Below are 72,089 nucleotides of genomic sequence, written 5' to 3'. Positions count from 1 at the left end.
CTATTTTCCTTCCGAGTTGACTTCATACCAGACCCGGCCTGCAGCGGAAGCAGCATAAACAGCTGCTAAATAGGCTCAAGCCTTTATCCAATCTTTTTTAATGCTAAATTTTCACTGATTGTTTTATACGATGTTTACACTAACTGAAGCCAATTCTTGAGTGGGGTCTTCACCACAACTGGACCGGCGCTGCCTCATACATATATGTTCTTTGATTATGCACACACATGTACTTAACAAGATTTGAATCCAATGCACAAATTTATGCGGTTTGAATCAGCATAGTGACATGTGGTACCTTTCATATAAATAGTAGATTTTCAGCTTTAAAAAGACAAAAATAGCACTAAATCAAGTTTTTGTTCCCAAACTAGCACTCAAGGTCAAAAGTCATAAAAATAACACTTAATGTTTTATCAAAAGTCACAAACTTAGGGTTTAGAGTTAAAGGGTGGGGTTTAGGATTTAGGGTTTAGCGTTTAGAGTTTAGAGTTTAGGGTTTAGGGTTTAGAGTTTAGGGTTTAGGGTTTAGGATTTGGTGTTTAGGGTTTAGAGCTTAGGGTTTAGGGTTTAGAGTTTAGGGTTTAGGGTTTAGGATTTAGGGTTTAGGGTTTAGAGTTTAAGATTTAGGGTTTAGAGTTGAGAAATGAGGTTTTGGGGATAAGATTTCAAATTTTGAAAAATAAAAAAATTAAAATTTTCAAAGGATAAACTTAGAAAGATGCTATTTTGGTCATTTTAGTTTTGGAGTGCTATTTTTATGATATAAACTTAGAAAGATGCTATTTTGGAGATTTGCCTGTATTTTGAGTACATATATTATTTCCTTGTTTTCCATATTCAGTTTCAGTTCATGCAATGTATTCTGTTTGAAATTGTACAAATATGTAACTCTTTGTATTTTAATTTATACATATTCTACTTAGATATGTGCAGACAGGTAAGTTGTTAAATTTGAGTCAAGATGCATAACTTTAAGCTGTTTGAATTCATATAACGACACATTGTAGCTTTTGTAAATGAATAGACTTTAAGCTTTAATTCTTAAGATTTACATTTAGCTTTCACTAATATATACTAATTTTTTTTGTTTTGTTAAAACTGAAGTTTTATTTAAATTAAAATTGAGAAGTTCTTACTTCTTAAATCTGTAGTCTCAGTCCCTAACTCAGATGAGTTAATATATATTGTAATCTATCTTGCTTAAATACATGTGCCAAACTGAAAAATATGTGTCAAATAAAAATAGGTTCAAGATCACTTAAATGCAAAAGTAACAATCAAAATTATTTAATTTTGGACTTTTTGATAACAATATTAATTTCCTTAAAATACGAGTTCACAACTCAACATCAGAATCATGCATATCTATTTGACACTAAAAATTACAATTAAAACAGGAAGATCAAAGTTGTCATTAGTTCTATATATATAAATAATGTAAACGGTACATATTTCTACTAAAATAAATACTATTTATAAGAAGAACAAAAATATTTTACAAAAAGTAAAAAAAGAATATATTGTATAAAATCTTATTTCACCAGATAGTTTATTCCTCTTATTTTTTTTCCTTGTAGCATGTTGTAACATTAAACATTTTCATATATCTTTTTAAGAAAACGTTTTCATACTTCTATTTAAATTATGTTCTAGCGGTATTCTTTTGTTTGCAAAAATTTAATCAAGCATAAATCTAAATAACTTCAAATGAATACAAATTTATTAACAATAAATCAGTCAGATGAGAATGAAATTACTATACCTAAGAAAAGTTGTATATGGAAAGTAAAAACAATATAAGAGTATAGTCACGGGCAGATCCAAGATTGTATTTAGATGTGGCGCACAATTTTTTTGATGTGAACCATATTGTGGTCAGTACCGGTCCGGGTTTAGTGAACACTAGAATCTAGTGGGTAAAAAAAAGGGTTGAATTTAACATATCCACCACTCGAACTTGGTTTGTTAAGATACAAACAACAACACTTTTACTGCTAAGCTAAGAGAATTGGCCGAAATTAGTATATATTACTGAAGGCCGAAAGTTCTTGTTTCTATGGCTTTCTATCAGGACCGGGTCTGATATTCGTGATCTAATAGTTTTAATTAAGTAACTTGATGTAGAATTACTTTGTTGGTCTAGCCCATAAATTGATTTCTTTCTAATGCGAAATTACCAGCTCTATGTCTGGCCGGCATGAATTTTTAACTCCCACATAGAGAAACCATGCTTGCCTATCACCGGTGGCTGGTCCACAAAAACAAGATTCGTCGGGCTTCAGTTCGGACACCTTTCCTATTTAATCAAAAATATGTTTTGTTGTGATAACTACAAGGTTTGATGGGCATTACATGAACTAGGTCTTTTACTACAGAGCCAATTCATTCATTGGCTTTCAAAATATTTATAAATGTTTTATTTAAAAAAAATGCTCACAAGAGTAATCTATTTGTGTGATGCAAATATTATTGAGAATATAGTTCATCAGTGAGTTTAAACAGTTTTTATCAATCAAAAGAAATTAACAAATTTGTTAAATAATCAGTAATTAAAATTTCAATCAACACTATTGAACTATATTTTGACAGATAATTAAAACCTTTCATAAAATGAATCAAACACGTTATTACCTAAAGGTGGGCACAATTTACAAGGTTGTTTAAAATAGATTACTCTTGTGAGCATTTTTTTTTAAATAAAACATTTATAATTATTTCTAACTAAACAAACCAAAGCTACTTTCTCTATACTCTATGACACATTCTCAGTTTTCAATTACACATAAAAACACTTTTCACATGTCACACACTTTCTCTATGTTTAATGTCTTCCATACCCTCAACTAGAGCATAACTACATATTTCTAACTAAACAAACCAAAGGTACTTTCGACACAACCAAACAAAAATTAAATAAACAATTAAAAAAGAAACTTTTATTCTCTCTCCAGGACCACTTTCGATTTTACATATTCACTTTCCCAATTCTATAACCCTAATTTTTGAAATCCTTTATTTCTTCTTTCTCAATATCGCATACCACATGGATTCTTAATATTTGCCGCTTGATTCTGCATTTAGCACTCCATCTTCACTTTTTCGTTCTAATTCCTTGATTTTCGTCTTCATTTCATAGTTATTTCGCTCGTCTGTCTCAAATCATGACAAAATCAAAGTCAAAGAAGAAAGGGAAGCTTCCTTCACAACCAGCCACACAGCAAAACGAAATGAGAGGTTAGTATTTTGTCCTTTAGTACTATCGTTTCATTGACAACAAAATTGTTTCTTGAGATCTCAGATTTTGCTTTAAATTGAAAAATAATTCCAGTTCCTCTTTCAAATATAGGAACCCTTCAACATGATCCCCGTCCTCCCCCACGAGATTATTTGCAACTGACAGATACCCCAACAAGCGTTTGAACAAGCGTACACACCTCGTCTGTCCACAACACTTTTGTTTATATCCACATATATATCTTCATTTTGTGTAAGCTTCTTTCATCTAAGTTCTTTGTAACATCTTTAGTTCCCGGATAACATTTTAATTATTGTAATCATATATGTACATACCCTTCTGTCCACGCATACATGTCTCTATTTACCATCCACACGTTTTCCGTCCATGTCCACATAATTTTTATATAAATTTTAAATATAAAAATATATATGTGAAAGTGGATGTTAAAACGTAGAGAAAAAAATTGTAATCTATTGTAAAAATTATTTTTATAAATAAACCACCACAATAACTACGATAAAGAAACCAACTTCTTAATAAAAAAACACTAACTAAACTAGACTTAACGAAATACACAATTACCACGTGAGACTCATTTTACTAGGCAGAGGGCATTAGATAGAAACAAAACCAAACTTACTCTGGTCCCCACTATCTAGACACAAAACGCCAAAACTTTCTTCCTTGTTTAGTTAAGCCAGTAAAGGGTATATATGTCTTCCTTGTTTAGTTAAGCCAGTAAAGGGTATATATGTCCAGCAGTTGTCAGCTGAAAGGAGAAAGTGTCTTTCCAGTACAAAGTGTCTTAATGTGTAAAGAAAGACAAAAATGTGTCTCATTGGGTAATGCACTCTAAAAAAATCGTGGTCATTAACAATAGAACAACCACATGATAACTTCTTATAAATTTAGAACCCATTCCCTTTCATATTAAAAATTTAAAAGAAAAGTATTTTTAAATTCTAATCTTTGCTTTGTACTTTATTTACAGGTTTGCCATTTTTACTTATGTGTCATTACCAAAGACCTCATCAGCTAATTTTTAGAAACAACTTACATTTACTAGAAGAATTACAAAATATGTCATTGCTAAGCATATAATATATTTCATTAATGAAATAACAACACATGAAATATTTTTTTACCAAGTGACCTTCCTATAAACTGTAACTAGAATTTAATGGGTTTAAAAATTATTCTACAGGCCAAATTACTAAATATTTTGGTTTTATATATGGTGTAATTATATAATTTTTTGTGTATGTACATTGTTCTCCAAAGTTTTAAGATTATAATTTTTATGTTTTTGTATAAAATATATTTAGTCATCAGTATTAATGAATATCGATTTATATTTGTAACAAAATTTATTTATATATTTAGTTAACTTTACTATAAATTTATTATTATTTTTAGATTTTTCAAAAGTTATACTTTCATTGAAATTAGCTATCACACTTTTGATTTTTAAATTAAGTCAAATTTACTATGCATATTAAATAAATTTAGTTGTTAGTATTTTAAAAACCTTGAAATATGAAAATCCCAAAAACAATTTATTAAAAACATGATTTTCAATAATAATTTGAAGTGAGCTACAAGTAGAGATGTCAAATGGGGGGGGGGGGGGGTTGGGCCCATTTGGGCGTGTCCATATAGACGTGTCTTTTTGGTCGACACCCAAATATGACCATGTCCAAATAAGACCATACCCAAAAAGGACCACGATCTGTTGGGCTGTCCATGGGGTCCAGACACCCATTTAGTACAAATAACCTAATTTTTATTGTAAAAGATGAAAATATACTAAATTTCATATATATTATAGGCTTAAACTTTATTATTTTGCAATTTGAATTTTTGACGAGAAAATTTGAATTTGATTTTGAGTTTTTTTTTGTGATTTTAATGAAAAATATGACTTTCGGTTTCAGAAAAATGTGATTTTGCAGTTTTGACCGAAAAATATAATTTTAACGGGAAATTGCGATTTTGCAGTTTTGGCCGAAAAACACGATTTTATGGTTTTGATGGAGAAAATGCAATTTTAAGGGAAAATACGATTTTTCGGTTTTGACAAAAACTTGATTTTATGATTTTGGAAAGACAAATTAAAACTGTTATTTTTTTCCTAATTTCCTAAACCTCAATATTTTAACTATTTGGGCTGCCTAATGTCCAGATGGTCTTACCTAGTTTTGTCGATGAGTCCAATTGGGTTTGTCCATTTAAACCCATTTAAATTTGGTCTAATATGATTGTGTCCATATTAACCCAAAATTATTTGGACATGGGCCGCCTATGGAAGTCCATTTGACATCCCTAGCTACAAACCTACAAATTAAATAAAAATGGTGTGTATTATATTAAGATAAACTGAATTTGTCTAATAGATTTCATGTGGTTATTGTATATAGAGAATAGCACTTTAAAAAAGATATATATATAATAATATATATTTGAGATTAACAAACTAACCATTTATTGGTGAATATATAAAAATAATTATATTTTGAGATTTCGAATAGAAAGACAAAATCAGGATTGTTAATGCAAAAACTAATTCGATAATTCAAATTCTGGATTGCTTTAGTTCTTTAAAAGTTTGGTAGAAAAAAAGGAGTGATAATCTAGATTTAGGGAACATTTATCAATGATAATTTTAAGATTTTGTAAATATCATGTAAAATTCGAATAAATTGTGATAATTGGAAAATTGAATATTAATTTATCTTTCGTCAATAGATGGCTTTCCAATGTGAGTGAAGTTTTATCAAGGAAACACCTTGTACATTTTGGTACTTAGTAGTAAAGCTCCTCCGATGCTCAGCAAAGTGAAAATCACCGTCCCCATCAAGAGACTCAAGAAGCAGTCAAATGTCTGGGAACACTTCACTATCCAGTTTGTAGAACTAGGTTGCATAAGGGCTTTCTGCAAAGGCTGTAGCCAGAGCTTTGCTTACAGAAATGGCTCCAAAGTTGTTGGCACTAGCCATCTCAAGCGTTATATTGATAAAGGCACTTGTCCTGCACTTGTTCATCATCATACCGAGGACAACAATGAGGTGACACCCTACACTGCCAAGAGTGAGACACCCTACACTGCCAAGAGTGAGACACCTAGGAGGAGGCGTTACAGAACCCAGGACAGAAGTGATTGTGTTGTGTTTTATTTCCATCCGTTTATGTCTCCCACCTGGTTTTGTTCTCGGAGCATGAAACATTTATTGAGCTATCATTATATTATGTTTGTGATCTGTCTCTTCGCAACAAAGACTGACTGGATCTCAGATATTCATTCATGCAAAATCTTCTATAGTCTCTAGCATAAGACCTTTGAGACAATCTTACAATTCACATTACACAAATTTATAGGGCGGAACTGAACCATTTCAGTGGATTTTTCTTTTTTTTTTCGGGATAATAAGGCATATGTTAGTAACATTTAGTCTCAGGACATAAGAAATGTTAGTTGTCATGAGATTAAAAAAAAACGTGTTTTAAAAGTTAATAAACTAAATATATAGGAACTGAAAATATTAGACTTTATTGTTACTCTACAATTTTTATATAAAAACTGAAAATATATAAATATGATTTACACAATCATTTATTTTATTTTTATCGTTATTCTTCAATTTTAATGAATATTTTTATATTATTATAAGAATAAGCTTGAAAATTAAAGTATCTATAAATATTAAAATTTAATTTTTCGTAAATAGTATAAATATGTAGGTGATGTTCTTTTCTTTTAAATTAGGTCATTATTTACAGATTTTTTATTTAAAATATTTCTCAAATATTTATAATCCCCTAGACTATATGTGCGAAGTGATTTTGCCACATGTCCTATCTACAATCATTTTTACAAAAAAAATGATGACATGACTTATAGTTAATATGACATGGACAATTACATTTATTACTGACATATATTTTGGTACACTTTATAGAATATGTCAATAACTAATACATTACTTAATGTTGATTTATATTTTTGTTAAACTTCTTAAAATATGGTAATAATTCATAAATCATCACTAAAATAAATATATTGAAATATGCATTATAATTTCGAAATACATTATTTAATTGTATTTTTATAATTATACAATTTTTATTACTAATATTTTAAAAAATTCCTAAATCTTTTTAAAAAAATTAATAAATTGTTAATCGTAATTTCATTAGTTTCTTTTAGATATCTACAAATTTTATAAATATTGTTTAGTTATAATTTTTAATAACTATAAAATTTTTATATGATTTTTAGTAATTTTATGCAAGTTGATTTAATACATTTAATCCCCTATACTATATTTGCGAAGTGATTTTGCCATATGTCCTATCTACAATCATTTTTACAAAAAAAATGATGACATGGCTAACAAGATTGATGACATGGCTTATAGTTAATATGACATGGACAATCACATTTATTACTGACATATATTTTTGGTACATTTTATAGAATACAAGATATTAGCCCGTTGCGTTGAAACGGTTTTTTTTTTATGTTTTAATTTAATAAAAACACAAAATAATAAATCATTTATTACAGTTTTATGATTTTTGTTTTTTTCATATGTTGTTTGAGATTTATTTTATAATTAAAACTCGTTTTCACACATAAGTTCAAGTTAATATTTGTATTTTATAATCATGGTGCATAGATGAATTGTTATAAACTTTGTACTTCGGATTAGAAAATACTATACCTAAACATTTAAATTGAACACAACCCGAAATAAGAAATTGAATGAAAATTAGAAAGAAATGAAAGTCAAATACACCAATCGCAATGACAACATTATACATGTTCTTATGAACTAATTTAATGTTTTATTAAATAAGTCTTCAAAATTTTATTTTGCTAGGATCTTTTTTAAAAAGATAACATTCTATTTTATAAATTTCCTTTTTATTTAAAATGAAAAATATAAAAATAATATTAAATACTCTTTTACAATTTTGTTAAAGATTTTAGAAAAGAAAAATTATTGTCATATAACCTATTACAATTATCTTCTCTTTAAAATTTCATAAAAAAATAAACCTGCTATCAAATAATTATTTTTATTTATTAATAAATAATTTTAAAATTACTATTTTGACAATTCGTATCAAAACTAATTTACACTTCTTTTGTTAACTAAATACTTTTTAGTATCATGTTCAGCATTGAATACTCTCTTAAAAACATTATCAAATAAATTTGTACAATTCTCTTTTGGTTAAGACTTAAAAATATGATACAAATTTTTTTTGTTTAGGATTTTTTTTTTATAAAACGGAAAACAACTATCAAATATTCTTTTACAGTTTTTTAAGATTTTAGAAAAGGAAATTGATATTACAAAATTTTTTATAATTATATTTTGTCTAGGATTTAGAAAAATAAATTTCTATCAAATAATTATTTCTAGTTAATATTAACTGTTTTTTAAAGTTGCCATTTTAAAAATTCGTTTTTATTATCTTATTATATATATTTTTAATCATTATATATTTAATCACATGTCACAATATTAGAAAGAAAATTAGTATCAAATAATCATTTGCAATTATCTTTTGATTATGATTCTGAAAAACGAAAATTACTATTAAATAATATTTTAATTATTTTTTAATAAATTTAGTTTTTGTTAATATCTTAGTATATATATTTTTAATTATGAGATAGATTAACACATGTCACAATCTTAAAATATATAATTGTCATGTGTAGCGATCATGTTAATTAGCAACTTTGAAGAACTAAACTTTATATAATAAGATTGCCATTTTCAAAATTCCTTTTTAGTATCTTATTATGTATATTTTTAATCATTATATATTTAAGCACATGTCACAATATTATAAAGAAAATTAGTATCAAATAATCTTTTGGAATTATCTTTTGATTAGGATTCTGAAAAAGAAAAATTATTATTAAATAATATTTATAAGACTTTTAATAAGATTAGTTTTTGTTAATATCTTAGTATATATTTTTTTTAATTATGAGATAGATTAACAAATGTCAAAATCATAAATATATAATTGTCATGTGTCGCGATCATGTTAATTAGCAACTTTGAAGAACCAAGCTTTATATAATAAGAATCAAATAATCTTTTGCAATTATCTTTTGATTAGGATTCTGAAAAAGAAAAATTACTATTAAATAATATTTATAAGACTTTTTAATAAGATTAGTTTTTGTTAATATCTTAGTATATATTTTTTTAATTATGAGATAGATTAACAAATGTTAAAATCTTAAATATATAATTGTCATGTGTCGCGATCATGTTAATTAGTAACTTTAAAGAACCAAACTTTATATAATAAAATGACAATAACTAATACATTACATTTAATGTTGATTTATATTTTTGTTAAACTTCTTAAAATATGGTAATAATTCATAAATCATCACTAAAATAAATATATTGAAATATGCATTATAATTTCGAAATACATTATTTAATTGTATTTTTATAATTATACAATTTTTATTACTAATATTTTAAAAAATTTCTACATCTTTTTTAAAAAATTAATAAATTGTTAATCGTAATTTCATTAGTTTCTTTTAGATATCTACAAATTTTATAAATATTGTTTAGTTATAATTTTTAATAACTATAAAATTTTTATATGATTTTTTGTAATTTTATACAAGTTGATTTAATACATTTAATCCCCTATACTATATTTGCGAAGTGATTTTGCCATATGTTCTATCTACAATTATTTTTACAAAAAAATGATGACATGGCTAACAAGATTGATGACATGGCTTATAGTTAATATGACATGGACAATCACATTTATTAGTGACATATATTTTTGGTACACTTTATAGAATATGGCAATAACTAATACATTACATTTAATGTTGATTTATATTTTTGTTAAACTTCTTAAAATATGGTAATAATTCATAAATCATCACTAAAATAAATATATTGAAATATGCATTATAAATTTCGAAATACATTATTTAATTGTATTTTTATAATTATACAATTTTTATTACTAATATTTTTAAAATTTTCTACATCTTTTTTAAAAAATTAATAAATTGTTAATCGTAATTTCATTAGTTTCTTTTAGATATCTAAATTTTTTATAAATATTGTTTAGTTATAATTTTTAATAACTATACAATTTTTATACGATTTTTAGTAATTTTATACAAGTTGATTTAATACATTTAACCAAAATAAATAGATAAAAAATTTATCTAAGATTCGAATTTTAAATATATAACATATATATTATTAAATTTAATTTAAAATAAACAAAATTATTTTTTTTTCTTAATTTTATGCTTAAATAATCAACTTTATATTAAATATTAGTCAAAAATAATAAAATATATAATATTAATAAATTTCATTTTAAATATAACTTAACTTTTAAAAAATTTATCACAAAACACCTAGTTAAGTTTATATACAAAATAATAATAATAAGAGATTGATACAAATAAGAAACTTCTCAACCGAAAGATGGGCCGTTGTAAAAGCCCAATAGTGAGCCCAAAGGAAGTTTAAAAAGCTTTCTCGACCTAAACCCTTATCTCTTATCTCTATTTTCCACCAAAGGTCCAATTAGCCTCTCAAGCCCAAATCTCTCTCTCTCTCTCTCTCTCTCTCTCTCCCTCCGCCGGACATCCGCTCGATTCCTCCGTCGCCACCGCGCCAGATATTTTTCAGTTTACGACGTAGCGCTTTCTTCCTCGCAGGTATTGTTCTCGATATATTTAGTTTCCCCGATCTATTTTAGAGATTGTTGTTCTTTGGCTCGATCTTCTCGAAATCAATTTATCTAGCGAACTTCGCTCCTAATCTGCGAAATTACCAGAGCTCGATCTGTTGACTCGGAATAAATTCGAATCCGTCAACAATCTGAAAATTGATCGAGTTTTGAGAAAGTTGTTTGGAACCAAGTTTGGAGGCAAATTAATTTTGAAATTGATCGAGGTTTTGAGTTTTGAGAGCTTGGATTCACGTTCGTGTTGAGCCTTGTAATCTGGGCTCTAGTTTTTGTTCTGCAGCCCATGCTTGATCGATGTTAAGGACTTTTAAAGTTCCAGATCTGTATATCTTTAAATGACGATTTTACCCCTACGATAAATGTTAATTATATAGATTATAGACCATGGGTTCGATGGTGGCCTTAAATAAGGGCCCAACGCACAACAACAAACAAACACAGTCTCTTTAATTATTTTAATCATTTGTTTTTTTTTGGTTCTCTGTAGAAGCAAGAAAAACAAGAAGATGGAAACAGCACTGGAGGTATACAATGACGTTGACAAGAGATCACCAGAGACACAACCCATCAAGCGACGCAAGAAGCAGTCAAAGGTCTGGGAACACTTCACTATCCAGTTTACACAGCCAGGTTGCAGAAGGGCTTTCTGCATAGGCTGTAACCAGAGCTTTGCTTACAGCAACGGCTCCAAAGTAGCTGGCACGAGCCATCTCAAGCGTCACATTGATAAAGGCACTTGTCCTGCACTTGTTCATCATCATAATACCCAGGACAACAATGAGATGATGACACCCCACACTGCCAAGAGTGAGATACCCTACACAGATAAGAGTGAGACACCTAGGAGGAGGCGTTGCCGAACCCATGACACAAGTGCTTGTGTTGTGTTTGATCAGGACAAGTGTCGCCATGAGATTGCCAAGATGATCACTATGCATGACTACCCTCTTCACATGGTTGAGCATCCAGGGTTCGTCTCCTTCGTGCATACTCTCCAGCCTAACTTCTTTGACGCTCTCAGCTTCAACAATGTTCAAGGAGACTGTGTGGCGACTTACCTTGCGGAAAAACAGAATGTCATCAGGTCTTTAGAAGGGATCCCAGGACGCTTCTGTCTCACGCTGGACTTCTGGACATCCAAGCTAACTCTTGGTTATGTGTTTATAACCTGCCATTTCATTGACAATGATTGGAAGATACAAAAGAAGCTTCTCAACGTTTTGATGGAACCTTATCCAGAATCTGAACAAGCTCTGAGTCTTGCTGTTGCTAATTGTGTTTCTGAATGGGGTCTGGAGGGCAAGTTGTTTAGCGTTACCTTCAACCATCCGGCGAGTAAGCCTGCAGCTGAAAATATCAGACCTCTACTATGCATCAAGAACCCTGGGATTCTGAATGGTCAGATGGTGATAGGAAACTGCGTTGCGCGAACATTCAGTGGCCTTGCTAAAGATGTGCTGGATAAAGGGAAAGATGTGATCAAGAAGGTCCGTGACTGTGTGAAGCACGTGAAAACCTCAGAGTCCCATGAGGAGAGGTTTGTTGCGCTCATGGAACAGCTTCAACTTCCAGGCGAGAAGGTACTTTCTCTTGATGATCAGACGCAATGGGACACAACGTATAAGATGCTTGTGGCTGCTTCAGAGTTAAAGGAAGCGTTCTCTTGCTTAGACACTGCTGATCCTGACTTCAAGCAACCTCCTCCTTCGACAGAAGATTGGAGCCACGTGGAGACACTTTGCACACTCCTGAAGCCTCTTCTCGAAGCGGCCTCTACTCTTCAGACAACTGGAAGTCCCTCTGCTGTTACGTTCTTCCATGAAGTGTGGAAGACGCACTCAGATCTGTCTAGGTCCATAGCCGGAGATGATCCTTACGTCGCGGGTATTGCTAAAACCATGAAAGAGAAGGCTGACAAGTACTGGAGAGAGTGTAGCTTGGTTTTGGCAATGGCGGTTGTGATGGATCCTCGGTTCAAGATGAAGCTCGTGGAGTTCAGTTTCTCCAAGATATTCGGTGAAGACGCTGGGAAGAACATCAATACCGTGGATGATGGGATCCACGAGCTCTTCAGCGAGTACGTGGCACTCTCGGCCCCGGTGAAAGCGGCCTCTGAAGATGAACTGTCAGAGTTCGACAAATACATAATAAAGGAGACGGCAGGGAAGAATCTGAAGTCAGAGCTGGACCAGTACCTTGAGGAAACGCTGTTACCACGGGTTCAGGAGTTTGATGTTCTCGAGTGGTGGAAACAGAACAAGCTCAAGTTCCCAACATTGTCGAAGATGGCTAGAGACATCCTCGCTATTCCTGTCTCGGCTGCAGCCTTTGACTATGTCTTTGACGTGGAACCGAGGGAGATGGATGAGTACAAGACGTCACTGAGGCCTGAGACTGTGGAGGCTCTTATTTCCGCGAGGGAATGGCTACGTGAGAGTGATGCTTCTTCTGGAGCAGATGTGCAAATGTCAAGTGCTATTGTCAAAGCTGAAACATAGGTGCTTCTTTTGTGTGGTTAGTCTTTAACCCACGTGTGAATGATTTGCAATAAAGAGTTTACCTCTTTTAAAACACTAGGGATCGTGTGGATTTGTGTTGTTGTTTTTGCTTTTAGATATTGAGTACTAGTTGGAGAGGCGTTGACCCAAATTTACAACAAACAAGACTCATTGCAGGTTGAAGATCAGTGTCAACTATGTCGATGAGTTCATCTGTTTTTCTTGCACCATTGTTGCAGGCAATGTCCCTGACAGTTCATCCTCATAACTCAACAAAATTGTACAACTGATCATTACCCAGTATGAAATCCAGATGAAACATTTGTTTCGTATAAGAGATGTTTGTTCTACTATTTTTTTTTTGTCATCTGTTAATATATATTGATCTTTGGAAACGTTCAAGGAACCAATACAAATGCTATCCAATAACAACTCCGATAGCCATACTAAACTTTTGACTTCCCTAACAGCCAAGCCACTCAAGCTAGATTAACAAAAGAAGACTGATAAACCTGCAACAGTCACAATACCCCAAACCAAAAAATCGTCAAACAACCACGCCAGCAAGCTTCACTTCCCGCCAATTTAAATAGAGGAGAGACCTTCATCAATCTCAAACAGTTCCGAACCCATAATGGCGGACCTGCCGCTACATATGATTGATGATAGCCCCCTTTAGTCACACTCTGAGCAATGAGGAAGGCTCCTCTGTTCATTGGCCGTTCCTCTTTCACCAGTCTCCACCATTCCATTCTTGCAAGCTCGTTAAGAAGCACAGAGGATTGCCCTTTAAAGCTCGGCCAGGTCTGAGAATCATCTTTGTTAATGTGCAATCATCAATAGCAAAGATAACTCTATCAAAATGATGCGCCTTGGTACATTGAATAGACCATAGTAGCGCTTCTAGCTTAGCCTAATGACGGCTGCCAACTCGAGTAAAAGCTCTCCTGCTATGCAAAAGGACTTGCCCTGTATCAATCCGCAGGACCCACTATTAAACCATGTTATAAAAACTGTGGAATATTAAAAAAATGCTTCATGTGCTTTGGCTTTTGGTCCCCCATTGATTGATTTTGACCGGACATTAATCATCACTGCCTTCATCATGGCTTCCTGCAATATCATGGCTTTCTCTTTGGAAGTCTAATTTTGTGAAAAGCTATCTAAAGAAATTTCTCTTATTATTTATTTGTTAGCCGCCATTATGAGTTCTATCAGCTAACGAAGTCTAATGGATTGGAGCAGGAATTAGAGGGAATATTTGATGAGATAAGTAATGGAACTGAAGGCTAATAATTAGAACTGAGGCAGAAATAGTGGACTGAATACCGTATATTATTATTGTAATGGTAGATGTAATGTTGGGTGAATGGCCTCTATCCTCATGTAACTCATGCATAATGTTTCATTGAGTGGTTGATAAAAAGGAGGTGAAGATCAGAGCCGGGACTCTGGCCATACTAGGTCATGCTAGGTGAAACATTCGCAACAGGTCCTCAAAGTTTTTGAAAAATTACATACAAATAGGTCGTCGAAAAAAAAATTTTAGGCCCCAAAATTTGTAAATTTTTTTTTTTACATAGACACAGGGCCTCCAAAATCTCAGGACCGGCCCTGGTGAAGAGGGAGGGTTAGTGGGTGTTATCCGTGTTCGGTCTACCACAAACACTATCTTCAGTTCCAACTAAGGTTTAGCGTGGTATCATCGGAATAAACAGTGCAGGTAAAACAAATGATACAATACAGTACAGTTAAGTGTTGTTTATAAACTACAGAATATAACAAAATATAAAATATTTAATGTGGCACGAAACTAAATAGAATGATAAAAGTATTATAAGGTGTATACAATAGAAATACAATTAATTATATCAATATAACAAAATATAGTTATTACTAATAAAATTTAAAATTTAAAATCCTCTTATGACACAACATAGACAAAAATAATATCAACAATTTAAATTTTCTCACAATATATTTGCAATATTATCCCTTATTCGAGCCATATATTCTCCATCTACTGCATTTGTAGCATTTGATGTTTCTATGCCATCTAAATCGTTCTCCGAGTCTGTATTGTTTATTTTGTTCTCTATTATTACTTCAGCAAAAGCTGCATATGAAAATTTTGAAATTTCGATAAAATGATGTAGTTTTATATTATAACCATTATCACTCTTTTTTGTATATCAATTTCTTATCTTGGAAAATCATAGAGAATCTCCATTTCTTCTTCCAAACCCAAAAGTCCTCTTGATTAAAGAGTTAAATTATGACTTATGATATCTTACAACTTTATCATGTGATGATTTATAGGTAACCAAACACCCTTGTTTATTTGTTAGCCAGAATCAGCGAAATAATACTTGTCAAATGGAGGGATATGAAACTCGGAATCACTTGATTTTGCCATCGTCAAAACAGTTGCGTCGTTACATGATCATGAAGCTACATTTCAATTATAAGTGAATAACATATTGAAATCACATATTGCCATGAAGTTCAATAATGCATTATCATGTCGATTCCAATACATTCTTTGTATCTGAAGATTGACTTTTATGCAAACATGTGTTCTATCCATCGCTCCAACACAACCACTAAAATATGGATAGTGTACTCAGTCTACTAGAAGTCTTTTTAGGAATTTGTTATAGTTCTTGTGTGGTTGGACTTCTAATATAATCATATGCAATGAGTTCAGTTGTTGTTAGAACTTCATTAATTTTTTTCATCATAGTCTCCTTATTTTTTCCAAACCTTAAACCGACATGATCTCTTTGAACTTTATTCTGTCCACATATCCGTATTAACATAGCCACATTTTCTTCATTGCTTATATTTGATGTCGGTTGGAGCCCAAAATTTGTTTGTAGAATCTTACAAAATGTTGTGAAACATGAAAGTGACATTCTTAGTAATTGAAGACAAGCTGCATCATCTTCTCCTAGTCGATGCCAAATATTTTTTCATCTCAAACCTCTAGGAATTTTTGTTGGCGTTCTTTGAAATTTTGATCATAATAACTCAATTACTGGTGAATTTCTTCACAGACTTCCACATCTTGTAGGGTTTCCAGACAAATACATTGTATTCACGTTCTATTGATCAATAAAAATTACTTTTGATCTATTCTTTTTGCTTTACTACACTGCTTCTTGTTTCTGTATTATTACAAAAAAAAACCCTATTTTATTTTATCCTAACAATGAGTATAGTAAATAATAAGTATTAAATTATATAATATTATCGTATACCCCAAAAACTATAAAAAATCTCAAATTTTTATTTTCATATATAATATCTTAAGTTTTCTATATAAAATAAAAAAAAACAGATAACAAAAATTAATTAGAACATATTTCACTATGAAATGAATTAAAATATGATATATTATATATATACGAAAATTAAATTGTTAAGACATTCAAGTTTGTAGAATTTGAACATTTCACTGTCGGTGAATGCAATTCCTGTTGAAGAAATTTAATATACATTTTTATTAAAAAAAGAAATTGAACTGTCATAAATAAATAATAATTAGACTATCAGATAAGTAAACAAAATTCTGTTTATTAAATTCTAACACTTGTATACAATGTTATAAAAATCCAAAATGGGTTAATTTTATTTTAAAAGCAAATATTTAAATTTTTCTATTAAAAATAAAAATTTAAACATGTCTATAAATAATAGAAGAAATTTAAAATCATTTTTGTTAAATTAAATTTATTTAACAGTATTTACTCGATTAGAAAACACAAGTCAAAATCTAGTATTACTGTTAAGTCAATATCGTAGTTAAGAAATTAAGTAGGTTAAAAGAGTTGTATTGTATGTATAAAACATTGGCCATGAGGAAATGATGGCAATAAGAATTAAGAAGCAGCATCTATACTGATTTTAGAAGAAATCCTGATTTGATGCCACAAGCAATGCAACAAACTCTTGAGGACCGATATGACTTGGTTGTGACACATAACCAGTGTAGAAAAGCAAAAGGGAAGGCTTTAAAGATGATTCAAGATGAAGATGATGAGCAATTTGCAAGGTTCAGAGACTACGAAACAGAGCTTTTGAGGTAAGTAGAACAGTTTTGTGCGCTTTTATAAAATAAAATTGAACTCTAACTTTCTATTACATGTTTTAGAACTAATCCAGAGTCGACTATTGAGCTTGGGACAGTGCCTGGAGTTGATTTAGTTCGATCGTTTTTATGTCTGTTTTAAAGCACTCTGTGACACATGGCGTGCCTACTACCGTCCTATTATTGGGATCGATGGTTGTTTTTTAAAGAACAATGTAAAAGGTCAACTCTTGGCAGCCGTTGGAAGAGATGCAAACAATCAGCTCTATCCAGTTGCTTGGGCAGTTGTACAAGTGGAAAACACAGACAATTGGGTATGGTTCATTGCAAAACTCAAAGCTGATGGAGAAGGATTCACGCTAATATCGGATAGGCAAAAAGGTTTGCTTATTGCTGTGGATCAAGAGCTTCCTAAGATAGAACATCGTATGTGTGCTCGCCACATATATGGCAACCTTACAAGAGTGCATCCGGGCAGGGCAATAATGAAGAAGATCTTTTGGAAAATTGCAAAGGCATATACACGGTTGCTGAGTATGATGAAGGAATTGAAGAAATGAGGCAGTATGACCAATTGGTGTTTATGAAACATTAATGGAAAAAAATCCTCAGGCTTGCAGTCGTGCTTACTTCACGGGTACAGCATGTTGTGAAGATGTTCACAATAATTTCTCGGAGACATATAACAACACAATCAACACAACAAGAGAGATGCCTTTAGTGGAGATGCTTGAGACAATAAGGCATCTAGCTATGGTACACATTGATTTACGGAAGGAGAAAATGAAGAAACACAAGGGGAAATACAGTAAGTGTTGACATGAGAATAAAGATCAAGAGTAAAGACATGAAGAACATGATTGATCATGGACAGGAGATCATGGACAGAACATCATGGAGAGAAAAACTGAAGCAAGGAAATGTGTGAGACTGATTTAAATATCTTGCCTGAAGTCTTGGACGAATTTAAACAAGTGGAGGCAACTGGATAGGGCTGTTGGAGTGTGGAAACAAGCCAAAGTCACATGATATGCTAAGGAAAGAAGAGAGAAGAGAGTTGTCACTATCCGAAAGTGACTTCCCCAAATCTGGTCTTCATTAGTTTATTTATCTCCATTTGTTTATTCATTCTCATTGTCTTATTCTCCTTTGCTAGATCTATTTATGTAACTATTGTAGACACTAAATTAATCTAAGGAAATATACTTCCTCATTACTCTCTCTCATCTCTCTCTCTCTCAGATTCTTAGAAAACCCTAGCAATACATTCTCTTTGTTCTTGATAAATCATACAAACCATTCTCATAATCCATTCATTTTAACATGGTATCAGAGCAATAAAGCTCTTGAAACCTTTCTTACTTCCGCAAAATCAAATACTCTGTTCATGTTCTTGTGTTCTTCATCTCCTTACCCTGTTCTTAACCTTGTTCATGTTACATTCTGAAAGATGGAGAACAACAACAACAACCAGCGCCTCAGCATACCTGTTACCCTAAAAGGAATTAACTATCTCCTATGGGCCAGGATGGTGAAGATTGCCCTTGGAGGAAAGGGTTTATGGAGTCATGTATCAACAGAGACAGCTCCAAAACTAACTACTCAAGGAGAAGATGGAAAGGAGATGGTGGTAGTTGATGAAGACAAGTGGGGACAGGAAGATCTCCTTGTGCTTACAGCACTCCTTAGCTCTCTTGAACCAGCTATTATGGAGTCTTATTCATAATGTGAGACTACCAAGCAGCTGTGGGATACACCCTACAAAGTGTATGGAAATGTCTCCAACCTTACTAGAGTTTTTGAAGTGAAAAGAGCCATCAATGCTCTCAACCAAGGAGATGGGGAGTTTCAACCTCACTTTGGCAAATTCAGGTCCCTTTGGGCAGAGCTGGAGCTACTAAGGCCTCACACAACTGATCCTGCTACCCTGTTAACCAGGCGTGAAGAGGACAAAGTGTTTGGGTTGCTGCTCACTCTCAACTCATCTTATGGGAGCTTGATTAAGCATATTCTAAGGGCTGATAAGCTACCTGATCTGGATGAAGTATGTGCACAAATCCAGAAGGAAGAGGGATCCATGAGCTTGTTTGGAAACAAAGGGGACCTAAGTATGGCGCATCAAGCTGAAGAAGCAGTGGCAAACAAGGCAGCTTACAAGCAGGATGAGAGGAAAGCATTAACCTGTGACCATTGCAAGAAGAAGGGCCACATGAAAGACAAGTGTTGGATACTTCATCTCCATCTAAATCCAAATAAGTTTAGAGAGCCTCGTCCTCAGTACCAAGATGCAAGAGCCAACTTCTCGGCTGAAAGGACAGAACCAACAACTTTGGGAACAAGCAACCTTGGCGTGGGAAGTACTATGGCCTCTACTTCAGGATATGCTACACCAAGGGCCAATCTGGATGAGACTATCAAGAAGTCTGACTTGAATGCTCTCATCAAAGCCTTAAAAGAATCTGGTATATCTACAACTATTGGTATCTCTCTCAATGCTTCTCACACTGATGATAGTTCTATAAGTAGTTTTAAATCAGCTAAGTCTTTAGTTATAGACTCTGGTGCTTCACATCACATGATAAGTGATTTAAAACTGATTAAAAACATAGAACCAGCATTAGGAAATGTGATGATAGCAAATGGAGATAAAATTCCAATAAAAAGCATAGGTGATCTTAGATTATTTGATAGAGAATCTAAAGCTTTTTATATGCCCACCTTTGCTTCAAATTTGTTATATGTTAAGAAAGTTACCAATGATCTCAATTGTCAAGTTACATTCAGGCCTAACAGTGTATACTTTCAGGATATTGAATCTAGTAAGTTGCTTGGCAAAGGTGTTACCAAGGGAGACTTGTACTTGCTTGAGGACACAAGACCAGCGACTGATTTATCCCATGCTTTTCATTCTGTTTCTGAATTCCCTAAAGATGTAATATGGCATGCTAGATTAGGACATCCTCATCCTCATGCTTTGAACATCTTGTTGTCTAGTATTTCTTTTAAAAGTGACTGTGAGGCTTGTATCTTAGGAAAACATTGTAGAAGTGTGTTTCCTAAATCAAAGACCATCTATGATCATTGCTTTGATTTAGTCCATTCTGATGTGTGGACTGCTCCATGTGAATTTAGAGAACAACATAAGTACTTTGTGACATTTATAGATAAAAAATCTAAATACACATGGATTACATTGCTACAATCTAAAGATAGGGTGCTAGAAGCTTTTAAAAACTTTCAAAATTATATCACTAACCATTTCAATATGAAGATTAAAATTCTTAGATCAGATAATGGTGGTGAATACACTAGCACAGCCTTCAAACAACATCTAGCCTCACATGGGATCATTCAACAAACAAGTTGCCCTTACACACCCCAACAGAATGGTGTAGCTGAGAGAAAGAATAAACACTTGATGGAAGTGGCCAGAAGCATGATGTTCCATGCTAATGTACCTAAAAGGTTTTGGGGAGATGCTGTAGTTACTGCCACCTACCTTATCAACCGCACGCCCACTAGAGTCCTTCTTGATGCCACTCCTTATGAGGTACTAAACAAAACTAAACCATCTATAGATCACTTGCGCGTGTTTGGGTGTGTGTGTTTTGTTTTGATTCCAGGAGAGCTAAGAAACAAGCTAGAAGCTAGAAGCACAAAAGCAATGTTTATTGGCTATTCTACACATCAGAAAGGGTATAAGTGCTATGTGCCAGACACAAGGAGAGTGCTAGTATCTAGAGATGTTAAGTTCATGGAATCCACAGGCTACTATGATGAGAAGAGTTGGGGAGACCTCAAAGATCTATCTCAATCTGCCTCAGACAGAGTTAACAACTTGAGAGTTATTATGGAGAAACTTGGGATCAGTTTAGACAAAAAACCAGACAAAGGCAGAGAAACTTCTACTCCAGCTGTTGAAGAACAAGTGCAAGATGTTGGAGTATCTCATCCTGATCATGAGGGGGACAATAGAAATGTTGAGCAGTCTACACAAGCTCAACCTGAAGAGAACTCAGTAGCTCATGATCAAGATGAGATGCCATCAGAATCAGATGATGAGACTCAGGTAGAGGCGCCAACAGAAGGAAATGAAGCAGAACCTGAGCAGTTACAACCTTTGAGAATGAGTACAAGGATCAGGAAACCTTCACACTGGATCAACACAAGAGTTTACTTCAATGCTGAAGCTGTAGCTCACCCAATAAGTGCAGTATGCTCCCTTGCTCAATATCCAGAAGAGCATCAAGTCTTCATCAGTGAATTGGATCAGGAATACATTCCAAGAACATATGAAGAAGCTATGAAACACAAGGAGTGGAGAGAATCTGTTGGAGATGAGATGGGAGCCATGATCAAGAATGATACATGGTTTGAGACTGAACTTCCAAAAGGAAAGAAGGCAGTGACAATCCGACTTCTCTACACTATCAAGTATGGAGCCAATGGAAAACCAGAAAGAAAGAAAACAAGACTGGTTGCAAGGGGATATACTCAAGTATATGGTGAAGATTATCTAGACACTTTTGCACCAGTGGCCAAGCTTCACACTATAAGGATTCTCTTGTCTCTTGCTGTCAACCTTGAGTGGGATTTATGGCAGATGGATGTGAAGAATGCCTTTCTTCAAGGAGAATTAGAGGATGAAGTCTACATGAGACCACCTCATGGTCTTGAGAACATGGTGAAACCAGGAAATGTTCTCAGATTAAAGAAGACAATTTATGGCTTGAAGCAATCTCCAAGAGATTGGTACCATAAGTTGAGCATCACCCTCAATGGAAGAGGCTTTGTAAAGTCAGAAGCTGATCACACACTCTTCACATTAACTAGTAAGCAAGGTATTGTGGTCATCTTAGTCTATGTGGATGACATTATCATCACTGGTAGCAACAAGGAAGGTATTCTCTCAACTAAAATATTTCTTAAAAATGCCTTTGATATCAAAGATTTGGGAGAGTTGAAGTACTTCCTTGGGATTGAGATATGCCGCTTTAAAGAGGGGTTATTCTTATCTCAAAGGAAGTACAGACTTGATATTTTAAATGAGGCAGGAAACCTTGGGAGTAAAAAGGCCAAGACTCCATTAGAAGAAGGATACAAGGTGCTGAGAGAGGGGGAGTATGAGTCTACACCATTTGGAGATATCAAGAAGTATAGAAGAATGGTGGGCAAGCTCATCTATCTAACCATCGCCAGACCAGATGTGTGTTTTGCTGTGAATCAAGTGAGTCAACACATGGGAGCTCCTAAGGTGCATCATTGGAATATGGTGGAGAGGATCTTAAGGTACCTAAGAGAGACGCCTGGCCAAGGAGTATGGATGACATGTAACAAGAGTACTGAAGTTGTTGGATATTGTGATGCTGATTGGGCTGGAGACAGAGTTGATAGGATATCAACTACAGGCTACTGCACCTTCATTGGAGGAAACCTGGTCACATGGAAGAGCAAGAAGCAGAAGGTGGTGTCCTGCTCAAGTGTTGAGGCAGAGTATAGATCAATGAAGAAGCTCACAAGTGAGCTTATGTGGATCAAGGGACTGCTAAGGGACTTGGGTATTGAGATCAACACAACAATGACTATGCATTGTGACAACCAGGCAGCAATACACATTGCATCTAACTCAGTCTTTCATGAGAGGACAAAACACATAGAAGTGGACTGCCACAAGGTGAGACAGGCAGTGGAACAACAAGTGATTCTTCCATGCTACACAAGAAGTGAAGATCAACTAGCTGACATATTCACCAAGGCAGCTAGCAGCAAGGTTTGTGAGTTCATTCATCCTAAGCTTGGACTCATAGACCTCTCTTGTCACTGATCCTCTTGCCATGAAGTGTTCTACTCTTTTTCCTTTGCTTAGTTTTTATCCCAAGTGGTTTTTTTAAGTAAAGGTTTTAATGAGGGAATGCTTCATGGTTTCCAAGCTTGACCAAGTCCCTATGGTCAAGCTTGAGGGGGAGTGTTGACATGAAGAGAATAAAGAGCAAGAGTAAAGACATGAAGAACATGATTGATCATGGACAGGAGATCATGGACAGGAGATCATGGACAGGAGATCATAGACAGAAAATCATGGACATGAGATCATGGACAGAAAATCATGGACAGAAAAACTGAAGCAAGAAAATGTGTGAGACTGATTTAAATATCTTGCCTGAAGTCTTGGACGAATTTAAACAAGTGGAGGCAACTGGATAGAGCTGTTGGAGTGTGGAAACAAGCCAAAGTCACATGATATGCTAAGGAAAGAAGAGAGAAGAGAGTTGTCACTATCCGAAAGTGACTTCCCCAAATCTGGTCTTCATTAGTTTATTCATCTCCATTTGTTTATTCATTCTCATTGTCTTATTCTCCTTTGCTAGATCTATTTATGTAACTATTGTAGACACTAAATTAATCTAAAGAAATATACTTCCTCATTACTCTCTCTCATCTCTCTCTCTCAGATTCTTAGAAAACCCTAGCAATACATTCTCTTTGTTCTTGATAAATCATACAAACCATTCTCATAATCCATTAATTTCAACAGTAAGAAAGTGGCAAAAACCATTGCTGAAGAGTCAAAACACAAAAAGAAATTGTCGAGCAGTTGCTGGAGCTAATGGGCAGTTTGATGTGCGTGAGAATAATGTTGGCCATAGTGTTCATATGACACGAAGGACATGTACATGTCGGAAGTGGGATATGACCGGCATTCCATGTCGCCATGCTCTACGAGTGATCATGCATATGAAGTGGAAATCTGATGATTATGTTTCAGATTGGTACCTGACCTCTAAATGGCGTGCCACATATGAGAACTCTATCTCTCCTGTTACTGGCATGCGATTTTGGAGAAAACCCGATGAAACTCGGATACAACCACCAACGAGGCCAGAATCTAAAGGTCGCAAGAAGAAGCAAAAGAGGATTAAAGGAAAAAATGAGTCTCCAAAAAAGAAACGAAAGGTTCAATGCGGTGAAGAATCTCCTAAGAAACTTAAAGCTAGCAGGGAAGGAAGGACAATGACGTGTGGACATTGTGGGATAACAGGTCATAATGCTTTTAAATGTTCAAATAGTGGTGCCTCAGTTTATAGAAAGACAAAAAAAAAAAAAACACGTTGCACAAGGAGAAGAGCCAAACCAAGAATCACAGGTACCCCCTTTGGCTCGTTTTGTTATATATCATTGCATAGTGATTGTTGTTTATAGTTTTCTCTACTGTCAGGTATAAGCTTTGATGGAGTTAAGCTTTGATGGAGTTAAAAGCTTTGGTGGTGGATCTGTTTTTTTTTTTTTTTTTGCTTTAAGTTTTTAGGATCTGTTGGTGCAGGTTTTGTTGGTTCGGTTCTTAGGATGTGCTGTGATACTTTTGTTGTTTCTTGTGGATTCGTACTTGATGATAGTTAAAATAATTTTTTTCTAAACTATGGTTCATCTTGTTAAGACATGATCAATTTACTCCCAATTGATCTCTGTTTAGCGAAGTGTAAAAGAAAGAAGCAGAGTAAATAAAATTTCACCGCAAGCTACGTCGTACTGAGAAACGTCAACACTTAAAAGACCATCAGCATTAGTGAACCCCATGGAAAAGATTCACAAAGTATTTTTTTATTATTATTTTTTTTTCTGTTTGATTTTTGTTTAAAAAAAAAAAAATATATTAATAGGACCAATCGCGGGCCGCCACGTGTCGTGGGGCCCGCGCTCAGTGATGATCCGGGTTCACTGGAGTGAACTCCCAAGAGACAGGTTCATAGCTTTCGTTTATTTTAATATTTTTTTTTTTTTAAAACTGTGCTGATGCCCTAACAGTTGACTCACAGAATTAGGGTCAAAGTTGATTTTTTTTAAAAAGAGAAAGTTCAGGTATGTTGAATCGAAATTTGATAGTTTATGCATGCGTTGAACTACTTCACAAGTCTGGGTAGAAATAGAACTTATACGAGTTGTTCATGTATGAAAAAGCCGTTTTTCTGCATCTATACTTTCTAGATCTGTTTGTTTTCACAATGCGTAGGGAAAAGTAATAGTTGGATAGTTAGCACAAAATAAAAAGAAAATTCTACATTTTGGAGGCTTTGTATTAGTAATAGCAATGGAAATAATACAAAATGTTTGTATTAATTTTTGAACGTAAATATAAAATCTAATAAAGAAGTAAACTGTACATTATTCAACTATTTTCCTATTAAAATCTTTCTTGAAACTCCACATATAAAACAAAGAAATTCATAGAAGAATATCATACGTAATTGTATTCTCCCCTTGTTAGCTCTCTCTTTATTCTCTCGTTATCTCTTTTTGGAAACCATGCCAGTGGTGGGCAAGGAGAAGGTAATGAATAATCTAATAACTTCTCTATAAAAACCTATCAAGCAAAAACAAAGGTTGTTCTTATAATATAAAAGCAACTAAAGTAACCATAATGATATATGCATAAAAACAGGTAACATGGATGAAGTTGACGACGAAACCTCTTGATAAGGAGAAGAACTTCAGTAAAGTTAAGAGGGCTCTTTGTAGCCTGACTCGTAAGTTATCTCTTATCTCTCTTTTTTCTTCGTTGAATATATTGAGAAAGAATGATTAATTTGTGTGTTTTTTTTTTTGATTGCTTTGCAACACTAAAGAAATAAAAGACCAACGGTTCGACGATAACGAAACAGTCACGATCAAAGTGGTTTGTTGCAGTCCTGAAAAAGTTGCGGACAAACTCTGCAAAAACGGAGGTGGAGCTATCAAGAAGATCGAGTATGGTATCGAAAACCCTATGGCACCAAAGCCTAAGGCACCTGAAAAGCCTAAAGAAGGTGACAAACCTAAAGACGGTGACAAGCCTAAAGAAGCAGAGAAGCCAAAACCAGCTCCAGCAGCTTCGAGTTCTCAAACAATGATCTATAATTCAGAGCCGGGTCACCCGATGTATGGTGGGTCTTACAACGGCTATTACCAAGAATATGGGTCTTACCCGGAGACGCAGTGGGGTCAGCCGATGTATAATGGATATCCTTCAAGACCCATTTATGATAGCTATGGAGGTGGAGGTGGAGGTTGGAAAGAAGATGAGACCGGCTCATCTTGCACTATTATGTGAAGTCTTGATATCACACACATTATTACCTATCTAACTAGTTTATTTAATTTAGGCTTTTTAAAATGTTTTATTTCATTGTTTACAATACACTAACGATGCTTCTTTAATTATATCACATCTAATAAAATATTAGTATACATATACAACTGCTCATAGTGATCCTAGGAAACCAAATATATTACATACATCATCCTGAAAAATCAACCTTGATGGATGTATATGTTATTGATTAGTCCAATGCCATTTTCCTTTGGAGCTCATGATATCCATTATCTAAAAGACACTTCCCTCTCTATGCATCCCGACTCCTAACAAACACTGCAACAAGATCACAGAGGGTTTAAGATTATGCATCAGTAATATTTAGGAAAGAGGGCTAGAGAAAATATAAAAAGGTTAAGTGTTCATAAATTCACTTCCGTTTTGTGAAGTCTTACGATGTTTACTATCTTTTTTTTAACGCTTAGTGCCTTCAGTTTTTTAAAAATGGAATAAGCCGAGGCTTATACAAACAGAGTATTGTAGCAGAAACAGAACATGAAGCCAGGGTACCAGTAGATCGATCCCTAAAACAAAGAAAAGAGCATAGTAAAAAATTCAAAGTGCCAATCAAGAGGAAGGCAGGAGAGTGACATAATTGGAGAGAAGCATCCTAGGAGACTGCGTCACGTATCATCCTCCACATCCCTCACAAGCAGGGAACGTAACCAAGATGGTCCATCACGAGCTATATAAGACTGATAACGGTAATCTCTGCTGACACTAACAGCTATTTCACGTGCACAACGAGTTCCTTATCTCGGATAGCTGTAAGCATAGTCTGGTATTGAGGAAACTTCCCAGGATTGAGGATTACTTAACCAGCAAGGTAGGATGATGGTTCAAAGACCACTTTATCAAAACGTACGTCTGACACGCAATCAATAGCCCAAGAAAATCCCATCAGCTCCGCGTCTAGACCAGTGGCGGACGCAGACTAATTATTTGACGGGGGCACATAATTAATATTAATATTAGATTAATAAAAAAATATCAAATATTAAATATTAAATATTTTAAACTGTTAATAATAAAAGATAAACAACTTTAAACTGTGAAAACAACAATAGCACTATTTATATTCAACTCATTTTAATTTTTAAGGATATATTTTTAAAATATGTTATTAGTTACAACACATTACAATTAATTTAAAAATATACAGAAAAGAGGATCTTCAAATTTTATCGTATATATATATAACATTATGTCAATGTCATACATATTATTGGTCATTATATCTCAGAGAACTAAACTCTAAGAATTAAATTGAAATGATGAATTATTTATTATTTATATATTGACTAGACTTGTTCATTTACTAACAATTGTGAATGTCTACTATTAAAACCTTGAAATGTGTTTCAAAACAAATTGAAATCTAAACATGAAAATGTAATAGAAACTATGAAAAACAAATAAAAAAAAGATATGCTAACAATACAAAAAGAGTAATATATCTATCTATACTAATAAAGTTGGGTTTAGTCTCTCCTCGTAAAGCCACCTTATCTCTTTGCATAGGGCATTTGTTGACTCTCTTTAATAACTATCAAGTATCGAACTAAAAATCTAATATTAGGCCTTTCAAATAATCTAAACCCAGGAAAAAAACTAAAATTTTAAGCCCACCAACAATGTGCAGATCAGAGTTCTTCTCTGCTCTGCGTAGCCCCCCTCGAATCTGATCCCCTTCATTCTGTTGACGGAATAACTCCTATTGATGATGGGTGCAATCAATTAACCCCACTATCTGTTCTTCAATGCCGACTTCTCACCTCCCACATCAACGGATGCTACTATATTATTTGTCATCAAAGTGCTCATGAGAAATCACAAATCTTCTTCAAATCATAGTAGCCTAAAAACCCTAGAAGAATACCATCCAGGAACGGCAAGAATGCAGTTGTTACACGTCTTCTGCGGTTTTGGGAGGCTAGGAATGTAAAGAAAGGACGAGAGCTCACGTCTTCCTCGATGAGAAGGTAACCATTAATCAACTTCGTTAGCTGTATTTGTTCCATGTTTCTGCTTCATCTCTCGAAAACTGGGAATTGAAAATCAACTTAATATTTTGCAGTCTACGCTGGACTGGTCCAAGGGTCAATTGGTGCTTATAGACTGAACCGGTCCTTACACAAAACTTATACCATAGCAAATCTAAATGTTTCTCTTACAGTTCCCTGATTTCTTGCATAACACATGCTCTGTTTTCTTTGTGTATGTAGCTATACTTAAAGGATTCTCAGTTCAGAGAAGGGGACAGAGCAGAGTATCAGTTCAGAATGACAGCTACTGTACTCGACAATGTAACTCAGGTTCCTCTATAGTTTTAAATCCATTCTTGAGAAATTCCTTTTCGGATCATTAATTGATGTGTTTATAAACCTTCAGGTTACTAATCTATTTTAAATTCGAGGAACTCATCCTAAAGGTTTCTTTGAATCGATTAGGCTAACGTGGACTAAACTCCTGAATGGTTTAGTAGATTTTATCACCAGATAAACTTACAGGTTACACACTTTTGCTAGAATTTTCTGTGATTTTCTTTGAAAATTAATCAATACTCTATGCAGAAACAAATGCTCAAGTTTCTTCGACTTCAGCTGTCATGTTCAATACATGTGCTTAAGCTGGACGGTTATGTTCGTCTCCTCCTCGCTCTCTTCCCAACCAGTAGGGTAACAGTAAATGACTGATGCTTGGAAGTTAAAAGTAATTGAGCTTGAGCTGAAAAGTGAAAGACTGGCCAACTATCTTCTGTAGGCATTGTGGGAGAGCTGCGTTCAAGGGAACTTCTACACCTGCACCCTGTGCCCAGAATCTCTTACGGCAACCAACGTCCGCCTGTTCAGCGTTTTGTAGACCAGGTTGTGTTGTATCTGGATTCAAAATTAAAATGCTCAAATAAATCCAACTCTAACCTTCATAAGTCCACGCCGAGAAGGTGATGATCACCCGACATGCCTGGTGCTGTCAGCAAAACTAAACGGCCTACTCCTAAGCTGAACAAGAGTGGACCAGAGAACAAGACAAAAGCTGGTGACAATGTATTCATTGTACAAAGCCCGGTGGACCCATCACCAGAACCTCCTCAAAATGTTGAGGTCGTTAGTTCCGCAGAGAAAACAACAGTTTCAGACGAAGCTCCTTCAAATAAGAAAGCCCAAAACATTGTTCCAACAGTGGAGATTATGTGCCTCCAACATAGTATTAAGATAAGTCTTTTGTCAAAATAAAAACCGAGTATAAAGATGCAGTTGCATATTTGAGTTTCTAAGTGTTAGTCCAATAATGATGTCGTTCCTTATTTTTTTGTCCAACCCATCATGATTGGTTATTGTCGTTTTATGTTTTAGTTGGTTTTAAAAAAGCTTGGGTTTTAATGGTATGAGTTTTAAGACGTAAAATTCAATAATATTGCCACCACCTGAATTTGGACGGAAATCTTAATACTGTGAAGCACACTGCAGGAGGCTATAGCATAAATTCACATAAACATGCAGAGGCTATAGCATAAATTCACATTAACATTACTGAAGACATCCATTACTGAAGACATCCTTATTTTTTTGTCCAACCCATCATGATTGGTTATTGTCGTTTTATGTTTTAGTTGGTTTTAAAAAAGCTTGGGTTTTAATGGTATGAGTTTTAAGACGTAAAATTCAATAATATTGCCACCACCTGAATTTGGACGGAAATCTTAATACTGTGAAGCACACTGCAGGAGGCTATAGCATAAATTCACATAAACATGCAGAGGCTATAGCATAAATTCACATTAACATGCAGAGGCTATAGCATAAATTCACATTAACATTACTGAAGACATCCATTATATGGCACTAGCTTTGTGTTGCTTTCCTGTCAAACAACATGATCATTTTCTTCATCGTCGTTCCTTATAATTTTCTCTGATCTTTTCAAAAAGCATAATAATACAATACCAAATCAAGTCAATGAAACATTTTACAAAAATTATATATGTATTCGTCATATGATCAATACAATTTTAAAATATTTTATCTACATTCATCAACAGTATTTTCATTTCACATAAACGAAAGAACTCTGGGTTAAAACATTGATGCAGCCAGGTCTACGAGACTTTATAATCAGTGCCTGATAAAGAGGAACTAGAGACACCAACCTTTTAGTTGAACCTTTCTGGAACTTCGTTTGACTTCCTCAGCTCTTTCCGTTTTATAGATGTTGTTGGTGAAGTGATGGGTATCAATACTGCTTACGGTGAAGAATTACAAGAGCATTCAACGTATTATGGCAACTTTCACATTTTCAGGCTGATGAGTGTATCTGTTTATCTTATTCGAGGCTCCACTTGAATTTAAATCCTACAATTAACCCCACGAGTTTAACACAAACCCATCAAGAACCCGTCAACGCCGTACAGAGATATAAAAATCGCTACTTTGGTATTGATTTGGAGTCCTTGAAGCAGAAATAATGACTCAACTGAGCTCAAACAAAGTAAACACAAGCTAGAGAGAGCAAAAGCATAGCAAACATAGTACTTTTTTTGGAGCACATAGTAGACATAGTACTTTATTCTCTTTACAAAGGATCTCTCTGTACTACAAATCTTTTAAAATGATTACTAATAGATGAACACAATGAAATATATCTCTCTAATACAGCATTATAAGTTAGCTGTAAATTGTGATTAAAAAACCAAAAAAAAATAACATCTTTTCCCAAAACTCTTTCGATGAAGAAGGCTGATTTGGATTTATCTCTTCTCAAATATATTTAAATGGCGTTTGTTTTATAGCATTAAATAATTATATATATCATGGAAAATATTATGAATTGAAATCTTACAGAAAAATCCCAGCACAAGTCGATCCATTAATAAGTATTTGCAAATAAAATCACATCAGTTTTTTAAGATATAGAAATAGAAATAATGGTAAAATGATTTAAGATATAGAGAAAATGGTAAAATGATTTAGTGTGGTAAACTATATTTTTTGTAACAAATACTTTTTTTTGTGTTTTAGATTTTTGATGGTTATGTTACAAAAAAATATTTATGACAACAAATATGTCCCATTGTGATTAGATTAGGGGTCATGATTATGTTGAATGCGAAAAATCCTGCTAATTGCCAGTTTAATGATTGCAACTTCTTTGATTATTTTGAACCAAGCGTGTGTATATAATTCATTTTGTTTCAACGATACTTCTTCTTCTTTTTTTGTGAGGAAAACAAATAGTATTTTATCATCAATTAACTGAGTAAGGAAAATATATGTTTTATTCATCTAACACAAAAAATACCTTGGAATGAAAAAAATTAGCGAAATCGTTTTAACAGTAATAAAAAGGTGAGGAAAACAATCATAAGTAAATAAAAAATAGTGCCATCCTTTACATCAACATTATACGTCCCCCATCATAGCCTAAATTTGCAAGCATGTAATTTTGTTCAGCATGGACAACTGTACTGTTATAGATACATATGATAGAAAACACCTTCAACAAAATATCAATTATGACCCATTTATTTGACAAAACCACAGATAAAATCTAAACAATGAACATGGATTCAAATGTTAAGTACACGAACATAGTGAATCAAATGTAAAATAAATATATAGTAGCTTACGCAATAACTAACTCAGTAACTACAACCTATAGAAAGAAAATAAGAGTGATAAACATTAAAACAACACAGACATATGGCTACAATTTCTTTGCCAAGCATCATAATTTTTGTATAACGTTGATATTTATTTATATGGTATAATAATAGGGAAAACTCTATCATGATTTTTATATTAAAATGGAAGTAAAAAATACAAATATTTGCATAGTTTGGATGAACTCGGTAAAATACAAACAACCAGACAAAAATACATAAGTGTAACATGATCGTACATAACTAAAAGTAAAAAAAAAACAAATAAAATTAGCGTTTTCAGCATAAAGAAAAATTGAACACTGCTATCTTTCGAACCATTTTAGATACCGTAATATTAATTTAGCTAAATGCAACGAGTCTAAGATCTAATCTTCTTACATTCAACAAAAAGCGATCCCTTGCATTTATAATTCACAAATATAACCAAACAAAAGAACTAAAAATAAAAATAAATATATTACTGAAATAACTAACGAATATAACCAAAAATGTATATTAAAAATAACAATATAAATTTAGCAAGAAAAATAATATATCTCATTATTTGTTCGTTTATAATGTTATTTTCAGTCTATACTGTTTTTTAAATGCTCATAAATTAATATATATTTATATAAAAAAATACAAATTTCTGCCCGTAGGGCGGGCCAACCTCTGGTTAGCAATAAAACAAAATGTAGAAAAATGCTGCTATAATAGCTAAAGAAAGGTGCACAGTAACGTGTCAGACCACACATTAATTATACAGCCAAAAGAAAAATATACAAAGATGGATCGAGCTTCGAACTCTGCAAGGGCTAGATTTAACAGGTGCATCTTTTCCAATTGTTCTACCAAAGTTCAATATGCAAATAGATAACTAAGTAAATTTATAAAGTAGTCGGGGGCACGTGCCCCCGTACCTAATACTGTAGATCCGCCCCTGGTCTAGACCCGTATGGATAGAAGAGTAAGATCGATGGCTATGCCCTAGAGTCTGGCCTACATTGTTCCGCAGGATCCAAGAGGCACCACTATTCCCGGCTTCACTTATCCAGGAGGTACCAATGCTGCACTTCACAAAGCTAGGACATGGCTTTTGCCAACGCAGGATCGAGGATAGGCCCGGATTATCCTGGCGATCTTGTACTAAGCTCGGGTGATTTACATCTAACGATGCTTACTATCTAATAAGAAGATCCATATTGTCATACAAAATTGTTTTTTTCGTGCACTGTCCTACAACAATGCTTATCTACTAGTAATAGCAATCCCAATTAATTCTAAATGCTGTGGATTCCTCTTAAGTTGAAAGGTTATGTTTTCATTTTAAAGGTCATCAATTTATATACATGTGTTTTTAACATGCAACTCTAAAAAGTATCAATTTTTAAGAGTTATGTCTTTTCTTTTAAAATGATACTAGGATAAGACCTACGTCTTGCGCAGAGTAAATTTATATGAAAATTATTTAAGAAATATCGTATGGAAAAAAAATTTATATTATTGATGGAATTAATATATTTGGCCCTTAAACAATTTTTTTAAATTTTTTTTGTTAATTACATAATTTGTTTACTAGTGAACTGATCCCAATTTTAAAAATATTTTAAGTCAAAAAATTATTTATCGCATAAAAACCTAACGTTTAGGTCGAAGAATCTCATGCCTACTATTTGGTTACAATGAAACTATGTCAGCTCGGTTTTATATCATGATTTAGAAATTTAATAGTTAATTATGGTTATGAGAAGTTTACGTTCACGTGGTAATGCTATCTATCTTCGATATTTTTCTCCTTTTTGTGTCATTTTGGTTATTGCTCGATATAAATATTGATTTTTAAGTTTATTCTCATTTCTTTCTTTTATTTTGGCCTGAGATTTAGAAAATGTTTAAGATTCAAAATTATTAAAGAGATACATACTTAGGTTAAGATCTGCGTCTTGTGCAGAATAAATACTTAGTTTAAATTTTTCTGCATAATATGAAATAATAAAATAATAATTATATATTAAATAACTAAGAAATCAGTTACTATTATGTAATAAATTGACTTGCACATATAAATCAAATGACTGCTCTTGTTTATTCGCAACCATTTTAGAATAAATAAGTCAAAACAATCAATATTATCTATCGTATATGATATATAATTAAATTTAAACGATATGAAGTATATATATATATATATATATTAACATAAACACCTAATAAAATAAAATTATTTATTTATATGATTTTATTATCATTGTATCTTATTATAGAAAAAAATTTAAACATTGATCACAAAATTTTATATGAGACTTTTAACAGTTTTAGTAATTTATACTCGATTTGAAAAATTCAAAATACAACATATACAAAAAATTCTAAAATTTTAATATATGATCAATGTAATTGTGTAATTTATTTTGATAATAAATTATTAAACAAAAATGATAGAAAGTATACAGATTATTAGCAAATCTTCATTATTTAAAATCATTAATTACTATATATATCATAATCACATTAGGTAATTCCGTAGGTTTTATTTAAGGAAATAATATATAATAAATAGCCACCTTGCTTTAGTTAATATCATATGATATCATATAGTTGGTATTAAATGTTTCTAGTGAGATATAAAAATCGAATTGGACCAACATGTTTTTCAATTTCAATGTGAGGCTGACACATAGGATTAATTAACTACTTAATTGATTGACACATAAGCAAGAAGTCTTTTTTAATTATTACAAAATTGAGGTTACATCTTTTCAAATATTCCTCAATTAATATATAGGGGATATTAGTTTCAAATGTGATTAAATATCCCAAAAATGTCTTTGTACAATTATTTGTTTCAAAAGTTATGTATTAGTTATTGTAAAGAGTCATGTTTTTCTATTGTAAAAGAAAAATTAAAATTTTAAAATACCTTAGGTGTCTTTCTATAATAAAGTTGTTTTTTTTAAATGATGTGTCCATATAAATTTTTTTTTTTTTAAATTGTTAAGGTGTTTATTTTCTAATAATTAAACTGTTTTGAAATGATGTATTTATTCAAAATATAAACTACTGTAATACACTTTCGCTCATAATTATTTTTTGTACCTTTTCTTATAATTGCTTTTTTTTTTTAATTTATATTTTTTATTTTCATAAATAATGTTTTATAAGAAATTTAAGTGAATCATCGCAACCATTTAAATGAATCAATGCAATTGTTTGGATGAACATTTGCAATTGTTTAAATGAACCATTACAACTTTTGGTGATCAACCATTGTAATTTTTGGTAGTTAACCATTGCAATCTTTGATCTATATATATAGTAGTCGTGAGCAATGAAAAATCCAATAAGAAGAAACTTAAAATCCATTGCAGATAATTCCTCAATTTCTTAAATTTACTAATTTTTGTTTTAAATTTTAGGGAGAATTTTTGGTGAAACTCTTTTATTTCACTATAGTTTCTTAAGAAATATTATATACAAGATTTATTAGTTTAGTTACAGAAACCAAACATTTACGGTGTGTGAATTATGGAATTAAATGGTTTTTATGTTAAAGGGTGCTATTTAAGAGTTCCAGTTTTAAAAGAGCAGTTTCAAAAATGACACCCTTTTAAAACAATAGTCTAATAATTACCATGATTTAGGTTATTAGTTTAAAAAACATTACAACATCCGGAGGGAAAAATCGTCCTTATTATTCTTATAACAATTTGACAGTCTGTTACTACCATTTTATAGGCAATGTTTTAGAGTGACATTTAAATACGAGGAAAAAATCATTCTTAGAAACAATTACAGATCTTTTTCAATTCTTTAATTACAGATATTTTTTTAATTATTTAAAAGGTTCATATTTTGTGATTCAAGTAAGTAAAGACAAACAAAAAATGTCATTTCCACTTCGACCAAACATAATTAATAGGAAATGTGCTAGAGTGACAGTTTTGGTTAACTATGTTAAAAAAAAAAGAATTTACTAACTCAACAAAGCAATGATGCCACAAAGTTAAAATACTATTTTTTTTTTCAAAAATAGATAGTTAAAATACTAAGTAATATAAACAGTAAATGCAATATTATTTATCAGACACAATATACGATTTTGTTTGATATAAAAAGTTTCTACAATAATTTAAAGTGTCACTATAGTTAATGGTAACTATTTGTATATTGATTTAAAAGGTGTATATGTTAAAGGGTGCTAATAAAGGGTTCCAGTTTTAAAAAGCAACTAGATTCCGATCCGCCATCTGTGAGGGCGAGTATATTTTTTGTTTTACATATTTTTTAGTGCATATTTTTATATTTGTGTCTTTCTTTGTAACATATGTGTGTAAAATATATATTTTTTTAATTATTACTAAGATTTTTGATAATTGTATTGAATTAGCAATGTTGCATAACTATACACTAATTCAATAGCCATTTCACACATTAATTTTGCACTTTAATCGTAAATAGATATTATTATTTTTTTAAAAATAACAAAGTATAGTTACATTTTTTTAATCAAATAGTAATTAAATAGATAAAATTATATGTTTTTAATTAAAGTTTCCTAATTTGATTTCATGTATAATATTACAGCAAATAGAAAAGATTACACATTATAATATGTCTTAACAAAAATTATTAGAAAAAATTGAAGATGATTATGTTTGGTCCATATTATTAGGAAACTGCATAGAAGATGGTTACGTTATTAGTTAACCCGCATCATTATTTAATTTTTGTTTTTGTTTGATTAAATAAAATATATGGGTGCAGTTACAAAAAGTAGCAGCCGATAGATAGGAAATATAAGTGGTGGTTACATCCACATTCTATATTTCAATTTCGATGCAGTTATATTAAAAAGTATGCATAGTTAAAATTTTAAGTTAGACTCAACTATTATCAATTGGACATGTTCCTAATTTAATAGTATTGATGATAAAAAAAATACCCTTTTAAAAACTTGTGTTTTTTCAATCATATAATTATTAAAAACAATTAATAATAAAAGATTGTGTATTTTCAACCATGTAACTATTGAAAATGGTTGAGGAAAAATGTTTAGATATGTTCATTTTAAAATATAAATATGTAATCTCAATTAATGTATTACGTTTTCTAAAATGTAATTATTAAAAAAAATGGATGTTAAAGTTGTTAAGAGTGTGTATTTCACCATATGATTGTATTTTTATATTATAATAATCTATTAGCTAAACTATAATTAGAGTGTTTTTTTGTAGTTATGTGTCTCTTTAAAATACATTGTATAGATATCATTTAAAAATAACTACATATAATCAAAAAGTTGTGTCTTTCAATCATGTAACCATTGAAAAACAATTAATAATGAAAGGTTGTATGTAAAAATGTTTATATATATATGTCTTTTAATCCTTTAAAATGTATTAGTTGAAAAATTGTGTCTTTTTATTACAAAACTAATTTTAAAAGGTTGTCAAATTATGAAATGATGTATGTATTTATAGTTTTGTGTTGTAATGCTAAAGGTTGTGTCTTTTCATTCTTTTCATTTTTTAAAATGTATTAATATTAAAATTTGTATTTTTTCATAATAAATAGATGCAACTTTTCATTTTAAAAACTAATAAATGCAACTTTTAATATATTATTTTTTCACATTAATAAACAGACTTTTAGATATAAAAGATTGATAAATATTTATGTAAAAATTATTAAATTAATATTAGAAAATTAAAATTTTGATCTCAAAAATAATAAATGAAATTTCCCTGAAAAAAATAATTGATACATTTTTTCATGTAACAAACTTAAGATATTCAAGTTTTCATATTAATACACTGATTTTTAGATATAAAACAATTGTAAATATTTGTGAAGTATTAATAAATACATATGCACAAAGTAAAAATAAAATGACACAAGTTTTCATTTCAAAAACTAATAAATGAAACTTTTCATGTAAACTATAACTTAAAAGATGCAACTTTCATATTAACACTAACTAATCAGTTGTAAATATTTATGTGAAGTATTAATAAATGGATATGAACAAAATAATTTGACCAAAAAAGTGGATATGAGTAAACACAAATTTCAAATGCTAATAGTTAAAGAGCCAAGGAAAAATGATTTGTATTGAAAATTTTATAATATAAAGTATAATATATATTTAGAAAAAAACATAAACAATAGACGCAACTTTTAATTTCAAAAGCTGATGATAAATGTACCTTCTAATGTAAACAAGTTAAGAGATGTAACTTTCAACATTAAAACACTAACTTAAATATAAAAAAATTGGAAATATTTATGTGAAGTATTAATAAATGGATATGAATAAAGTAGTTAGAGAGCCAATTAAAATTGATTTGTATTAAAAAAATACACACTTTATAATTTTAATCATAAAATTGTATAGATTTTTAAGATGTTATAAAAATATCTAAAATGCGTATATTCATTCTAAAAAGTAAAAAATGCATAGGTTTTTAATGAGTTTTTAATTTTATTTTCAAAATAAATAATCTTTAAATGTCTTTTAAATATTTAGATAATTAAAAAATTATGAATATTATAATTATCATTATAAATTACTTTATTAAATTATTAAATGATTAAAATAAATGTGTTTACTTATTTTAATTATTTCAAAAAATATAAACTAGTATTTAAAATTCATAATAACTTACCTAAACAAATATAAGAGGTATATTTTAATCGGTGTTGACGTATTTGTATTTTAACTTTAATCTAAAACTATAAAATATACATTTTTAATATTGTCTATAAATGAATATAAACACATACATTCTACGTTTTGACATGACACTCTTTCAAAATAAAATTAAAAAGTTTTATATAAAAATATAAGTGATAAATTGTATATTTATTTATATAAAATGAGTTTTCGCGCGATATCGCGCGGGGTCCTTACCTAGTAATCTAAATAGAGAAGACAAATAAGTTAAATGTACTGACATATCAAAGGGTAACTAATAAGTAAATAATGTGTATTGAAAGGATATTTAAATAAATCATACAGAAAACATGTTTATTGAATAGATATATCAAAATTTAAAGATAAATATGTTAAATGCACTATCATATTAGTTCCATATTGAAAGATGTTTACGAAACTATTAACAATATACATAAGCTTGTAAGCGAGTGAAAGTACTAAGGGATAAGGGGAGAGGTTCTAAGGTCTTGTCAACTTTAAGACGTGTACGTGTGAAGCTAGAACAACATGTCAATGTCAAGAAAATTTTATCTTGTTAAAGAGATATTTGTAAGTTCACTTTAGAAAGAGTTCTGTTTAAAGAGATATTTGTAAGTTCACTTTAGAAGAATAATAGTAAATACACATATTTTTGTCGAGATATTTTTTGGTGTACTATGTGATTTAGTTCTTACATTTTTACAAGATCACATCTGTTAACCCATACACAACTCTTGTTGTTCTTCCTATTGAACTCATAAGCGACAGAGAAGGAAATAAATTTCCAATGATTGATGCTGCTGCTTGGGTGGTCAAAATGGAAAACAGAATCATTTTAGGGATTGGACGAAGGGTAAAACAAATAACTGTAAGAAGGTACGATCACCAAACTTTTCACTGGCTTTGTTATGAGAATCAAGAGATGCAAATGTGTAGAAACAAAAGATAAATTAAAATGCGTAGAAACCGACATCGGCCAGAGAGAAACTGTTTTGTAACAGTGAGGGGGGGGGGGGGGGGGGGGGGGGGGGGGGAATGGTAATGATTAATAATTTTTATGTCATCATTAATTAAATGTTCTATATAACTATTTATTTTTGGTAAAACTTTTGAAATATATTAATTAATAACTAATAACTCATATATATCACAACTAAGTAAACTATATATCACATTAGTACAAAATAAATTAGATATAACTACAAATACAGTTTTTACATCAACTTTTTTTTAAACAACTAGTTTTTACATCAACTTATATATATATATATATATATATATATATATATATATATATATTATCAAAAATAATTGCAAGTTTACATTGATAAATGCAAAAATAAAGAAATACTAATCAAATAAAATTTATTTATAGATATTTGCTTAAATTTTAATTTAAGTTTATCTATTCATTAGCTTAATTAACATATTGTTTTTTTTATCAGTTTAACATATATTAAATAAAAAAACAAAAATCTAAAATTTATTGGAATTTCATATTTAAATAAAAGCATATTTAAAATTAAGGAATAAGAGATATATTTAAAATAAATAATCATTAAACACAGTATAATAGAATTTTTTTTTTTTAAAATGTTATCTTAACTCTGTTGAAATTTAAATAAAATCAAAATGAAATAGTTAGACAAGGATAATATTTTTCTATTATACATTGTACTCAATGGATCTGAGTTATTATTCACTTCTTTGTGTGTAACTGTGTAATGGCTGGAGTTTGAGCTACGTTCTCCTAAAACCCACTGAATGCCACAGTAGCTACCTATTCATAGATCCCCATTGTCTGTTACTGAGGTGTTCTCTTTTACTCCCTGGAGTTTCTCTGTCATATGATGCCTACTGGTATCTTGATCATCTGCAACTTTTATTTTTCTGCATTTGTTCGTGTTGGCCTTTGGGTATGTACGTATGAACTTTACAAGTTTATTCAATAACACAAAGCGTTAAAAAAGAAGAAGAAAATAATGGAAAAGGAAAGGCAGATGAAGAACAAATCCATAACAACAGTTTGAAATTAAAAAAAAAAAGTTTTTGTTTGAGATTACTTTCATCTGTGTATGACAGAATTGGAAGAAAACGTCAATTAATTACTAAATTGAATTACACTTGACGTAGATGAAGAAACAAACATCTGAATTGTTGGATTAAGCTTGAAGATTGCTTGAGCTAGAAGTCATTATCCTAATCCTACCTAGTTATGGATATATATGAATACTAATATTTAGGAGTTATCTAATTGTATTACCTATTAGAATTAGGAATTATAAATCTCTATATAAGAAGATGCAAACATGTTGCATAACTTGTGAGTTGATAGAGATTAAGAGAGCTTAAGTTTTGAGTTAGTTTCTTGAGCATTAATAAAGAGAGTTATTCTTTATACTTGATCTTCTTTGATTCATAAAGTTCGAGTACTATATGAATAAAAGCAATGATTTGTTTTTGAAGCAGACAAGACACCTCTAGATTATTATTTTTTTAACAAAACTTGGGTTCACCGTCTACGGTGAACTCTCAAATTCACCTCTATTATTAACACCAATCAAAGTGTCATGTAGGATTAGGAGAAAAAATAATATTAAAACTTAAAAAAACGGGGAAATAGCTTTTAAAAAAAAGAACGTTGCCGTCGCAGTTAACTAAAGAAAAAGTTTACCGAAGAAAAGAAAAAAAATACAAACTATGGAACAATATTTGTCTACTGCTTCTTTTGTCTTGTTTTCATTGTGGAAGTAGTAAGATTTGCAAAACTTTACTACAACTTTCAAAACCTAATGGAGACGGAAGCAGTAATAGAAGAAGGATTGTTGGACGTGGGGATACTTCCTTGTAACATTAGGAGCTCTGTCTCTGTTCCTGCTAGGAATCACAAGAAGCTCTCGGCAACAATAAGGGAAGAGACGAGAACTCATCCTCCAGTTACATACTGTGTGAAGTTCGAGTCATTTGACACTATGTCCAAACTGGTCAAAGACAACGGTGACAAGTACGAGTCACATCCTTTCTCAGCCGGTGGATACAATTGGTACGTACACGTATGTTGGATTTAAGTTAAACACATGAGAATTGATTGTCATTGTCAATAACTGGTGAAAATTTGATACTTTTTGCAGGACACATTGAGATCAAGCCCAGCAGAGAACAAAGCTATGAAAAGAGCAAGCTTTGTGGGAGTAGAAACTGGCTTGACAACAAGTTCATCACACTGAATATTCAGTAAACATACCATTCCCTGGAAAATTCAACATCAACCTCTTCGGAGTAGTGTGGCGGACAGCTTATGTGGTTGAAGTTTTCTCTTTGACAAACCCCTTTGACACTAATCCGATATCCGGACATACATGGCTAGATTTGAAGTACGTAAGTCATGGTATGTTTGTACAACCAGACGGACATGGCTTGATTTGGATTGGAGAAGAAATCAAAATTCGATTTGAAGGCATAGAATTGGAGACTCAACTTGACAAACACAGCTTCCATCTTCTCTGTGGCGATGAAGGAAGCCATCGACTCCTTTAACAGGCGACGTTCTTTTATTTTTTTAAAGCTATTTTTTTTTTTTTTAAGTTTTAATATTCGTTTTTCTCCTTCGTGGCACTTTGATTGGTGTTAATAATAGAGGTGAATTTGAGAGTTTTGTTCTTTTTTTAATTAAAAAACTAAGATATTTTTTTATATATCATAAAGATTTTTTAAAAAATTTATATTCTTGTTGAAACTGTTTATTTAAATATTAAATAAATTCTGATGATAAAAATTGATAATGATATTAAATATTCAAATCGGATAATTTAGTGAATTTTTATATACAAAAGTGCAGTTTTCAAATTTAAAGTTTATTTAAATGTATTTCTCCAAATTTTCCGTTTAAAATATTCTTTTTGCACAGGGTACCAAATTTGGGAAAATTTGGATAAATGCACTTCCATAAGAATATTATTTGAAAAATACACCTTTTTTAAGCTTTTTGAAAAATACACTTATCTATATATAAATTTACCAAATTGTCCAATTTTAATATTTATCAATTCTTATTAAACAATTTTTTAAAACAATTTTTTAAATAAAATCGTTAGAGAATAGGGAATATCTTTTAAATATACTACACAATATTTTTCCCATATCTTTTTAATATATCTTAAATTTATTTTTTTTATTTTGAAAAAAAATTAAAGAACGCAAGACGGTCTCGTCTTCTCGTCTTCTTCGTATTCATTCTATTTCTGAAAAAAAAATTTCTTTCTCTCTAGTTGAACAGATTCTTCCTCTCATCTCAAGAGGTTTGTTGATTCATCAATCAGATTTCTAATTCTGCTTCTCTTTTATTCTGACAATCTGGTTTTTTTTTCTTTTAGGAAAATCATGTTGCATTTGGCAGGAGTGTTGGGAGAGTGGAAGATGAATAAAGGATCATGGAAATTCATGGTGAATACAAGAGCAGGAGGTAAAATAACATATTTATCTCAATACACATATCTATCTAATTTTAATGATATTATTTTATTAATTTCGAATTTGTATATTAATTTCGAATTATATCTTGGGTAAAAAGGTCAAATCATAATTAAGAAAGTGTATTTTTCAAAAGTTGAAATAGAAAATGCAATTATCAAATTTCAAATCCTAAATAAGGTATTTTTCAAATTATCCCTACAAATTTATACATGTTTGATGTCGGTTTTCTTTGATTTTTTCCTAGTTTTTTTTTCTTCGTTTAACAATATTTCTTCCCAAGCGACTTCATTTTCTTTCCCGACTTTCCTTTGTTTACATAAGTCAAATTTTAATGTAGAAAGGTATTTATGGAATGTGATAAACCCATTACTAATAGTTTCATCATGCCGAATAAAACCTCATATTCATACAAAAAATTATTTAAAGGTTTTCAATATTTAATTAACTGAGATTTTTGAAATATATAATTTTAGATAATCCCACATATATATGTTTTAATATAAAATAAAAATTTACATTCATATGTTATCATTTCTGAATAAATATTTTATGTGTATATATGCATATTCTTATTTAGTGTGACATAAAGTTCCGGTTCATTTCTTATAAAAGGGAACAAAAGAAATTAATAAAAATAGATTATTGGATCAATTTGTGCGATATCTATTTTTCTAATAAATCTTAAGAATATACCATTTGTGATGTAAATTTAGGATATAATCATATAACATTTAAACCCTAATAATGTATGTTTAAGCCTCCGCTATAGCAGGTTGACTGTTTGTATACGGATGACGTTGGCGACTGCTTTAAATGTGATTAATAATGGAGGTGCACTGTCATTGATGCATGGTTCTTCTAACTGGTTTCTCCATTATGCATATACAACCTAAATTCTTCTGAAACCTTAGTAGGGGTTATTGGTTGTCGTATTTTAATGGATTTGAAAATCCGAACTAAATTTAGTGTTATTGGTTGTATGATTTTCAAATCTGTATTAAAATCATGTGTTATTGGTTTAATGATTTATAAATTCTGTATCAAATCAAGTGTTATTCAATCGTACGGATTTACTAATATATTTGATTTTATAATGAATTTGAATGGATTTGTTTGGATTTTTTAGTTAAAAATACAAAGACTCAGATCCGAGGAAAAACCTCCGGATTTGCATATTTTACTTGGATTTATAAATACTATATGAATTTCTAAATCAATCAAAATATATAAACCAATAACACCTTAGAGAAGATTGATTCAGTGTCAGATGGAGTTTTCTAAAAGTAGAAAGCATTTCGAGTTTTCCAAAATTTTCAAAGGATCCATGGAATTGGAGCCTCTCATGCATATCCTGCTTCTTGCTGCATGCGAGTAAATGATGGTAGTTGAGGAAGAATGAGTTTATGGAAAAATCGGCTAGATGAAGTGGAAATGATTATCTCCCCCACGTATCTCGAGCCACTCTGCAATGAAAGAAAACATGAAATATAGTTTCCTGATTGGAGCCATACACTGGGCAGTAGGTATCAGTCACAATGCCCCTCAAAGACAATCTTCCCCTGACTGCTAACGCACCTGGAAGTGCCCTCAACATAAATTGTTTTTATTTTAAGAGGGATGAAGCTGATTTGGTTGGGGAGGGGGGGAAGCGAAGGTCATTCACAGTTTTTACCAGCTTATATCCACTCCTTGCTGTGTAGCTTCAAAGCTTGCGATACCCCAAACAAAAGAGTCCTCATGCGAAAGGGAGATTACTGTATTATAACTAAGGTGACATCTTCCTCACTAATGATATGTCTGATACGGTCCATGTTCCATGAATGAGATGGATCATCAATGAGATCAGCAACCTAAAGATTCATGTCCACATTGGCATCATGCTAGTAATGTGTTGTGTGAGGGATAGTGTCACGATTATCTAACCAGACCTTCGTATTTTCTTCCTTTACACCAATACTTATTTTATGAGTTCACGACTATGGAGGACACTATGCCACACATAGGAACGGCCATATACTTAAACACCAGTCCATGAAAGAACAGTTGACTAAGTATTAGTGTTTAAGTACATCATCCATCAAAGATTCTAGATTGTCCCAAATACGCCAAGCTTGTTTACCAAGTAAAGTTTGATAGAAGAATTTGATGTCATGGAAAACTTCCCACATCTTTGGACTTGCATAGTTTTTTCAGGCTACTCAAGGGATCTCTTTCGACATTGTTGCACCAAAACTTAATCATCGCGCTAGTAAGCTTGGAGCACACATCCTTAGGGAGCTTAAGACACGAATTTACAAACACTAGAAGCGCAAAATCCACTGATTTGAAAGGAATTTATTTACCTCTCTGAGATAGAGACTTAGAAAACCTTCCTTGGATTTTTCTCTGAAACTTTTTCAGATAAAACTCAGTACCTTCCTCTTTGATCCACTAAAACACAATGGGGGACCTAGGTATAAGCTTTCACTACCCTTTGCTTTTATTCCAATGACATGTTTAATCTCTTCCTTTGTATTTTTTGGCACTTTTGCATCCAACATTACCGGATGTTTTAGGAGATTGATGACCTGACCAGAAACCTCGCTATAACGTTTGAGACAACATACACATCATGAGAATGTCGTCTTCAAAGCGGAGCTGGTGGACAGAAGGCCCGAGATAGCCAACTTAGATAGCCAACTTGATACCATGAAGGGAACCCGATGATTCATTGACATTAAGGAAACTTACTAAAGCTTCTGCGCACAAGACACAAAAAGAATGGCGAGAGAGGATCACCTTGTCTAATACTACACTCGGTTTTGATGAATGCGAGTTCCCATTCATGAGGACTGAAAGTGACATTGAGATCAGGCAAGACATGATCCATCTAATCCAAACACGATCAAATCCCATTTTTCCATTAGTATCTCCAAGAAATCTTATTCCATCCGGTCATAGACTTTGGACATGTCTATCTTAACCTCCATAAAACCATCAGATACTATATCATTTGTCCGGAGACTTTAAACTATTTCACGAGCAATCAAATTAGGCCTGGGCGTTCGGGTACCCGTTGGCATTCGGATCGGGTTTTTCGGATTTCGGTTCTTTTTTATAACACCTCCTAGGTCTCATTCTAGTAAATTTGCAAGTACGGATCGGGTTCGGATATAACACATCGGGTTCGGGTCGGTTTTGTATCACATCATAGAACCCATAAAGTAATCATATATCATTTGGATTCGGGTTATATCGGATCGGTTCGGATATATCTGAAATAAAATCTAAAATTTAAAAGTAAAACATAAGAAATATATAATTAAGTATTTAAGGTAGTTATTTAAATTTTAAATACTTATTGTTAGATAACATATCAAAATAAATATAAAATTGAATATTTGAAGTATATATTCATGTTTCATATAATTATATTGTATATTATTTTGGACATTCGGATCGGTTTCTTCGGATATTTTTTCGGATTTTTCGGTTTTTTCAGTTTTTCGGGTTACCCGTTCGGGTTCGGTTATTAACACTTCGGGTTCGGATATGTTTTGTACCACCTTACAAGATCCATTCGGATATTTTTTACATTTTGGACCGGATACGAATCGGGTTTTTCGGTTCGGGTTCGGTTCGGATTTCGGGTTACGAATATTATGCCCAGGCCTAAATCAAATGTTGTCGGAGATCAATCTCACCCGAAACAAAGGCTCTTTGAGTTTCTGATATAATGTCTTGCAAAATGTTCTTATACCAGTTATAAATATCTCGGAGATCCTCTTATATTACACCGAGCACAAACTAATAGGTCGCAATTTTTAGACTTTGTACATAAACATATTTTTCGGCTTTGTATATAAACATTTTCTTCAGTTGATTTTATGTTTAACAAAAATTATTTTAGATTTCAATAATCATTGCTAAATACCCACATGACATTTGGCAAGTGCAGTATTTAACAGCATGCACTTGAAATTATTTTTAAAGACAAGACACGGTCGAGAAATCTCTGAACCGATGACAATACACATCAATAAGGATAAGCAAACATAGTTACTAAACAAGCAGACCAGTCATCCTTCATTTCTTAAACTCGCCAATGATCATAGCCATAAATTCCTCAAAGCTAACATAACCATCACCATCTGCATCCACGGCTTGAACCATCTCTGCACATTTTTCTTCTGTGAAGTCCTCCCCAAGCCCAGTCATGGCCGCATGGAACTCACTTGCTGTTACCTTTCCGTCACCATCAGTATCACAAAAATCAAAAGCTTCCTTCAACATGTTATTAATGCACAAAGTAAACTCGTCAGCGTCAAGCTCACCGTCACCATCCACGTCAAATTCCTTGAACATCTTTGTGATTTCTTCATCAGGAATGTTCTTAGAGAAAGCAAGAGCCGCTTCACGGAACTCCTCCAGTGAGAGCTTGCCGTCGTTGTTCTTGTCGAACTTTTGGAGGATCTGTTTTGCAGACATTTTCTTATTATATTTGTTTTAGATTTTTCTTTTGTTTATGAGTGTGTGAATTTTGACACACTATTGTCTGGTATATATAGAGTCTTGACAACCCTAAACAAAAAGACCTTGTAAATATTGATAGTTCCAGTGAATGATTAATAAAAATGAAAATGAAAAAAACAAACTAGGAAATATTTGGAAAATATATATGTAGATATTATCCTACAAATGGATTTGTTTCATAATAACATAGTGCAAAGCTAAGCTTATTTTAACAGTATTAACCTTTAAATATTCTTATAAAAAAAAGAAATTATATTTCAAGATTAGAAAACAAATTTTATATTAAGATTTTTTTCCAAAGTTGATGGATTCGCTTCTGCAAATGTTAAGTTTCCATTTAAACTATCAAAATTAAATCTTCAATATTAGGAGAATAATAAGCAAATGTAGAAAAAACAAAATACCAAATCAATACATTCTAATTATGATAATTTACAAAAAATGTTATATAAAACATAACTTCCAGATAAATCTAAATACGTGTGTCATACTTATCCTATAATTTGGGTACACGTCGACGATCGCTGACTCATTGTGCTATCAAATCATTTTCCTAAAATTGAAGATATATTAAGGAAAATTTGCTAATTTGGAACCAAAACACAGAACTATTGTCCCCTTTATAATTGTTTTTGAGAATATTGTCCCCTTAGAACTATTAGGTAGTGTTAATACGAAAATCCCTCTATAATTATCTAACTAGAAAACTTAAGATAAAACAATTCTAATTAATATTTTTTTAAATATTATTTTTACATAAGGTAGAAACAACAAAGGTAAAAAATAGAAAAAACTAAACCATTTTCTTCTTCACACCGTAACCTATGGCGATCTTGGTCGTCATCTTCTCCCCGGCCTCTTGCTCTCCGGCATGAAATCTTAAGCGCCGGCGAACCCTTCTCTGTTTCATTTTCACTCTTCTCTGTTTCTTCTTCCATCTCAGCTCGTTATCCTTGCGGTTTCACAAAAGCACTGACCTTGTTCTCTCCGCCGACGAAAAACGCGACGATAAACGGCGCCAGAACAAGATAATCATTCGCGTTTGTGACCAATAGCTCTACTCCTTTTGTCCTTCCTCAAACACCATTAATCCTTTTGTAATTGAAGGTTAGGGTTTTGAGATCCCCAATTTTTATTTTTTTGATTTTGTTTATGTACATGCTTTAGAAATAGAAAATGGGTTTGATTAGAACATATATTCGATGTAAGAAACTGATTTAAGTTCATCAATGATCTAACCTTATTGCACCTTTGTGTGATTATGTTTTGCGCATGATGTGGAGAAATGTAACCGTGTGCTTTTGTGAATAGACATGTAACCGTGTGTTTTTGTGGTTAACAGGAATGGAAATTGAGCTTCCAAAACTCATAGCTGAAGCAGGGGCTGAGCATCATGTTGATAAGATTAACAACACTTGTAGGTTGACAGTTCTGGGGCTACTGAAGAAGCAACTTGAGGATGAGTATAATGAAGTTTTGAGAGACCTTGTATTTGGTCCGATTTTGGCTATTAATGAGCATGAACTCTATACTCAGGGAAGGTTATTCACAGCTTCATCTGCAAAATGCTAGACATTTCAAAGCGTCACGAGTTATGGTTTAGCTTTGCTAGAAAGCCTCTTCGGTTTTCTATGCAAGAGTTCTACGCTGTGACAGGTCTCAAATGTGAAGCAGACAAAGACACTGATTTTGAAGCTTTGAGAAATGATAAGGGGGTTTTGGGACACTTTGCTGAAGCAAAATGGAGAAGTAGACATGAAGACAATTAGGCTGAAGCATCTTACGGAGTGCAAGGACTGGTCGCGTGTGGACAGGGTCAGACTAGTCTACCTTTGTGTTATTTGTTTTCTGATGACTAAGGATGAGAAGATCAATATCCCTCATGCATACATAAAATTAGTGATGGATTTTGATAAACTGAGGAAGTATCCGTGGGGTCTTCATGCCTACGATCTGCTTCTGGATTCCATAAAGAAAGCAAGGTTCAAGTTGAAGAAGAACAGTTATGTATTAGATGGATTCTCCTATGCCCTACAGATTTGGCTTATGGAGGCGATTCCAGACATTGGGACTTTGCTGGGTCAAAAGTACAAGGAAGGCATAACCAGTGTGAGATGTCAGAACTGTATGGAAAGAACTGTATGGAAATGGAAAGGTTTCTTATCATGATATCACTGCTCTAGAGACTGCACTTGGAAAGGTGAACATAAACATCAAATTTATTTACTTGTTCATAACTTATAAATACTGATGTTCTTTGTTTTTGTATTTACAGAAAGCGGTTGTGTTTCCATTCATATCTGATACCGGAAACAATGATGTCGTTGCTAGTGTGAGATTCAAAAGGGATGATGAGAAGAAAGATGAACGAGTTGACAAAATTATTTCCTTGATCAATGCAAAATTTGATTGGAGCAAATTCGTTTGGCAAGTTGAGGAAGATATGCGGACTCAAGATCAGCTACATGAGAAGGTTGATGTTGCTGTGGAAGCTAGTCAAGATCAGATAGATGGGAAAGATGAGGTTGCCGTGGAAGGTGAACTAGAAGTATCTGAAAAAGAAGAACAGGTTGAACCTGTAGCTAAAAGAAGGGTCACGAGGAACGCAAAGGATCCCGGTTGTGAGTCTAGGAAGAGACAACTACTTTGCCAACGCGCGGCAGAACAGAACACTGGTCTCGATGATCAAACGAAGATTTTTATTACGGGATTGTTCAACACCTCCTTCAACTCAATGAAGGAAGAGGTTAAGAAGCATGTGGATCATCGCTATGACAAGCTTGACAGTGAGATTGCATAGCTCAAGCAAACAGTGGCAGCAGCTATAGTTTCAAGAAACGATGTCCCTGCATCCGAGAGGCCCCAACCTTTGGCAATGCCTAGCCCTCGTTCTAAAAGAAAGGTAAACAAGAAATGAAGTTCCGTTTGTAATGTTGCGTAACATGTTGTAATATTTTAGCTAAGTGAATACCTTTCTCAAACACAAGTCTGTAATATTTTGTGCCGCTTTGATTGTATGATATTCACGGTCGTGTATTAATTTTGTTTTGGGTTGTTTTATTAACAGGATGAAAAATTAGACGATGTAGAAATGTCTGAGATTCATGGGAATTTGCATAATGTATCTGTCTCCCAATCGTCTAACATTGATCTAGAGATGGATACACAAGATTATTTATGGAAGACAATGGGAAATCTTATACAAGATTCATATGTGAAAGGATTCGATCCATCCCAAAAAGCAAAGGTTGATGACCCAATGGAATGGTTAACCCTACTGACTTCATTGAATCCCAAGGAAACCCCACTGACTTCATTCAAGCCCAAGGAAACCTCACTGCCATTTTTACGGGACAGAGATTTGCCTGACGATCGTGTAAAAGATAAGGATTACTCCTTGGTTTTCGTCCCCGAAGAATCTTGGGTCAAACTCGTTGAGTGGTCCTTAACTTCCATGTGAGTTTTTCCCTTTTCCCTTATTTTTAAAGTTTTTAATAGCAAAGTAGCTGATATCTTCGGGATATTAATCACAGGGAACTTCAGATTGGACCTTCAATGTTTACAAAAGAGATGTCAGCACGTATAGTTGGACCTACAGAGTGGTTAGAGAACTATGTAAGAAAATATAACTCTGTACTTTATATTTTATTCTTTTAGGTCGTGTGTAGAAGGTAATAAGATTTTTTTCAGAAAATTGATGTCATGTTATTCTTATCCCGGGAGAGGACAACATTGGGAAGATGGAAGGCAAACAAGGTCGCTTTCATGAGCTGCGTTTTCAGTAACCAAATGAAGTGTTCATACGCCACTTTTGAAAAGGACAAGACTAAGTTTAAAGTAGAAGGGTTGCTACACGACTACGGGACAGGTCAACTTCCTCCTCATGGAAGAACGGGACTTGTGTGGGATGTGGACGTCAGCCGTATGTATGTTCCTGTTTTTGTCCACGGTAACCACTGGATCTCTATGTGCGTTAATTTCGTTACTCGAACGATTGAAGTTTTTGATTGTGCCGGATTGAAACACCATAAAGATGTGGAGCTTTTTGCGAATTTTATCCCTCGGATTGTAAAAGCTGTCCAGTCAGCTGAGAAAAAGAAGCATCTCAACGTCGTTAAATATAAAGTCGTGTACGTGCCAGTGCCATTCATAAACAAGAGTAGTAGTGACTGTGGAGTTTATGCACTGAAATTCATCGAGTGTCACGCTCTAGGCTTGGATTTCACACTGGTGAACGACGACAACATTCATGAAGCCAGACATAATATTGCATATGATCTTTGGGAAGCTGCAAACAATCCCGAGCTGATGTTGCGAATGTCAAAGTACACACCTCCGAAGACAATAACTTCTGATGTTGTGGAGCTTGTTTAGATTATGTACTCTTTTATGATTTTATTGGATATTATTGGATGTTATTGGACAGTATCTATACTCTAAGTAGACCCTAAACCTATGATTGTATCTATACCCTAAGTAGACCCTAAACCTAATATCATATCTGAACTATAAGTACACGACCCTTAACCTAAGATCGTATATATACCCTAAGTAGACCCTAAACCCTAAGATCATATCTATACCTTAAGTAAACCCCATACCTGAAATGAAGTCAAAGTACTCTGTCTCCGTTAAAGTTGTTTACCCTTTCCTCTTAGATTCTCGATATGACGTCGCAAAGAAGATCAATTGATGGAATCCCATCCAGATGTTGGTGTGGCAAAGGGATTGTGACATACTTTTCGAAGACAGATTAGAACCCGTATAGACGTTTTTACAGATGCGAGATAGGGTTAAAGGTTTATGATTTAGATTTACATTTTTGAACTCAGATTATTCCATGAATGTTAATTGTTTCTGATATAGATTTACGTTTTTTTGTCTTGATTTAGAGGAAGAAAGAAGACCATCTGTTTAAGTGGGTTGATGAAGCTATGTTTGATGAACTTCGTAGGGTTGATGCACAACAAGCTCTAATTGAAGAAGAGATTGATGATTTGAAAAAGTGTTTGAAGAAGACAGAAGAAAGGGTAGATGTAGGTTGTGTAGCCATAATTCAATGGCTTTTCGAAAGGGTTTGTAACTCAGATTAAAGTTAGTAATAAAATTCTTATCATTTTGCAGAAAAAGCTATATTAAGTCATCGATAGAACAAAGAAACTCTAAAATCCAAAGTGAAACTCAAATCCCATTCGATATTTTGAGTCAATGATCAAACAAAGAGAAACTCAAATCCAAAGTAAAACAAACATCCAAAGACAAATAAATTCGAGAGGTCTATATTGCTCTATCACAAGTCGACCTATTGTGCCCTTCAATCCCACACCTACTGCATTTGCGTTTTGTGGAACCTTTTGTGGAACCTTTACTTCCTTGTGAACGAATCTTATCTTCAACTGTCTTGCATCTTCGTTTCTTTCTCCTTCCTGCTGCTCTTCTACTCTCTGGAGGAAGAAATTTTGCCTTCTCCACATGTTCTGGGACAATCCATGCATCTCCAGGAACACTTATCGGATTTATGCTTTCCTCGTAAACTGAGATCCAAGAAGAGGTTGTGTACTTCTCGTCAGTCAGACTGTGAACTTGTCTGCCTACACTAAAACCGAATTTTATGGCATGCCTGCATGGGATCTTTAACAAGTCGAATTTTCCACAAGAACATGTGCGTCTCACCAAATCAACCATACATTCAATTTTGTCTCCACGAACCAGAAACTGGTAATCGTTAGTCGGGTAAACTGCAAACGTCTTTCCCTTCTGAATCCTTCTATCAATCTTCTTTTCCACAGATGTGGTCAATGGCTTTGAATTCTTAGAACTCAGAGTTCTCCGTTCAAAAAACCATCGAGTCATGATTTCCCTTATGTTGTCCAGTAGAGGAATGATCGGAAACTCCCTTGGCGAACACAATGCAGAATTCATCGATTCAGCAGGATTATTGGTCCTAATATCAAACCTAAAACCAGGAAATTGACAGCGAGCCCACTTTCTCACATCAGCTTCTATTAGATATTTTCCAATCGCAGGACTAATCGAGCAAATATCTGTAAAAATCTTTTAAAAATCAGCAACTCGATAAGCTTTAGAAACCTTTGCAACCAAACCAACCAAACCTTTCCCATGGTAATAAGTTACAACATTATTCAGCAAGTGGTGAATGCAAATTCCATGATGAGATTGAGGGTACACGTTTGCAATAGCTTTACCAAGTGAGGTATTCCTATCAAAGAAAAAAGCTAAACTCTGCTCATCAGCAATAACCACTTTAAGTTGTCTCATAAACCAGTTCCACGAGAGGTCATTCTCTGAGTCAACAACTCCAAATGCAAGTGGATATAAATTTGAGTTTCCATCCAAAGCAGTAGCAACTAGTAAAACACCTTTGAATTTGCTCTTCAAAAACGTCCCATCGAGAACAATAACTTTTCGAATGGCTCTGTAAAAACCTCTGACACACTGCCCAAATGAGATGAAAAGGAATCAGAATCTCCCATCCTTGTCAGTTTCGTAAGATGTATGTAACCCAGGATTAGCTTCCTTCATCATGTACAAGTATTTGGGAATCTTCGCATAACCTGTTTCTGGAAATGCCTCTCATTGTGTTGATAGCATACTCACGCGCATCCCACGCTAAAGACTTGGACACCTTGATCCCATGCTCACCACGCATAAGCTCAATGATATCATTACATTTTGGCCCCGCCTTCACACCATCGTACTTATGCATAATCAGATTACCAATTGTTTTTTGCTGAAGCTGTCCTTACAGATTTGTTCCTTGCTGATGGAGCACATGAATGTTCAGCAACATATTTTCTGATAATGAAATATGAAGAACCCTTTAACCCTTCTGCACGAACTCGCCAGCTGCAATCTTCATCTGCACACCGAATATACCAAATTTTGGTATCCGATCTGACGACTTTATAGTCGAAATTATGTTTCATTGCACAGATTTCGAATGTCGCATTTAGTAACATTTTATTGCTAAAATGTTGACCCTTCTTCACAATATCCAACAAAGCAAATCGTACATTATGTCCCTTGCTTCCCTTTATGTCACACATCTTTTCATCATCACTTTCATCCCGCTCAATGTCTTGTTCGTCGAAATTGGTTTCACCAGAATTCACATCTGAATTTTCATTCGTATGTCCCTCCATTATGGCCGCACCAAATGCTTGGTTATTCAAGTTTACATGTGCCTCCCTATTGAGATTCTCATCCTTTGACTGAAGACACACACACAAGCGCGTGGAAGGTTTGGTCCTCACATAGGTTAGAAATTTTTTAACTTGCCGGTCGTTGCTGATGATAACCGGAGGAGACTCAAGAGTATTAATCAACTCAGAAGGTAAGTAGCTTAACTCGAGATTGACCAGGGTTAGATCGATTCCAAAGTCATCAGAAACCATCAACTTTAGCTTCTCAATGGTTGAACTTCCATCCGAATTCAGTAACCTACCTCCTTTTGCTTTATCAGCAAGAAAACTCCATCCCTTTCTAACTGATGAGTTCCACAAACCACAAAAAGAATAGATATGCATCTTAGTAAACTAGATTGACAAAACACAAAGGAGAAGAAACATAGAAGAGATCGTTGAGGAAGAAGACTTCCAAAAACGATTTGCAGTCAATATTTGGTAAGAAAAATTAAAAAAGTAAAGAAAATACTTTCAAGATCCTTCAAATATCTACTAACCATTTTTGGCCTTAATTTTCGGAATTTTGAAACAAATTTGGCAGAAACGGGATTCTACCAGTGGAAAGATATAGAAGACAACGTAGATCAAACATTCTACCGACAATAGTTAAAAGCGAAATTAGCAGAATGTAGAAACTACATGTAGTAGAAGAAAGACTAAGAAGAAGACCACCGGATCTGCTATTTTTTAGAAAGTAGTAGGAATAGTAGATTGTTTTTTCTACCATGGTAGATGGATGAAAATTTGGCAAGTTACGTTTTCTAACTCCAGTAGATTATAGTTTTCTTAGCAGATTCTACCATCTATTTCACCGTAGATGGAAGATCAGATCTTCTACCAGTTTTAGGGAGGTATTGAAATTCCTCTATCAAACATAATTTTTTCACCAATATATTTTTCATAAGTACTCATGTATGTTAAGATCGTGTTCTGTATTTTTTTTTTTTTTTTTTGCTTTTCAATTAATTTATATGAATTTTTACAAAGTGTAAGGATAGTCATAGTCAAAAACTGCCAAAAGTTGATTTTGTTTTAAGGGGACAATAGCTAAGATAAGTCATTCCAAATTAGCAAATTTCTCATATATTAACAAATTGTTTTTTAAATTAATGGAAAACCATTACCATTGGATTCAAGTATTGCTACTTCGACGAAAAAGAAAAGTATTAGTAACGTAATCAAAGAATTGTATACACTTATTTTTAAAAAAATTGAAGAACACTCGGTTTTAGTGCTTACGTATTCAGTGATGTGAAAACAAGAAATAAGAATATGGAGCTTAGGAGGATTCAAATGTCTACAAGGAGAAATCATTTAACATCCATATGCGTTTGGCTCTCGCGTCACTTCCTTCTTTGTAGAACATTTTTTTTTTGAATGAATGTTAAATTTTATTTACCAAAAAAAAACTTTTTACATCAAAGTGTAGACATTTTCAAAAGAACTACTACTTCTCAACTTCTATCTCAAGAAAACACAAACTCCAAATATGAAAATTTCTACTCTAGTTCCAAACAAAAATTGGAGACCATCAGCCATACTCCTCCCCTTCTGCATTTTCACCAGGCTACGCTTATTCCTTACCCCTTTATCAACAAGCTTATGTAGCATAGTAATGGCCATAGGCTTCTCACCGTGCTTAATCCTATTCATTTCCCTCCAAAGCGCGTAAACAACAGCTTGGAATGAATATTTCACACAAAAAGTGCTCTTCACACCCCTAGAATTGTCTGATATCAGCGACACAATAGCAGCCCAATCATTAGAGTGAGCACTTCGAAGAATACCAAGAGTGAGATGCTCCCAAAGCTGAGAAGAGTAAGCACATTCGAAGAATAAATGGTCTCTAGTCTCTGCTGCATTCTTACAAAGCACACATGTTGTATTAACTCCCAAACTTCATCTAGCAACTTTGTCTATTGTAGCAAGTTTATTTAACAATGCTAGCCAAGTAATGAACGTAAACTTTGGCGTCGCCTTAGAGAACCAAACACTTTTTGCCCAAGGACATTGACCATAAGTTTCTCTAAGCAGCAACCAAGTTTCATGAGTTGAGAATTTCTTTTTGAATCCTGACTTCCCTTTCCACTTATTAACATCCTCCAGATTATATCTCATCTTCTCCTTTACCAATCTCAGCTCAGCTTCTATTTCATTAAGAATTACATTTATGTGCTTTCTTCTTCTCCTTATACACCGAACGACTTCCTCTAAAGTGGCTTCTTTCCTCACACCCGTATCAATAATGCCTCTATCTTCCAAAAGATCAAACAGCATTCCCTTTCCAGACCACTTATCAAACCAAAACCAAAACGAAGTATGACGTCCATTACCCACTTCCTTATGATAGAAGTTTTTTGCAACAACTCTCATCTTCAATATCTTCCTCCATCTCAAGGAACCAACTTGACTCTTAGAATTTACTTCCCAAAAGCTCTTCTTCTTAAGCAAATAGAACTTAATCCACTTACCCCAGAGCGAATCTCCAGACAACAACCTCCAGATAATCTTCAACCCATAGACCTTATTGACCTCTTTCAGATTTCTTATCCCCAAACCACCTTCATTTTTTGGTTTACTGATATCCCTCCACGCTACCTTGGTCTTAAGTACAGGCCCATACCAAAGAAAAGAAGCACAAAGTTGTTCTATCTCCTTCATACACTTGCTAGGGAGCCTGAAAACCGCAGCCCAGAAATTTACTATACTCATAAGCACATGAGTGATCAACTGAAGCCGACCGGCATAAGAGAGGAATCGACAGGTGCTGATCTTGCTACGAACTCTTTCCACCAAAGGAACATAGTCTTGCTTGCTCATTGCTTTAGTCATCAACGGGAGACCTAGGTAGCGAACATAGAGCTTTCCTTCAGGAAATGGAAAGTTTCTCAAAATTCTGCTTCTTTCTTCCTCGACAACTCCTGCCATGGAAATAAGTGCATACACGTCTCTTTTCTTTCTTGCAATCTTTTTGGATTTATGGATATTTACATGGGACATTTAAAACTTTGTGGATGATCGACTGACTGGTTATCATGCCTACGTTTTAATCTTGGAGAACTGAGGTAAAATATGTTTCTTTTATTAGTTGGAAGATCCAGTTGTATATGTAAACCCACCACGCAAATTTTTGTTGCTCTTCGTTTTTTGCTTTGCGTGACAAATGTAGAGTTGATCGACTTTTATTGTTTTCAAGGTCAATAGGGACTAGAGAGGTAAAGTTTCCCGTTTGTATTCAAGATTGTGATGTACGATCCAAGAAAAAAATCATTGTTGTTGAGGGCTTGGTTCCATGAAACTGAGCAACTAAATAGTCATTTCGAAGTGTTTGAGGATAATGAAAGTTTGAGCTCTGACTTCAAGTACTGTATAGTCTTCGTAAGAGAGGCTTGAATCGAAATGAAACTGTCTCGAGGTTTGAACAAAAGAAAATGTAAGGGGAAGCGACAAAAGAGGGAGTGAGATGGGCGAGGATTCTCGTTCGTGGCAATTAGGATTAGAATAGCTTTTTACCTCATGTTTCTAAAATCATTTTCTGATGCTGGAGATCGTCTGGTTAGTGAAATAACCAAGTAGGTTCTTATGTCAACAGGATAATATGATATACGTGGATCAGTTCTTATCATCAATGAATCAAATACATTAATAGCTTGCACCTTACGTTATCTTTAAGCTCGTCACACAACACTCCTAATTTTGTCTTTTGTCATTTGTCAATAGCAAAGCCCTAAGAAAAAATAAAAGAGAAAATAAAACTCCTTAAAACTACTACTAACGAAGGAAACAAAAATTAAATGAATATTAATTCGGATGATTTTTACCTGCAAATTATTATGCAACTCTGGTTTACGATAATCGAATTCCTCTTCCTCTTCTTTTTTTTTTGTTGGTTTACTGAGGTGTTCTCTTTTACTCCCTGGAGTTTCTCTGTCATATGATTCCTACTGGTATCTTGATCATCTGCAACTTTTATTTTTCTGCATTTGTTCGTGTTGGCCTTTGGGTATGTACGTATGAACTTTACAAGTTTATTCAATAACACAAAGCGTTAAAAAAGAAGAAGAAAATAATGGAAAAGGAAAGGCAGATGAAGAACAAATCCATAACAACAGTTTGAAATTAAAAAAAAAAAGTTTTTGTTTGAGATTACTTTCATCTGTGTATGACAGAATTGGAAGAAAACGTCAATTAATTACTAAATTGAATTACACTTGACGTAGATGAAGAAACAAACATCTGAATTGTTGGATTAAGCTTGAAGATTGCTTGAGCTAGAAGTCATTATCCTAATCCTACCTAGTTATGGATATATATGAATACTAATATTTAGGAGTTATCTAATTGTATTACCTATTAGAATTAGGAATTATAAATCTCTATATAAGAAGATGCAAACATGTTGCATAACTTGTGAGTTGATAGAGATTAAGAGAGCTTAAGTTTTGAGTTAGTTTCTTGAGCATTAATAAAGAGAGTTATTCTTTATACTTGATCTTCTTTGATTCATAAAGTTCGAGTACTATATGAATAAAAGCAATGATTTGTTTTTGAAGCAGACAAGACACCTCTAGATTATTATTTTTTTAACAAAACTTGGGTTCACCGTCTACGGTGAACTCTCAAATTCACCTCTATTATTAACACCAATCAAAGTGTCATGTAGGATTAGGAGAAAAAATAATATTAAAACTTAAAAAAACGGGGAAATAGCTTTAAAAAAAAAGAACGTTGCCGTCGCAGTTAACTAAAGAAAAAGTTTACCGAAGAAAAGAAAAAAAAATACAAACTATGGAACAATATTTGTCTACTGCTTCTTTTGTCTTGTTTTCATTGTGGAAGTAGTAAGATTTGCAAAACTTTACTACAACTTTCAAAACCTAATGGAGACGGAAGCAGTAATAGAAGAAGGATTGTTGGACGTGGGGATACTTCCTTGTAACATTAGGAGCTCTGTCTCTGTTCCTGCTAGGAATCACAAGAAGCTCTCGGCAACAATAAGGGAAGAGACGAGAACTCATCCTCCAGTTACATACTGTGTGAAGTTCGAGTCATTTGACACTATGTCCAAACTGGTCAAAGACAACGGTGACAAGTACGAGTCACATCCTTTCTCAGCCGGTGGATACAATTGGTACGTACACGTATGTTGGATTTAAGTTAAACACATGAGAATTGATTGTCATTGTCAATAACTGGTGAAAATTTGATACTTTTTGCAGGACACATTGAGATCAAGCCCAGCAGAGAACAAAGCTATGAAAAGAGCAAGCTTTGTGGGAGTAGAAACTGGCTTGACAACAAGTTCATCACACTGAATATTCAGTAAACATACCATTCCCTGGAAAATTCAACATCAACCTCTTCGGAGTAGTGTGGCGGACAGCTTATGTGGTTGAAGTTTTCTCTTGACAAACCCCTTGACACTAATCCGATATCCGGACATACATGGCTAGATTTGAAGTACGTAAGTCATGGTATGTTTGTACAACCAGACGGACATGGCTTGATTTGGATTGGAGAAGAAATCAAAATTCGATTTGAAGGCATAGAATTGGAGACTCAACTTGACAAACACAGCTTCCATCTTCTCTGTGGCGATGAAGGAAGCCATCGACTCCTTTAACAGGCGACGTTCTTTTATTTTTTTAAAGCTATTTTTTTTTTTTTTAAGTTTTAATATTCGTTTTTCTCCTTCGTGGCACTTTGATTGGTGTTAATAATAGAGGTGAATTTGAGAGTTTTGTTCTTTTTTTAATTAAAAAACTAAGATATTTTTTTATATATCATAAAGATTTTTTAAAAAATTTATATTCTTGTTGAAACTGTTTATTTAAATATTAAATAAATTCTGATGATAAAAATTGATAATGATATTAAATATTCAAATCGGATAATTTAGTGAATTTTTATATACAAAAGTGCAGTTTTCAAATTTAAAGTTTATTTAAATGTATTTCTCCAAATTTTCCGTTTAAAATATTCTTTTTGCACAGGGTACCAAATTTGGGAAAATTGGATAAATGCACTTCCATAAGAATATTATTGAAAAATACACCCTTTTTAAGCTTTTTGAAAAATACACTTATCTATATATAAATTTACCAAATGTCCAATTTTAATATTTATCAATTCTTATTAAACAATTTTTTAAAACAATTTTTTAAATAAAATCGTTAGAGAATAGGGAATATCTTTTAAATATACTACACAATATTTTTCCCATATCTTTTTAATATATCTTAAATTTATTTTTTTATTTTGAAAAAAAATTAAAGAACGCAAGACGGTCTCGTCTTCTCGTCTTCTTCGTATTCATTCTATTTCTGAAAAAAAAAATTCTTTCTCTCTAGTTGAACAGATTCTTCCTCTCATCTCAAGAGGTTTGTTGATTCATCAATCAGATTTCTAATTCTGCTTCTCTTTTATTCTGACAAATCTGGTTTTTTTTTCTTTTAGGAAAATCATGTTGCATTTGGCAGGAGTGTTGGGAGAGTGGAAGATGAATAAGGATCATGGAAATTCATGGTGAATACAAGAGCAGGAGGTAAAAATAACATATTTATCTCAATACACATATCTATCTAATTTTTAATGATATATTTATTAATTTCGAATTTGTATATTAATTTCGAATTATATCTGGTTAAAAGGTCAAATCATAATTAAGAAAGTGTATTTTTCAAAAGTTGAAATAGAAAATGCAATTATCAAATTTCAAATCCTAAATAAGGTATTTTTCAAATTATCCCTACAAATTATACATGTTTGATGTCGGTTTTCTTTGATTTTTTCCTAGTTTTTTTTTCTTCGTTTAACAATATTTCTTCCCAAGCGACTTCATTTTCTTTCCCGACTTTCCTTTGTTTACATAAGTCAAATTTTAATGTAGAAAAGGTATTTATGGAATGTGATAAACCCATTACTAAAGTTTCATCATGCCGATTATAAACCTCATATTCATACAAAAAATTATTTAAAGGTTTTCAATATTTAATTAACTGAGATTTTTGAAATATATAATTTTAGATAATCCCACATATATATGTTTTAAAATAAAATAAAATTTACATTCATATGTTATCATTTCTGAATAAATATTTTATGTGTATATATGCATATTCTTATTTAGTGTGACATAAAGTTCCGGTTCATTTCTTATAAAAGGGAACAAAAGAAAATAATAAAAAATAGATTATTGGATCAATTTGTGGATATCTATTTTTTCTAATAAATCTTAAGAATATACCATTTGTTGTGTGAGTAAGATTTAGGATATAATCATATAACATTTAAACCCTAATAATGTATGTTTAGCCTCCGCTATAGCAGGTTGACTGTTTGTATACGGATGACGTGGCGACTGCTTTAAATGTGATTAATAATGGAGGTGCACTGTCATTGATGCATGGTTCTTCTAACTGGTTTCTCCATTATGCATATACAACCTAAATTCTTCTGAAACCTTAGTAGGGTTTATGGTTGTCGTATGTTTAATGGATTTGAAAATCCGAACTAAATTTAGTGTTATTGGTTGTATGATTTTCAAATCTGTATTAAAATCATGTGTTATTGGTTTTAGATGTATAAAATTCGTATCAAATCAAGTGTTATTCAATCGTACGGATTACTAAATATATTTGATTTTATAATGAATTTGAATGGATTTGTTTGGATTTTTTAGTTAAAAATACAAAGACTCAGATCCGAGGAAAAACCTCCGGATTTGCATATTTACTTGAGTTATAAATACTATATGAATTTCTAAATCCAAAAAAATATATAAACAATAACCCTTTAGAGAAGATTGATTCAGTGTTCAGGGAGGTTTGTTGCTAAAAGTAGAAGAGTTTCGGCGTTTCCAAATTTTCAAAGGATCCATGGAATTGGAGGCCTCTCATTGCTTATCCTGCTTCTTGCTGGCATGGAGTAAATAACACCATTAATCCTTTTGTAATTGAAGGTTAGGGTTTTTTGAGATCCCCAATTTTTATTTTTTGATTTTGTTTATGTACATGCTTTAGAAATAGAAAATGGGTTTGATTAGAACATATATTCGATGTAAAAAACTGATTTAAGTTCATCAATGATCTAACCTTATTGCACCTTTGTGTGATTATGTTTTGCGCATGATGTGGAGAAATGTAACCGTGTGCTTTTGTGAATAGACATGTAACCGTGTGTTTTTGTGGTTAACAGGAATGGAAATTGAGCTTCCAAAACTCATAGCTGAAGCAGGGGCTGAGCATCATGTTGATAAGATTAACAACACTTGTAGGTTGACAGTTCTGGGGCTACTGAAGAAGCAACTTGAGGATGAGTATAATGAAGTTTTGAGAGACCTTGTATTTGGTCCGATTTTGGCTATTAATGAGCATGAACTCTATACTCAGGGAAGGTTATTCACAGCTTCATCTGCAAAATGCTAGACATTTCAAAGCGTCACGAGTTATGGTTTAGCTTTGCTAGAAAGCCTCTTCGGTTTTCTATGCAAGAGTTCTACGCTGTGACAGGTCTCAAATGTGAAGCAGACAAAGACACTGATTTTGAAGCTTTGAGAAATGATAAGGGGGTTTGGGACACTTTGCTGAAGCAAAATGGAGAAGTAGACATGAAGACAATTAGGCTGAAGCATCTTACGGAGTGCAAGGACTGGTCGCGTGTGGACAGGGTCAGACTAGTCTACCTTTGTGTTATTTGTTTTCTGATGACTAAGGATGAGAAGATCAATATCCCTCATGCATACATAAAATTAGTGATGGATTTTGATAAACTGAGGAAGTATCCGTGGGGTCTTCATGCCTACGATCTGCTTCTGGATTCCATAAAGAAAGCAAGGTTCAAGTTGAAGAAGAACAGTTATGTATTAGATGGATTCTCCTATGCCCTACAGATTTGGCTTATGGAGGCGATTCCAGACATTGGGACTTTGCTGGGTCAAAAGTACAAGGAAGGCATAACCAGTGTGAGATGTCAGAACTGTATGGAAAGAACTGTATGGAAATGGAAAGGTTTCTTATCATGATATCACTGCTCTAGAGACTGCACTTGGAAAGGTGAACATAAACATCAAATTTATTTACTTGTTCATAACTTATAAATACTGATGTTCTTTGTTTTGTATTTACAGAAAGCGGTTGTGTTTCCATTCATATCTGATACCGGAAACAATGATGTCGTTGCTAGTGTGAGATTCAAAAGGGATGATGAGAAGAAAGATGAACGAGTTGACAAAATTATTTCCTTGATCAATGCAAAATTTGATTGGAGCAAATTCGTTTGGCAAGTTGAGGAAGATATGCGGACTCAAGATCAGCTACATGAGAAGGTTGATGTTGCTGTGGAAGCTAGTCAAGATCAGATAGATGGGAAAGATGAGGTTGCCGTGGAAGGTGAACTAGAAGTATCTGAAAAAGAAGAACAGGTTGAACCTGTAGCTAAAAGAAGGGTCACGAGGAACGCAAAGGATCCCGGTTGTGAGTCTAGGAAGAGACAACTACTTTGCCAACGCGCGGCAGAACAGAACACTGGTCTCGATGATCAAACGAAGATTTTTATTACGGGATTGTTCAACACCTCCTTCAACTCAATGAAGGAAGAGGTTAAGAAGCATGTGGATCATCGCTATGACAAGCTTGACAGTGAGATTGCATAGCTCAAGCAAACAGTGGCAGCAGCTATAGTTTCAAGAAACGATGTCCCTGCATCCGAGAGGCCCCAACCTTTGGCAATGCCTAGCCCTCGTTCTAAAAGAAAGGTAAACAAGAAATGAAGTTCCGTTTGTAATGTTGCGTAACATGTTGTAATATTTTAGCTAAGTGAATACCTTTCTCAAACACAAGTCTGTAATATTTTGTGCCGCTTTGATTGTATGATATTCACGGTCGTGTATTAATTTTGTTTTGGGTTGTTTTATTAACAGGATGAAAAATTAGACGATGTAGAAATGTCTGAGATTCATGGGAATTTGCATAATGTATCTGTCTCCCAATCGTCTAACATTGATCTAGAGATGGATACACAAGATTATTTATGGAAGACAATGGGAAATCTTATACAAGATTCATATGTGAAAGGATTCGATCCATCCCAAAAAGCAAAGGATGATGACCCAATGGAATGGTTAACCCTACTGACTTCATTGAATCCCAAGGAAACCCCACTGACTTCATTCAAGCCCAAGGAAACCTCACTGCCATTTTTACGGGACAGAGATTTGCCTGACGATCGTGTAAAAGATAAGGATTACTCCTTGGTTTTCGTCCCCGAAGAATCTTGGGTCAAACTCGTTGAGTGGTCCTTAACTTCCATGTGAGTTTTTCCCTTTTCCCTTATTTTTTAAAGTTTTTAATAGCAAAGTAGCTGATATCTTCGGGATATTAATCACAGGGAACTTCAGATTGGACCTTCAATGTTTACAAAAGAGATGTCAGCACGTATAGTTGGACCTACAGAGTGGTTAGAGAACTATGTAAGAAAATATAACTCTGTACTTTATATTTTATTCTTTTAGGTCGTGTGTAGAAGGTAATAAGATTTTTTCAGAAAATTGATGTCATGTTATTCTTATCCCGGGAGAGGACAACATTGGGAAGATGGAAGGCAAACAAGGTCGCTTTCATGAGCTGCGTTTTCAGTAACCAAATGAAGTGTTCATACGCCACTTTTGAAAAGGACAAGACTAAGTTTAAAGTAGAAGGGTTGCTACACGACTACGGGACAGGTCAACTTCCTCCTCATGGAAGAACGGGACTTGTGTGGGATGTGGACGTCAGCCGTATGTATGTTCCTGTTTTTGTCCACGGTAACCACTGGATCTCTATGTGCGTTAATTTCGTTACTCGAATGATTGAAGTCTTTGATTGTGCCGGATTGAAACACCATAAAGATGTGGAGCTTTTTGCGAATCTTATCCCTCGGATTGTAAAAGCTGTCCAGTCAGCTGAGAAAAAGAAGCATCTCAACGTCGTTAAATATAAAGTCGTGTACGTGCCAGTGCCATTCATAAACAAGAGTAGTAGTGACTGTGGAGTTTATGCACTGAAATTCATCGAGTGTCACGCTCTAGGCTTGGATTTCACACTGGTGAACGACGACAACATTCATGAAGCCAGACATAATATTGCATATGATCTTTGGGAAGCTGCAAACAATCCCGAGCTGATGTTGCGAATGTCAAAGTACACACCTCCGAAGACAATAACTTCTGATGTTGTGGAGCTTGTTTAGATTATGTACTCTTTTATGATTTTATTGGATATTATTGGATGTTATTGGACAGTATCTATACTCTAAGTAGACCCTAAACCTATGATTGTATCTATACCCTAAGTAGACCCTAAACCTAATATCATATCTGAACTATAAGTACACGACCCTTAACCTAAGATCGTATATATACCCTAAGTAGACCCTAAACCCTAAGATCATATCTATACCTTAAGTAAACCCCATACCTGAAATGAAGTCAAAGTACTCTGTCTCCGTTAAAGTTGTTTACCCTTTCCTCTTAGATTCTCGATATGACGTCGCAAAGAAGATCAATTGATGGAATCCCATCCAGATGTTGGTGTGGCAAAGGGATTGTGACATACTTTTCGAAGACAGATTAGAACCCGTATAGACGTTTTTACAGATGCGAGATAGGGTTAAAGGTTTATGATTTAGATTTACATTTTTGAACTCAGATTATTCCATGAATGTTAATTGTTTCTGATATAGATTTACGTTTTTTTGTCTTGATTTAGAGGAAGAAAGAAGACCATCTGTTTAAGTGGGTTGATGAAGCTATGTTTGATGAACTTCGTAGGGTTGATGCACAACAAGCTCTAATTGAAGAAGAGATTGATGATTTGAAAAAGTGTTTGAAGAAGACAGAAGAAAGGGTAGATGTAGGTTGTGTAGCCATAATTCAATGGCTTTTCGAAAGGGTTTGTAACTCAGATTAAAGTTAGTAATAAAATTCTTATCATTTTGCAGAAAAAGCTATATTAAGTCATCGATAGAACAAAGAAACTCTAAAATCCAAAGTGAAACTCAAATCCCATTCGATATTTTGAGTCAATGATCAAACAAAGAGAAACTCAAATCCAAAGTAAAACAAACATCCAAAGATAAATAAATTCGAGAGGTCTATATTGCTCTATCACAAGTCGACCTATTGTGCCCTTCAATCCCACACCTACTGCATTTGCGTTTTGTGGAACCTTTTGTGGAACCTTTACTTCCTTGTGAACGAATATTATCTTCAACTGTCTTGCATCTTCGTTTCTTTCTCCTTCCTGCTGCTCTTCTACTCTCTGGAGGAAGAAATTTTGCCTTCTCCACATGTTCTGGGACAATCCATGCATCTCCAGGAACACTTATCGGATTTATGCTTTCCTCGTAAACTGAGATCCAAGAAGAGGTTGTGTACTTCTCGTCAGTCAGACTGTGAACTTGTCTGCCTACACTAAAACCGAATTTTATGGCATGCCTGCATGGGATCTTTAACAAGTCGAATTTTCCACAAGAACATGTACGTCTCACCAAATCAACCATACATTCAATTTTGTCTCCACGAACCAGAAACTGGTAATCGTTAGTCGGGTAAACTGTAAACGTCTTTCCCTTCTGAATCCTTCTATCAATCTTCTTTTCCACAGATGTGGTCAATGGCTTTGAATTCTTAGAACTCAGAGTTCTCCGTTCAAAAAACCATCGAGTCATGATTTCCCTTATGTTGTCCAGTAGAGGAATGATCGGAAACTCCCTTGGCGAACACAATGCAGAATTCATCGATTCAGCAGGATTATTGGTCCTAATATCAAACCTAAAACCAGGAAATTGACAGCGAGCCCACTTTCTCACATCAACTTCTATTAGATATTTTCCAATCGCAGGACTAATCGAGCAAATATCTGTAAAAATCTTTTAAAAATCAGCAACTCGATAAGCTTTAGAAACCTTTGCAACCAAACCAACCAAACCTTTCCCATGGTAATAAGTTACAACATTATTCAGCAAGTGGTGAATGCAAATTCCATGATGAGATTGAGGGTACACGTTTGCAATAGCTTTACCAAGTGAGGTATTCCTATCAAAGAAAAAAGCTAAACTCTGCTCATCAGCAATAACCACTTTAAGTTGTCTCATAAACCAGTTCCACGAGAGGTCATTCTCTGAGTCAACAACTCCAAATGCAAGTGGATATAAATTTGAGTTTCCATCCAAAGCAGTAGCAACTAGTAAAACACCTTTGAATTTGCTCTTCAAAAACGTCCCATCGAGAACAATAACTTTTCGAATGGCTCTGTAAAAACCTCTGACACACTGCCCAAATGAGATGAAAAGGAATCAGAATCTCCCATCCTTGTCAGTTTCGTAAGATGTATGTGACCCAGGATTAGCTTCCTTCATCATGTACAAGTATTTGGGAATCTTCGCATAACCTGTTTCTGGAAATGCCTCTCATTGTGTTGATAGCATACTCACGCGCATCCCACGCTAAAGACTTGGACACCTTGATCCCATGCTCACCACGCATAAGCTCAATGATATCATTACATTTTGGCCCCGCCTTCACACCATCGTACTTATGCATAATCAGATTACCAATTGTTTTTTGCTGAAGCTGTCCTTACAGATTTGTTCCTTGCTGATGGAGCACATGAATGTTCAGCAACATATTTTCTGATAATGAAATATGAAGAACCCTTTAACCCTTCTGCACGAACTCGCCAGCTGCAATCTTCATCTGCACACCGAATATACCAAATTTTGGTATCCGATCTGACGACTTTATAGTCGAAATTATGTTTCATTGCACAGATTTCGAATGTCGCATTTAGTAACATTTTATTGCTAAAATGTTGACCCTTCTTCACAATATCCAACAAAGCAAATCGTACATTATGTCCCTTGCTTCCCTTTATGTCACACATCTTTTCATCATCACTTTCATCCCGCTCAATGTCTTGTTCGTCGAAATTGGTTTCACCAGAATTCACATCTGAATTTTCATTCGTATGTCCCTCCATTATGGCCGCACCAAATGCTTGGTTATTCAAGTTTACATGTGCCTCCCTATTGAGATTCTCATCCTTTGACTGAAGACACACACACAAGCGCGTGGAAGGTTTGGTCCTCACATAGGTTAGAAATTTTTTAACTTGCCGGTCGTTGCTGATGATAACCGGAGGAGACTCAAGAGTATTAATCAACTCAGAAGGTAAGTAGCTTAACTCGAGATTGACCAGGGTTAGATCGATTCCAAAGTCATCAGAAACCATCAACTTTAGCTTCTCAATGGTTGAACTTCCATCCGAATTCAGTAACCTACCTCCTTTTGCTTTATCAGCAAGAAAACTCCATCCCTTTCTAACTGATGAGTTCCACAAACCACAAAAAGAATAGATATGCATCTTAGTAAACTAGATTGACAAAACACAAAGGAGAAGAAACATAGAAGAGATCGTTGAGGAAGAAGACTTCCAAAAACGATTTGCAGTCAATATTTGGTAAGAAAAATTAAAAAAGTAAAGAAAATACTTTCAAGATCCTTCAAATATCTACTAACCATTTTTGGCCTTAATTTTCGGAATTTTGAAACAAATTTGGCAGAAACGGGATTCTACCAGTGGAAAGATATAGAAGACAACGTAGATCAAACATTCTACCGACAATAGTTAAAAGCGAAATTAGCAGAATGTAGAAACTACATGTAGTAGAAGAAAGACTAAGAAGAAAACCACCGGATCTGCTATTTTTTAGAAAGTAGTAGGAATAGTAGATTGTTTTTTCTACCATGGTAGATGGATGAAAATTTGGCAAGTTACGTTTTCTAACTCCAGTAGATTATAGTTTTCTTAGCAGATTCTACCATCTATTTCACCGTAGATGGAAGATCAGATCTTCTACCAGTTTTAGGGAGGTATTGAAATTCCTCTATCAAACATAATTTTTTCACCAATATATTTTTCATAAGTACTCATGTATGTTAAGATCGTGTTCTGTTTTTTTTTTTTTTTTTTTTTTTTTGCTTTTCAATTAATTTATATGAATTTTTACAAAGTGTAAGGATAGTCATAGTCAAAAACTGCCAAAAGTTGATTTTGTTTTAAGGGGACAATAGCTAAGATAAGTCATTCCAAATTAGCAAATTTCTCATATATTAACAAATTGTTTTTTAAATTAATGGAAAACCATTACCATTGGATTCAAGTATTGCTACTTCGACGAAAAAGAAAAGTATTAGTAACGTAATCAAAGAATTGTATACACTTATTTTTTAAAAAAATTGAAGAACACTCGGTTTTAGTGCTTACGTATTCAGTGATGTGAAAACAAGAAATAAGAATATGGAGCTTAGGAGGATTCAAATGTCTACAAGGAGAAATCATTTAACATCCATATGCGTTTGGCTCTCGCGTCACTTCCTTCTTTGTAGAACATTTTTTTTTTGAATGAATGTTAAATTTTATTTACCAAAAAAAAACTTTTTACATCAAAGTGTAGACATTTTCAAAAGAACTACTACTTCTCAACTTCTATCTCAAGAAAACACAAACTCCAAATATGAAAATTTCTACTCTAGTTCCAAACAAAAATTGGAGACCATCAGCCATACTCCTCCCCTTCTGCATTTTCACCAGGCTACGCTTATTCCTTACCCCTTTATCAACAAGCTTATGTAGCATAGTAATGGCCATAGGCTTCTCACCGTGCTTAATCCTATTCATTTCCCTCCAAAGCGCGTAAACAACAGCTTGGAATGAATATTTCACACAAAAAGTGCTCTTCACACCCCTAGAATTGTCTGATATCAGCGACACAATAGCAGCCCAATCATTAGAGTGAGCACTTCGAAGAATACCAAGAGTGAGATGCTCCCAAAGCTGAGAAGAGTAAGCACATTCGAAGAATAAATGGTCTCTAGTCTCTGCTGCATTCTTACAAAGCACACATGTTGTATTAACTCCCAAACTTCATCTAGCAACTTTGTCTATTGTAGCAAGTTTATTTAACAATGCTAGCCAAGTAATGAACGTAAACTTTGGCGTCGCCTTAGAGAACCAAACACTTTTTGCCCAAGGACATTGACCATAAGTTTCTCTAAGCAGCAACCAAGTTTCATGAGTTGAGAATTTCTTTTTGAATCCTGACTTCCCTTTCCACTTATTAACATCCTCCAGATTATATCTCATCTTCTCCTTTACCAATCTCAGCTCAGCTTCTATTTCATTAAGAATTACATTTATGTGCTTTCTTCTTCTCCTTATACACCGAACGACTTCCTCTAAAGTGGCTTCTTTCCTCACACCCGTATCAATAATGCCTCTATCTTCCAAAAGATCAAACAGCATTCCCTTTCCAGACCACTTATCAAACCAAAACCAAAACGAAGTATGACGTCCATTACCCACTTCCTTATGATAGAAGTTTTTTGCAACAACTCTCATCTTCAATATCTTCCTCCATCTCAAGGAACCAACTTGACTCTTAGAATTTACTTCCCAAAAGCTCTTCTTCTTAAGCAAATAGAACTTAATCCACTTACCCCAGAGCGAATCTCCAGACAACAACCTCCAGATAATCTTCAACCCATAGACCTTATTGACCTCTTTCAGATTTCTTATCCCCAAACCACCTTCATTTTTTGGTTTACTGATATCCCTCCACGCTACCTTGGTCTTAAGTACAGGCCCATACCAAAGAAAAGAAGCACAAAGTTGTTCTATCTCCTTCATACACTTGCTAGGGAGCCTGAAAACCGCAGCCCAGAAATTTACTATACTCATAAGCACATGAGTGATCAACTGAAGCCGACCGGCATAAAAAAGGAATCGACAGGTGCTGAT

The 72,089-nt window shown here is 33.3% G+C and overlaps 8 protein-coding genes and 1 long non-coding RNA gene across 11 annotated transcripts in view; 7 read left to right on the top strand and 2 right to left on the bottom strand.

Moving 5' to 3' along the window:
* Nucleotides 1–443, bottom strand: part of LOC106405561 (protein DETOXIFICATION 50-like) — a 3,655-nt gene extending 3,212 nt beyond the window's left edge. The window contains exon 1 of the mRNA XM_013846081.2: nt 1–443. This exon is cut by the window's left edge and continues 3,212 nt beyond it. The gene's annotated coding sequence lies outside the window, so the exon portion shown is untranslated.
* Nucleotides 444–10,652: 10,209 nt separating this feature from the next.
* On the top strand, nt 10,653–13,862 carry LOC106402396 (zinc finger BED domain-containing protein DAYSLEEPER). The gene is made up of 3 exons (XM_013843111.3): nt 10,653–10,979; nt 11,499–13,525; nt 13,626–13,862. The coding sequence occupies exon 2, from the start codon at nt 11,518–11,520 to the stop codon at nt 13,507–13,509; it is 1,992 nt and encodes a 663-aa protein (XP_013698565.1). The 5' UTR covers nt 10,653–10,979; nt 11,499–11,517; the 3' UTR covers nt 13,510–13,525; nt 13,626–13,862.
* A 12,038-nt stretch (nt 13,863–25,900) lies between these two features.
* On the top strand, nt 25,901–27,557 carry BNAUNNG00670D. Its single transcript, XM_013845140.2, has 3 exons — nt 25,901–25,924; nt 26,037–26,121; nt 26,221–27,557. The coding sequence occupies exons 1-3, from the start codon at nt 25,901–25,903 to the stop codon at nt 26,682–26,684; spliced, it is 573 nt and encodes a 190-aa protein (XP_013700594.1). The 3' UTR covers nt 26,685–27,557.
* Nucleotides 27,558–27,805: 248 nt separating this feature from the next.
* On the top strand, nt 27,806–30,109 carry LOC106404736. Of its 3 annotated transcripts, none has more exons than XR_002655531.2 (4): nt 27,806–28,708; nt 28,804–28,852; nt 28,952–29,032; nt 29,118–30,109. It is a non-coding gene; the product is annotated as an uncharacterized LOC106404736 (long non-coding RNA). The 3 variants fall into 3 exon arrangements; XR_007325390.1 differs by having other exon boundaries at nt 28,952–29,041; XR_002655530.2 differs by having other exon boundaries at nt 28,952–30,109.
* A 17,251-nt stretch (nt 30,110–47,360) lies between these two features.
* LOC106405383 (probable calcium-binding protein CML34) lies at nt 47,361–48,122 on the bottom strand. Its single transcript, XM_013845941.3, has one exon. It carries the CDS (start codon nt 48,002–48,004, stop codon nt 47,603–47,605), a length of 402 nt encoding a protein of 133 aa, XP_013701395.2. The 5' UTR covers nt 48,005–48,122; the 3' UTR covers nt 47,361–47,602.
* Nucleotides 48,123–48,348: 226 nt separating this feature from the next.
* On the top strand, nt 48,349–56,180 carry LOC125589212. Its single transcript, XM_048761678.1, has 3 exons — nt 48,349–51,505; nt 51,583–51,664; nt 51,740–56,180. Exons 1-3 carry the CDS (start codon nt 51,141–51,143, stop codon nt 52,421–52,423), a joined length of 1,131 nt encoding a protein of 376 aa, XP_048617635.1. The 5' UTR covers nt 48,349–51,140; the 3' UTR covers nt 52,424–56,180.
* On the top strand, nt 49,952–50,849 carry LOC106404418. The gene is made up of 2 exons (XM_013845138.1): nt 49,952–50,188; nt 50,325–50,849. The coding sequence occupies exons 1-2, from the start codon at nt 49,952–49,954 to the stop codon at nt 50,847–50,849; spliced, it is 762 nt and encodes a 253-aa protein (XP_013700592.1).
* Nucleotides 56,181–63,284: 7,104 nt separating the features above from the next.
* On the top strand, nt 63,285–64,906 carry LOC125588296. Its single transcript, XM_048759578.1, has 4 exons — nt 63,285–63,288; nt 63,451–63,603; nt 63,645–64,246; nt 64,382–64,906. Exons 1-4 carry the CDS (start codon nt 63,285–63,287, stop codon nt 64,904–64,906), a joined length of 1,284 nt encoding a protein of 427 aa, XP_048615535.1.
* On the top strand, nt 64,392–66,480 carry LOC111202630. Its single transcript, XM_048761677.1, has 3 exons — nt 64,392–65,562; nt 65,641–65,722; nt 65,797–66,480. The coding sequence occupies exons 1-3, from the start codon at nt 65,198–65,200 to the stop codon at nt 66,478–66,480; spliced, it is 1,131 nt and encodes a 376-aa protein (XP_048617634.1). The 5' UTR covers nt 64,392–65,197.
* The last annotated feature ends 5,609 nt before the right edge of the window (nt 66,481–72,089 follow it).

This window comes from Brassica napus, chromosome C6 (assembly GCF_020379485.1).
Source record: "Brassica napus cultivar Da-Ae chromosome C6, Da-Ae, whole genome shotgun sequence".
NCBI classification, from domain to species: Eukaryota; Viridiplantae; Streptophyta; class Magnoliopsida; order Brassicales; family Brassicaceae; genus Brassica; species Brassica napus.
Note: the sequence above shows the minus strand (reverse complement) of the source record. Positions and strands in the feature narration are given on the sequence as shown.

Excerpts from the sequence above, each read along its gene's own strand:
- LOC106402396 (XM_013843111.3), top strand. The coding sequence starts at position 11,518 with ATGGAAACAGCACTGGAGGTATACAATGACGTTGACAAGAGATCACCA.
- BNAUNNG00670D (XM_013845140.2), top strand. The coding sequence starts at position 25,901 with ATGCCAGTGGTGGGCAAGGAGAAG. Across the intron at positions 25,925-26,036 it reads CAGTGGTGGGCAAGGAGAAG|GTAACATGGATGAAGTTGAC; the intron begins GTAATGAATAAT and ends GCATAAAAACAG. Across the intron at positions 26,122-26,220 it reads GGCTCTTTGTAGCCTGACTC|AAATAAAAGACCAACGGTTC; the intron begins GTAAGTTATCTC and ends GCAACACTAAAG.
- LOC106405383 (XM_013845941.3), bottom strand. The coding sequence starts at position 48,004 with ATGTCTGCAAAACAGATCCTCCAAAAGTTCGACAAGAACAACGACGGC.
- LOC106404418 (XM_013845138.1), top strand. The coding sequence starts at position 49,952 with ATGGATTTTGATAAACTGAGGAAGTATCCGTGGGGTCTTCATGCCTAC. Across the intron at positions 50,189-50,324 it reads AGAACTGTATGGAAAGAACT|AAAGCGGTTGTGTTTCCATT; the intron begins GTATGGAAATGG and ends TTGTATTTACAG.
- LOC125589212 (XM_048761678.1), top strand. The coding sequence starts at position 51,141 with ATGTCTGAGATTCATGGGAATTTGCATAATGTATCTGTCTCCCAATCG. Across the intron at positions 51,506-51,582 it reads GAGTGGTCCTTAACTTCCAT|GGAACTTCAGATTGGACCTT; the intron begins GTGAGTTTTTCC and ends TATTAATCACAG. Across the intron at positions 51,665-51,739 it reads CAGAGTGGTTAGAGAACTAT|AAAATTGATGTCATGTTATT; the intron begins GTAAGAAAATAT and ends GATTTTTTTCAG.
- LOC125588296 (XM_048759578.1), top strand. Across the intron at positions 63,604-63,644 it reads TTTGAGAGACCTTGTATTTG|GGAAGGTTATTCACAGCTTC; the intron begins GTCCGATTTTGG and ends CTCTATACTCAG. Across the intron at positions 64,247-64,381 it reads AGAACTGTATGGAAAGAACT|AAAGCGGTTGTGTTTCCATT; the intron begins GTATGGAAATGG and ends TTGTATTTACAG.
- LOC111202630 (XM_048761677.1), top strand. The coding sequence starts at position 65,198 with ATGTCTGAGATTCATGGGAATTTGCATAATGTATCTGTCTCCCAATCG. Across the intron at positions 65,563-65,640 it reads GAGTGGTCCTTAACTTCCAT|GGAACTTCAGATTGGACCTT; the intron begins GTGAGTTTTTCC and ends TATTAATCACAG. Across the intron at positions 65,723-65,796 it reads CAGAGTGGTTAGAGAACTAT|AAAATTGATGTCATGTTATT; the intron begins GTAAGAAAATAT and ends AGATTTTTTCAG.